The sequence below is a fragment of the Mercurialis annua genome, linkage group LG7 (assembly GCF_937616625.2).
Source record: "Mercurialis annua linkage group LG7, ddMerAnnu1.2, whole genome shotgun sequence".
Taxonomy (NCBI): Eukaryota; Viridiplantae; Streptophyta; class Magnoliopsida; order Malpighiales; family Euphorbiaceae; genus Mercurialis; species Mercurialis annua.
Window position 1 is genome coordinate 49,417,058 of NC_065576.1, and position 60,948 is coordinate 49,478,005.

The 60,948-nt window shown below is 31.2% G+C and overlaps 4 protein-coding genes across 7 annotated transcripts; 1 reads left to right on the plus strand and 3 right to left on the minus strand.

Moving 5' to 3' along the window:
- The first annotated feature begins 18,903 nt into the window (after positions 1-18,903).
- Positions 18,904-25,733, plus strand: LOC126657801 (homeobox protein knotted-1-like 6). Of its 2 annotated transcripts, none has more exons than XM_050352580.2 (5): positions 18,904-19,438; positions 19,688-19,834; positions 19,918-20,056; positions 24,730-24,953; positions 25,381-25,733. In XM_050352580.2, exons 1-5 carry the CDS (start codon positions 19,094-19,096, stop codon positions 25,537-25,539), a joined length of 1,014 nt encoding a protein of 337 aa, XP_050208537.1. In that variant the 5' UTR covers positions 18,904-19,093; the 3' UTR covers positions 25,540-25,733. The 2 variants fall into 2 exon arrangements, with proteins under 2 accessions (XP_050208537.1, XP_050208538.1); XM_050352581.2 differs by having other exon boundaries at positions 18,905-19,438; positions 19,918-20,044; positions 24,727-24,953.
- Positions 25,734-38,977: 13,244 nt separating this feature from the next.
- LOC126656414 (protein trichome birefringence-like 2) lies at positions 38,978-42,556 on the minus strand. Its single transcript, XM_050350985.2, has 5 exons — positions 41,602-42,556; positions 41,158-41,350; positions 40,884-41,074; positions 40,533-40,691; positions 38,978-39,375 (listed from the first exon to the last, which is right to left on the minus strand). The coding sequence occupies exons 1-5, from the start codon at positions 42,324-42,326 to the stop codon at positions 39,033-39,035; spliced, it is 1,611 nt and encodes a 536-aa protein (XP_050206942.1). The 5' UTR covers positions 42,327-42,556; the 3' UTR covers positions 38,978-39,032.
- Positions 42,557-43,550: 994 nt separating this feature from the next.
- Positions 43,551-49,262, minus strand: LOC126655417 (protein NSP-INTERACTING KINASE 3). 3 transcript variants are annotated; one of them, XM_050349604.2, is made up of 12 exons: positions 48,399-49,262; positions 47,948-48,080; positions 47,791-47,862; positions 47,540-47,683; positions 47,333-47,404; positions 47,155-47,214; positions 46,968-47,062; positions 46,724-46,873; positions 46,184-46,525; positions 44,961-45,352; positions 44,323-44,636; positions 43,551-43,890 (listed from the first exon to the last, which is right to left on the minus strand). In XM_050349604.2, the coding sequence occupies exons 1-12, from the start codon at positions 48,499-48,501 to the stop codon at positions 43,842-43,844; spliced, it is 1,926 nt and encodes a 641-aa protein (XP_050205561.1). In that variant the 5' UTR covers positions 48,502-49,262; the 3' UTR covers positions 43,551-43,841. The 3 variants fall into 3 exon arrangements, with proteins under 3 accessions (XP_050205561.1, XP_050205562.1, XP_050205563.1); XM_050349605.2 differs by having other exon boundaries at positions 43,551-43,863; positions 48,399-49,261; XM_050349606.2 differs by lacking the exon at positions 43,551-43,890 and having other exon boundaries at positions 44,024-44,636; positions 48,399-49,258.
- A 10,154-nt stretch (positions 49,263-59,416) lies between these two features.
- LOC126654521 (F-box/kelch-repeat protein At1g23390) lies at positions 59,417-60,687 on the minus strand. Its single transcript, XM_050348407.2, has one exon. It carries the CDS (start codon positions 60,664-60,666, stop codon positions 59,512-59,514), a length of 1,155 nt encoding a protein of 384 aa, XP_050204364.1. The 5' UTR covers positions 60,667-60,687; the 3' UTR covers positions 59,417-59,511.
- Positions 60,688-60,948: the final 261 nt, after the last annotated feature.

Here is a 60,948-nt window from a genome sequence, read left to right on the forward strand (position 1 = left end):
AAAACTTTCAAAATACCCAAAAACAAAAAACAAATTAGTAACACAATATGAATATAACTTGGGAAGTTATCTTACAAAGAGTTCTATTCCAAACAGTGACCTTAAATACACTTTTAATTAAATTAGTGGCCATGACCTTCCCCATTATCCCTATTTCCAAGAACCCTATTTCCATTGTTTTAATATTTTTAATTTAAAACAATAAAAAGTATTAAAATTTATTAAAAATTATATCATTATTCCCACAACCAACATAGCAATCTCCATCACAGACTACGGACTCCTAAACGACACCCACAATCTCTTCGACATCACCTTCTTCACCGACCAGATCTACACTCTCCTACCTCACTCCCCATCCCACGTCCACCAATGGCTCAACGAAATGCACCAACTCAACCCCCAAACCAACCCAAACCAATCCACCATCGTCGGCCTAAACATCGAGCGGCGATTCAGTTTCAGCAGCAACGTAGAAAATCCAGTCGCCCATTCCTATAATTTTCAGAAAAAAATGGTGCAGAGAAAAATGGTGAGAGCAGAAAAAAAAAAGAAGAAAAATGATGAGAGCAGAGAAGAAAAATGGAATTGTTAAATATTTACAAAGAAAAATGGTGAGAGCAGTGAAAGAGAGAAGAAAAATGGTGAGAATTCTAAGGAAAAAGAAATAGAGTGAGGATAGGATCAAATCCCGTATGAGATCTAATATTTTACCGTTTAGTGATATTAAATATAAAAAAAAAGTTAGCACATCTGAAAAAATTGGACAGTCTTAATAAAAATGTAAAAAAGGCCCGGTATTAGCCCATTCCTATAATTTTCTCAAGAAGGAGATATTGATAAACCCGACAGAAGTAATACAGTCAACAATTGTGGATCGCTAGATGTATATGGGCCTGTTTTCAGTATAATTAAAAGGGCTTATTAGGTGTTTACCTAAAATAAGAAAATAACTGGAAATATTACTTCAGTGTGGAAAAGATATTAAAAATACCTCGTGATTTTTGTCTAATTATTTTTATACTCTCCGTGTCAAAATATTCAGAATTTTACTCTCATATAACTGACAGCCTCTCTCCTCTCTCCTCTCTCCCTTCTCTCTCTCTCTCTCTGGTTCTCTTTTCTCCATTTTTATTCTCTCCTTCTTCATTATTTCTCTGCCATCACCTCCCGCCATCGCTCCGCCATCGCTCCGCCATCGCCTTCGTCATCGCTCCGCCATCGCCTCCGTCGTCGTTCCACTGTTATTTGAGATTTAAATTATCGATTCTGTAATTTTTATGGTTTATTTTAACTTACAGACCTAACAAATATCGATCTTGCAATTTTTCAGTTTTCAGATCTAAAAATCTGTAGAAAAAAACGATTTTCATCTGAAAAAAATAATTTTCTGCAAAAAAAAAACGATTTTCTGTGGAAAAACAGTGTCTGATTATCATATCATTATCACTACATTATCATGTTGTTATCATAATACTGCAGAAAATAAAAAAATTCTATGAAAAATAATGTTTGATTATCATATTGCTATCATAACATTATCATGACATACTTTGTCATAACACTATATTATCATAATATTATCATGGCGTACTTTATCATAACAGTATATTATCATAACATTATCATGACCTACTTTATCATAATAATATATTATCATAACATTATCATAATATTATCATAACGTATTTTATCATAACATTTTATTATACCTTATCATATTATTATCAAACGGTATCATATTATTATCATCAAATTTATCATACTATTATCATAACATTATTTATCTTTTATCATAACTATATCATACTATTATCATAATATTATCATGACGTACTTTTATCATAACTATATCATAATTTTTTATCATAAACTTATCATAACATTATCACAATATACTTTATCATAACAGTATCAAAAAATATTATCATAACATTATCATGACGTACTTTATCATAACTATATCATAACTTTATCATACTATTATCATAATCTTATCATATTATTATCATAATCTTATAATATTATGATATTGATATGATAACGTTAATGGTATAGATATGCTAACGTTAGTGATACCGAAATGATAATCAAGCACTTTTCCTAATAAAAAATCGTTTTCGCTGCAGTGTTATGATAATGATATGATAACGTCATAGTGATAACGATATGATAATCAGACGCTGTTTTCTGTAAAAAAATCGTTATTTCTGCAGAAAATTATTTTTTTCATCATAAAATTGTTATTTATGCAGATTTTTTAGATCTAAAACAGAAAAATTTGAAGAACAATTTTTTCAGATCTGAGCGTTAAAATAACTCGTAATAATCACCACGAGTTAAGAAAAAAATTGCTAAAATTTAATATAGAAGAGCGGCGGATTTGCGGCGAAGCGACTGCAGATCGGTGAAGGATTGACGAGCGACGAAAAATAAAGATAGAGAAGAAAAAGAGAAAAAAAAAAGAAGAAGAAAAAGAAAAGAAAAAGAAGAAGAAGAAGAAGAAGAAGAAGAAGAGGAGCAGTAACTGCTCTGAGAGTATAAAAATAAATTATAAAAGAGAGGGAGTAAAAACTTAAATAAACCAGGTAGTTATATTAAAAAAAGCCACGTCAGAGTAAAAACAGAAATAAAAAAAAAACGGGAAGTATTTTCCATATCTTTTTTTTGGTGAGGTAATCTTTACAATTATTTTCAAAAATGGAGTGTTTTCCCTAATTTTCTCTAATTAAAAGGGCTTTTTTACAAAAGTACTAAAAGAAATTGCATCATGGTTGATTTTTTTGGTTATGAAAATATAAAGTTGATGGAAAAAAATTGTAAAAGTATCATAAAAGTAAAAAACTAATTACAAAATAACATTGTTTAAAACTGGTTTCTCGAGTGCAAAAACGTTTGTGGAGTAAATAATTTTCGTGATAGACCACGTGAGTGACATACGTATCACGATCGAAGCGTAAATTATGATAAAAACTAATTTATTTTTTGGTTTTCTTTCGGTAGAAAAAGTATATTTAATTTTGGTTGATATATTTTAATTTAATTTTAATTTACTTAAGCTGAGTCATTTATCATTTGCTGAGGATTTATCATCTTTAGTAATGGGGATTCTCAGTCTATTAACATCATTATCAATGTGTTAACTGAGTTCTTAAATTGATCGGGTCTTAAGCCCAACCACTAGAAAAGCTGTATATAGAGTTGTCTCTTGTATTTTCCAAACTCTTTAAAGACCATAGAATTAGCTTAATTCACAGGATTATTCAACAAATTGTTAATCGGACAACAAAATGCATGCAGATTACAACTTGTAAATTCAGTGCTTATTAAACCCCTTGCTACTTCTTGGAGCTTGAAGCAATTACTAAAGTTCATCTACTTTCTTTCTATTGAAGTTTCGGTTTTCTTAGGCCTGTTTTTTTTTCTGCACCTAAGCATTATTTAGTCTTTTTAAATATTTTAAGGTCTATAAAACTCTCATTTTCGTAAAAAATAAGTTAAATTAATAAAATATGTACGAATGTTGGCATATTAAATTCCAAAGTTTCATATTCGTAGCGATTTACTTTTATTTTTTAAAACGCCGTGTCACGTGTCTCAATCTCTGCGCTTTTGTATTGTGTAGCCTATAGTCGTTTTTTTTATCAAAAATAAAGATAAAAAATTGTATAATAAAATGGGTCATTTGGTACAAAATAACGTCACAAAACGGAAATATATTACACAATGCCAAAAATTGGAAAATTGAGATGCAAAAGTAAAACGCGTAAATTTTATATGCAAACAACTAAAAGAATGTATCTATTCGCTATTGATATTTTATTTTTACATATTAATTTAATTTAAAATAACTAATATTATTGTAGTAGAATTTCAATTAATTAATTTATTCAAGTTTGAGCTCTCAAGTGATCGAGCACAAACCACAACACTTGCCTTTCCAAAATAAAATGTGCATACTATAATTGATTAATTAAGTATATCATGGATTAGGTCAAAAGAAATGGGAATGTTCTTCTCTGCACCAAAATTGATTAACTAAGGATAATTAAATCCACTCCCAACTTTTGTCTCCCATAATGCCTTTAAAAACTAATTACTTTTCCCTAAATTGGTTATTAGATGAGCAGAATCTTTGTTCCTTTTGACCAAAAATAGTCTCTCTTTGTGATTTATTTGTGTTTTGCTCGTGTACCCCAGCCTTCAGGGCAAATATTGTAAAATTTTAATATAAATAGTACTACTATATTTAAATTTAGTTTATTATGTTATTTAAAATAAGAACATTATATTTTAAAGATGGTTCCGATTTAATTATATATAACGAATTAAAATCTTCTTAAATTGATGCCAATTAAGTGAAATTGCTGGTTTGTTGGAGTAAAAAACCATGTGTTAATTAAGCATCTGCTGATAGCGATTGCCACAATTATTCTATTACTTTTTTTGCCACCCAGCATTTTGAATTGAATTATATGAATCTAGTCGTTCTTATATATTGCTAATTCTACGTAGCACACCATGAAGAAAAATACTATTGATTTGAGTTTATGAATAAAATAACATATATAAACACATGTCAGGCAAAATGAATTCGAAAATAAAGTTATGATGAAATCAAATGTATCATTAAAAAAAATCAATTTAATACAATAATATTTAAAATTTTATATCAAGTATATCCGAACAGAGAAATGAATTTAAAAATTAATGTTTGGTATTTGACTATAAAGAATTATCAAATTAATGATTAATCTAATCATATTAATGAAAAGAAAAAATATTTATAGGACATTTATGTAACATAGGACTTAAACGAACCGAGCTAATTAATCGCCGGCTCGATAAGAGCTCAGTTCGTGTTCGTTCACATTATAAACGATTAAACGGACTGAGCTCTATTTTAACTTTATATTCATTTATTTAAATAAGTTAAATGAATATAGCGACGTCTGACTTCTTTACGTTCACGAACAATTCGTTTAACTGTTCGTGAACTAGCTTATACACGAGCTCGATAAAAGGTTCTTGAACTTGATAAAAAAATCATGAACTATCTAGTTGGATTTGATATCCAGACTATATTATTTAAAATAAAATTATGAAATTTTGATTAAAAAACAGAAAATTACATAGTTTTGATTTCAGTTTGTATACGTTTGTTTAGCTATTAAACGAATGATCTCGTGAACAATCTCGTCTAGTACTTGTGAGCTTGTTCACAAACTTATTCATTTAGCATTTAAACGAACGAATACGAACCGAATATGAATATTATAATTTTTAAATAAATCAAATATGAATATTTTATGTAAAGTTTAAATGAACGTGAACCAAATATGAAAATTTTTATGTAACGACACAAATATAAACAACTCAAAATTCGAATTGGCTGTAACATAAATATGTAGTGTAATCTATGCATCTTACTTGGGTGACTACAAGCCAATAAAAGTTTAACATGTGAATTGCGAACCAAAATAGTGCATAAACATAACCTTTTGTCGGGTTAAGGTTTTAATCTTGATTAATCACAGTTTTTTTGAGGTTCTCTTTAAAAAAACGTGGCTTAAGGTTCATCGTGTTATGTGGTTAATTAAGAAAGTCGATAACTTTGGAAAAAATAAAGTCAAATATTAAAAGAACATTATCTTTACATATCTATATAACTAGTATAAAGATGCACCCAAATCACTGTTCATTTTGGGTTCATTTTACTAAAAAACCAAATATTTTGAAGTAATATCAAAATAACCTCTGTAGGCAGAATAATTCAGATGTCTAATTTAGTCTATTCCTTATATTTTTCTATTAAATGGCCATTACTTTCTTACTTTATTACAAGAATACCAACCATGGCTAAATATAAAAAACCAACTTTGTTAAATTAATTACAATAAAACCATTTGAGGGCTGATTTATGTACACAGATGGGTCCACGGGTCCCACTCTTTTATAATCTATTTTTTTGAATAATGATTTTACCTACATATGTGAAATATAACAAAAGCAAAATTCTTCAAATCCTAATTAATTGCTATAGTTAACCACATTAAAAAATATTAATTTAATATTAATTTTAAATGATAAGAGTAGGATATTTTAAACTTCAAATACAATCATTATTTAAAGCAAAAAATAAAAGAAAATTCACTAAGGTATATTATACATATTTTTATTGGTTAATTACTATTAAATTTTAAAATGTTTGTTTATTCTATTTTTAATAATTTTAAAAAGTACTTAATATAGATACAGAAATATCAATTTTCCTCGAGATTTTTTTCAGTCTTGATTCATTTTTATTAACTTAAATCTATGAAATCGCTACATTTCACAGTTCAATAATATATAACACTGCAAATTATTACTAATTGAATTATTTAACCGATAATATTTAGTTATAATTTTTTTTATAAAAGGGCACCCTAAATTCTATAATTTTTTATTTTATATTTATATTAGCATTATATATATTACAAGAGTTCTTATCGTCTCATACATTTACATAAAAAAACTATTTGAATTAATATATTTTTACATACTGTAAATCACAAGACTTAACTTCTTTTCGTTTACAAAAAATTGAAAACATTAGAAGGAATTACAAACTTGCTATCCAAGTTTAATTATAAACTTGGAGATCAAGTTTATCAATATTAAAATCTATCAAATAAAATTGGAGACCATATTTATCATTGAACGTGATAAACGTGGACAACAAGTTTTTCTATTCGTATATAAATAGCATTTTTAAAGGTTTCTTTCTCAGTTTCTTATTTGCTTTCATATAACTAAGTCTATTTAAGACTTGGTTTTTAATTTTCTTAAATTTTTGAATTAAGCTTAATTATCGACATATTCGATTAACGAATATATACGTGAAATGAACTATATACTTGATATTGATGTGTTTTAAAGTATTATTTTGATTGTATTTTTCAGATCTTATTTTGTATGGTTCGTTATTAATTTTATTTTAAAAAAATGTTTTTTAATTTGTTTATGATGAATTTGAACTTCTTTGATACATATTATACAAAGATTTATGAGGATTAGCTGGTTTTTGAGGTAATCATCTACAGTTTTTATGAAAATATTTTTATTTTTCATTTTCTTTTGATTATAGGTGTTTTATTTGTTTTTCATTTGATCACTTTGTATTTCTTTTAATCTATTTGCTTCAAATTTTAAATCTCACTTTAGCATACGTTTAATAAATGAAGATGCACAGAAAATATGAATTTTGAACAAAATATATGGTAAGTTTATTGTTAGTTAAGATCTGAAATTTTCAAAAAATATAAAAATTTAAAGGCAAATTTTGTTAATAATGCCTGTAGAATTGTTTTTTTTTTTTGAATTTTTTTAACTGAGTTGAAAATTTTAATTTCGTACACAAAAACAATGTTTTGATGTTATTAAACTAGAAAATGATATTAAATTGATTTAAGTGTCATTTTCATATTTAATAATTTTTTATATTGATGAAAAAAGTAATACATATTTAACTAAAAGTATTCTTAAGTTCTAGAAAATTAATTGATTTCATTTGATTTTATTTATATTTATCTAATATACTATTATATAATACTTAATTAATATAGTACATTATCTATTTTTTTATTTATTTTTTTTAACATCATACCAGTTTAAAATTAAATATAAATCATGCATTTATCCAGTTTTAATATTAAAATAATTTTTTTCTAATTATAAACATTTAAATAAAATAAATTATTAAATTCAAATTTATATTTTAATTTTAATCTGATCAATTCCGAAGCGAAGCGAGGGTTTTACACTAGTTGTCAATAACTTTGGAAAAACAGAAAGTCAATTAGTAAGTAAAAAAGAGAGTCAATTGGTATTATCTTTTAAAAGTGTTTGAAGCCATGAATTTGCTACACGTACGTTTGACTTAATTACAATGTTCCAATATGATAACTTTCTTAAAAATGCACCATTAGAGGTTGTGATGTTTAATTTACTTTACAAGTGTTTGGGGATTGCTCTTTGAGATTAAATTAGTGCTTTTATAATATTTTTAACTTAAAATCTGTTTATTTCAGTTGTATCTTTGATACTCCCTCCGTCCCATTTAAAAAAAATAAATAAATTTTGCATGAAAATTAATAAAATATAACAATATTTTATTTTATCATGTCTATTCCTATTAATTAGTATATTTCTCCTAATAATAAAATAAATGTATTGTAAATTGAATTGCAGTTAATGCATATTGAAATAATAAAAAGGATAAAAGTGGAAGTTTAATATAACTTGACACAGAAAACACGATATAACCTTCTTAAATGGAAATACAAATGGAATATGTCCCTTCTTGAACGAGACGGAGAAAGTAGTTGATAGCTGTCAGTAAAGGTGAGTATCGATTGGTTTAGTTCGGTTAATTTTTTCAGACTTTTCAGATTTTTTTTCAGATTTTCGGTTTTGAAAATTTCCAAACCAAACCGAATTTTTAGTTTGGACGCAAAGAAATTGAATTGTAACGAACCGAAGATTTTGGTATGTTACGGATCGGTTCAGTTAGAACCGAATTTGATTACTTTTTTATTTTTTATTTTTAAATTAAAATTAATTCAAATATTAAATAATTAGAGTCTTATAAACTTTCATATATGTTTAAATAACAATTATTAATTCATATATCAAAAATAATTAACAAATAAAGACAGAAAAATATAAATATAAGTATATATGTATATTATTTTTTAAAAAATTATATATTTTATATTAAACTTCAATTAATTCGGGTTTTTTGATTTTTTGGTTTGCAAAACATCCAAACCGAACACCAAACTTGAGCTAAAGTAGGAACCAAACCAAACCGTTTTCACCGAAAAACCAAACTAAATAAAGAAGTTCGGTTCAGTTCGGTTCAATTTTTTGATCTGGTTCGGTTTGTGTTCGGCCCTAAACGTTAGTTACTGCTGCTAAATTATTTGTTTGGTGAAATTTGATTAGTTATTGCTATTTATATGAGTAAATTTAAAGAGTATAATTTTTAATTTTTATTTATTAATTTATAAATAGATTATATTATATTATATTTAACAAAAATAATTAAAGTTATTTTTTATAAGAAGCAACATTTAATTTAAATTCATTTAGATATTTTTTGATAAATTTATCATTTATTTTAAAAAATATTGAATTAAAGCTATTCTAATATAAATTTTATATAATTTATAAATGATTAGAGTATTTTAAAATAATTTAAATAATTTTATATATTATAGAAACAATTTATTTTAATAATTTTATTTTAACAATTAAAAACAGGGTTAGTTGTAAATTAATACACGAACTTTATCTGATTTGCAATTACAGTACAAACTTTGGAACTTGATAAATTGGTGCATCAATTTTCAATTTTTCGAGAAACTAGTACACCGACCAATCATGCAATAACATGTGGTTATATATTATAATATTTACGTTAGTGATTTTCTAGTTCGATATACCAATTTGCCAAAAAATAAAAGTTGGTATACCAGCTTGTCATATTTTAAAGTTCATGATGTAATTATAAATTAGGGTAAAGTTTGTATTTTTATTTGCAATTAACCCTAAAGTATTAAAAAAAAAACTATGAGTGTTGGCAAAAAAATTCCAAAATAGAGCTTTTCCAACATCAATAATAAAAAATTCAAAAAGCTCCAAAAGGCTTTTTAAAAAAATTCACCAAACGTTTAAATGGAGCTTTTTGAAAAATAAAAACTAAAAATTTTACCGAAAAATTAAAACAAACACCTCCTTAATTCTATTTTGGGAATTCCATTAAAATACCTAACATTTTTTTTTTTAATTTCATGAGGTATTTTGAACGAGTCTCAACTATGAGTCGACGCCTTCCACATTTAGACTAATCCCTATTCGAGTCGGGTAGGTCCTTTTGCGGGAGGGAAAATTCTGGCCTTAAATTTAAAACGGCTGAATGCATGAGTACAATTTGAATTCGCGGTCTCATTTAAGCCAGAATTAACCCATTTTAGCATATTCATTACCTTTTGTAGCCATTTTTTGAATCGGCCGAATTTTTGCCCATTTGGTATCTACGTCACTGCCAGGTCAACGAATTGATGACGTGGTAACGCCCCCTCTTCCAATCAAACCCATACCAATTTCGGTTTTCTCTCGGCGTCTAGAATTTTTAATCGATACATGTTATAGACGATTTATTCATTTATGACTCAAATTTATATAATTTCAATTAAAATTCTCTTAATTTTATACTTGTATATGAATTAATGTCTAAAATTACAGGTGCTAAAGGTAATTATTGAAGCACAAAACTAGTTCAGTTTTAAGGTGTGACGTGAACATGGGGCCAATTTGCATAGTTAAAACACTTTTAAGTGTATTAAAAGATTGTGAATTTAAATTTGCCTCCATTTCAAATAGTTGATTATTTTAAAAATAAAATAAAAAATAAGGGGTGCCATACAATAGTTTGTCACTTATTTACCCGCCAAAAATTACCCAAAATTTGATAAGTCAATCAATCAATCAAATCATTTTTTTGACATCAACCGAACAGTTGCTTGTGATTTTCTTTTTAGCGCATGCCTCAGTGTCGGTATTTTACTATTAATGGAGTATTTATTTAACTAAAAATTAAATTTTAAAATTAAAATGAAACTCAAACACTAATATGGCAAAACAAAAGACAACTTAGATCAAATCAAATTTAATAAATATTTAAGATTGCTATATCGATTAAATAAAAGTTTATAGATTAATCGGATCAATTGGTTAAATTGATTCAAACAAAAAATTTATTTAAATAGTAATCTTCATTTTTTCTGTATTTAAAATAATTTTTTTTATGATCAAATCAAACAATAAAAAAATTCTTATCTTTTCCAAAAAAAAATATCTAAAGAATATTTTGTTTGATGATAAAGTATCTTGGAAAGTGATTAACCTTAAATATTATTTTCTAAATTTTTTAAAAAATACATTAAAAGTTAAAAGTTATAAATTTGAGAAATACAGCTTTAACACTAGCTACAGAACATTAGAGAGCATCTTTTGTAAAATAAAGAGCATCTTTATGATAAACAGTGTTGTTTTCAATTTTACTCCAATGACTTCTCTAATATAATTTTTTTATTTTATTTTATTTTTATAAATAATAAAAAAATTATATATTAATAATATTAATTTAATAGACTCTTTAATATTAATTTTTTATTTCAATTTAATTTTATAAAAAATAATATAAATATTAAATATAAATAATATAATTTTTTTACTTGTAAATAATTAATTTATTGAGTTGTTATATTAAAAATCAAAAATATTATATTTTAAATAAAAATAACCAACTTATTATTTGAAATTAAAAATCTTATCTCTTAAAATATAAAGTAAACAGTGAAAATGACTCTATACATTTGTAGAGCCATTTTCACTCTCTATTCTATATTTAAAGAATAAAGAGTCCATTGGACTCTCATTTTATTGTCAAAATTTATAAATTAAAGAGTTTGATAATTTTAGAGAGTCCTTTGGAGATGCTCTAAAAGATAAATTAGTGCATATTTTAATAGCAAATTTTTTAAAAACTACTAACCTTTAAACTTTTATTTGATTGCACTTTAATATTGAAAAATGCTCAATTTTATTATATAGTGTATTTTTTATTTTTAATTGCACTCTAAATTAAAAAAAATAGTTAGTTTTATTACTATAGGTATGAAAATATTCAAAACAATTAAATTTAAAGATAATATTATACGTTTTTCTACTTGAATAAATTCAAATAAATAAGTCATAATTTAAAATTTAATTGGATATATAATTGATTAATTTTTTAATTTTATTAAAAATTGACATATATCAATGCCTCCAACTCCAAATCGGCCACCGTTTTTCTCGGATACGCCACCAAATGTTCTCGGATACACCTCTGCTTGTTTTCCTGAACGAGTAGATCTACTCTTTTTCCTCATGAAGACGAGCAGACCTCGTCTTCAATGGAAGACGACTCATCTTCCTCAAGAAGACGAGCCTGTCTGCTCGTCTTTTTGAACGAGCATGTATGCTTTTTTTTTTCAAATTTGTTTATTTTTTCAGCACTTTTTAAATTGATTTATCTCTAATAAAATTTTCAGAAAGGCAAACCTCGTCATATAAGGAGTGATTTATACTTATACTAACATGAATTTAGTATTTATTTAGTTGAAAATTCCTTGATTATCTCATATATTCTTTGCTATTTTTCAACTTACAAGTTGCAAATTTGGCTTCTCCATCTCTAGTAAGCATAATCAGTCACAATCATAACAAAGTTAAGAATATGACCGTCCATTTTAACTCATTAAAAGTTTAATAATATGATAACCCGATTTAACTCATTAGAGAATAAACTTCTGTTTTGGCTTTATTTTCATTATTTTAATTATAACTAGTTGTTTAAGGGGGATTAAAATATTATAATCGTGTTGTATATATATTAATCGTGATATTTTTATGTAGACTACATTTTACATGAATCTTTCTCATAAGATAGTATACATTTTTATATCATAAAATTTATTCATGTGAGAGCGATCATAATAATTTTAATTTAAATAACATTTTTTATATATATATATATATAAACATATCAAGGAGATAAAATTCATAAAATTTTATTTTAGATTAAGACGGGACTTTCGTCTCTATATATTTCCCTCCTATAGTCAAATGGTAATATACATTACATATCTGGAGATTTTTATATTTAATAAACTAAGCTCCTATATTAGCTCATGTTTTGATGAACGGCTTAATATTTTAAAAAATCCTGACCTTTTATCACCTTTTCAATCCTATCCTGACGTTGCAAATCTATCAATTTTTACCCTATTTTATATTTTTTTCCTTTCAATTGTACCGTAAAGCATAAAATTAATCTTTTTTTATTTGGTAAAAAATCTCTAAATTGACCTTTTTTGCATTAAATTAACTTTTTATATTAAATTGACCATTTTAAATAGAATTTATTGAATTTTTGTCAAATAAATAAAGATCAATTTTATGCTTCAGGGTACAATTGAAATGAAAAAAATACAAACTGGAGTAAAATTGACAATTTTCAATGTCAGGGTAGGATTGAAAAGGAGATGAAAGGTCGGGGTTTTTTTAAAGACATTAAGCCTTTAATGAACTACAATACAATAAGAATGTTTATTCATACAAAAAAATAAAAAACTTGATTATCAGGACTGTCATCTGGGTTCCTCCTATTTATGAGATTATTTGCAGCTGAAAAATCGCCAAAAGCAGCTGGACTGTCATCAAAAACAGCAGCTCCCTCAGCTGATCTCATTCGGTTTCTCACAGAAGCATAAGGACGCACATCAGAAACAACATTGAAGACAGGAACTCGCAATGTGTTAGATTTTCTAATATTTAATTAGATAGTTCCATGAAAAACTCATGAAACAAATCTAAATGAGAATTTTTTTTAAAGATATTTAATATGTATCCGCTATTTTTTATAGACAAAAATAAAAATATAAAAGGTGAAAATATTTTTATTTTTAAAGCAAAGATGAAATTTTTGAACATAGAGCATAATTTTGGAAATTATGCGGTTTATTTGGATAGTTTTGTGGTTATTCCAGATTTTGATTTAGATAATTACTTGTGTGATTTTTATTTTTAAAAATATTTTATAGGGTTAATTCCATATAAATCACCACCTTTATATTTTTTTTCATTTTAATCACGTCCTTTAAAAAGTGTCAAATAAAATCACCACCTTTCATTTTTTTGCAAATCTATCACGAATATGAAAATTCGGTGTATTTTTATTTGCTCGGCAACCGGAATCAACAAGAAAAGATAAGAGGAGTGTATTTTGTGTATTAATAGGGCATTAGTTATATTAAAATATTTATTTGGGAGGAAAAAGACATCAAATTTTACTCATCGATGATAGATTTGCAAAAAAATGAAAGGTGGTGATTTTATTTGACACTTTTTAAAGGACGTGATTAAAATAAAAAAACGTGTAAAGATGGTGATTTTATATGAAATTAACCCTATTTTATATTATTACGAGCTTGCAATTTGTATAATCTATTTATAATTTTTTTTATTATTATTATAAAAGGTGTTATTTTTAAATTACTTAATTTCTATTATAGAAATTATTATTTTTTAAAAATTATCATTCACATAATATTCTCATAAATTCCAAATTTCTTAATTTTTTTAATTTTTATTCTCGTGAGTTTTATAATATTTATTGTTGATAAAATATGCAAGCGTACGTATGACAATTTGTAATACAGACTGTGAAGTTTATAATCGAACCCACAGAAAAAAAACTAATGAATACATGTTGGCTAAAAGCCAACTCATAGTACTCGACAAGTCGAGGTCGAACCCACAGAGATAAAAGGTTTAAAGTGAATGAGATATAATCTTGATTTTCAATTCGGAAAGTCAACGAGTAATTGGGTTCTTCAATTAACACTACGGAATCTGAGCTAGCAACTAATAATTTAACAAGGAACTAACTTGCAATTCAATCAACTAAATTAACAATTATAAGAGATTAAAGCAAATAACAACTAGCGTAAATTCAATCGGTAGAAAGGATTGAAGGTTAATAATCCACCTAGGTCATGCATTATCAGGAATTGGGTTTAGGGCATAAAACGCGGACCGAGTGTTTTTAAGTCGCAATTCCCGCTCTCTCGAGCCTCAAAGAGTCACAAAACCACAACTAACTAAGCTTAACATACTCTCGTAGCACTAAACCTAATTAAAGCAATTAGTAATTAACACAACTCAATGATCACCTAATTACTAACCCACTCTCATGGTATCACTAATTAAGCATCTAGTCAATTGATTCCAATTAATAAACCCTCTCTCAAGATGAGAATTAATCCAACAACATACACTTTAGGTAGGCAATCTAAAGCATGTATTAAGAATATTAACTAGAACATCAAACTAACACAAACCATAACCCAAACATGCATCTAATTAGGATTCATATCAACCCCTAATTAAGGGTGTTTAGCCACTTATGGCTAATACAACAATCAAACTAATTAAATGTTCCAATCCCTAAGATGATAACTATTCAAAAAAGAGATAACTAAGAGAATATTCAAAAGCTCATAAAATGTTGCATATACCTAAAAATGAGATAAAGTTGTATTTATAGGTGTTATAAAAGAGGAAACAAAAGACACCCATTAAAAGAATGTTGGGCCAAAAATGAAATTAAACCTTGAATCTTGTCCTTATCTTGAGATTTAAATTCTGAGCCATTTCCCTTAGGGCTCGATCGAGCCATTCATTTAGGAGGGAGGGCTCGATCGAGCCAGTGCTCTTGAGAAATTCCCTGGAAAACGTTTTTCATGGGGCTCGATCGAGCCCTTCCTTTTCTTTCTCATCATATTGCTCGTTTTTCCGCTTTTCGACTCGCTTCTTTTCCGATACTTGAGTCCTTCCTTCTTCATGCCCAAAACACTTCGTATCGCTCCGTTATCCCTAAAATGCTAACACACACAATAAGCACACAAACATGGGGAAAAAGCATATCAAAGTATAACAAAAGCATGAGAAATTGAATCTTAAACATAGGTGCATTTTGCGCCTATCAATGCACCCAGTTACAACACTCAATCTGAATAGCCAAAACGATATTTTGATTGAAGCAATTAAATTAAATAATAAAATTAAACAATTGTAGAATAAGTAAACAAAAACTGTAATTAAATTTAGATTTTAACTATAATGAGAAAAACAAAGATTATTAACTTTCATTATGTTGTTTTTACAAATCATGTTATGAATTGGATTGTCTACTACTGTTCAGGTTAATTGAAAGCACTTGAAATTCTCTCTCGAGCAATTGCAGGTAAAAACAAATAACGAACTAATAACATGCTAATTACTCGCTTTCACACAATGATTAACATAATTACTCAATTAATGTTTATGAAGTAAACCCTAAGAACATGAACTCGTCAATTCACTCTCGCGCAATTAACTTCTACGTGTTTAATTATAACGGTCTATTTTAATTTTACTCTCTCGAGTTAAAACTACAACGCAATAATTGATCAAATTAGACTAAGCATTGAGAATAATAATTAAAATGTAATGGAAGCAATAACCCATATATCCAATTTATTTAAACAAACATAAATCCGATTAATTATCCTCAACAATGGGTTTAGCTACACATATTCGAAGAAAGCTCAATAATATTTTAATAAGAAATCATTGTTGAATAAGAAACAATAATAATTAATCTCTTAATAGTTATCGTACTTTGGTCAACAATAATCCCAATACAATACAGTAGAGAATCCAGAATACAAGCTAAAACGATGAAATAATAATCAAAATTATGCTAAAACAATGTAAAAGCTAATGTCTAATGCTGCCCACATAAATCTTAAAAAGTGGATCTCCGATAGCTTCAGAAGTGGCAGCAGTGGTATCGTATAGTTGAGGGAGGCTGGACTGACTAATCGCTAAGAGCTCATCCCGAGAGAACTTGGGACGGCATAACTCGAAGTACGGCATCCCCCGTGTCGGTGAGAAAATGAGGTATATATACATCTTCCTGCCTCATAGATAAAATTAGGTCGAGCTAAGATGAAAACACATAAATGCCCCCAAGTCCCGTGAAATTTGCTGACGTGTAAGGGCATTTTTGTCCATATTTCTACAGTTTTTTTGTGTGGTGTGCGATCGCACACTTCCCTAACGTACACCATCTTCTTCACATGGGGTGTTGATTGGTGCATTTTACACCTATGAATAGGAGTTGTTTTCGCTTGCTTTTAGTATACTTTGAAGCGCTTTCCCCCGGTATTATTGTACTTATTATGTGTATTAGCTTTTCAGGTAAAATGAAGCAACGTGAAGTGTTTTGGGCTTAAAGAAGGAAGAAATCAAGTATCGAAATAGGAGGGAGTTGAAAGAGCAAAGAAACGAGCGAGAAATGGGACTTTAAAGGAAGGGCTCGATCGAGCCCTTCACTTATGAAGGAAGGCTCGATCGAGCCCTATGAACAAATGGGTCCAGAAATTTCTTGAAGGCATAAGGCTCGATCGAGCCCTCACTCTTAAGTGGATGGCTCGATCGAGCCCCTTAAGAAGAAGCTCAGAATTTGAATTTCGAGACAAGACAAAACTCAAGGGCTCAATTTCCATTTTAGGCCCAACACTCCTTAGATGGGTGTCCTTTGTTTATCTCATTTGTAACCCATATAAACAGCACCTTATCTTTTTTAGGGTAGAGACAAGTTGTAGACATTTTTTATTGTTCTCTAGTTTTTACCTTTTTTAGATTAGCTACCATCTTCTTGGAGATTCCTCCATTGTTGGAGCTTGATTGAAAGTTTTATTTGCTTTGTGACAACAAGATCTTCATTTTATTACAAGCTTACTTATTGTGAATCTTCATTAACTTTATGGTTGTTTGTTCTACTTATTTAATTAACTTAATTCTTCTTACTTGATAATGTTCTATTTTTCTTATTCTTCAATTGCTTGTTTTAATTTAATCATGAGTGGCTAAACCCCCTTGTTAGGGGGTTGGTATGATAACCTAGGGTTGCATGATTTGGTTGGCTCTTAGTGTTGTATGTTTATGTTTCACTCCTATTGCTTATTGCTTGCTTAGGATTAGCTACCTTAAGCATGTTTAAAGTTCAACTGATACACCGAAAGGTGGTTGATTAGATTGACTAATAGGATTGAAAACTTAGGTTTTAGAGCGCCACGAGAGTGGGTCTGAACCTAGGTGGCCCTAGAGTGGACTGATTAATCGTTAGTTAATGATTTGGTTTTGTCTTGTAACACGAGAGTGAGCTTGGTGATGATTAGATGATTAGTTAGCGATTTTGGCATTCCTTGAGGCTCGAGAGAGCGGGAATGACGTTTTAGACCTCACTCGGCCCTTTGTGACTTCCACTTTGACCAACCATGAAATGCATAACCTAGGTGGGACTGCCAATCCCTTGACGTTCCCTTTTTATTGAATTAAAATCTTGTTAATTAGCGTTTCTTTATTTGTTAATAACAATTTTGTGCTTCGTAGAATTGTTAATTAGTAATTGGATATTTGAAACTTCAACCATTTGTGTTTCGCTAAACGAATTGAATCATAACTAAAATTCATTCTCATCAATTGCTCCTAATTCACTTCTTGTGGGTTCGATCTCGTATTTACCGAGTATTACGAGTTGAGTTTATTCTCAATAGGTGTGCATTCGCGCACCTCCATACTTAGCCATTCAGAATTATTCGTTTGCTACTGGAAGTAGGGGGAGATAGCTCGAGCTGAGCTCGTGCAGGCTTGCACGTTCGAGTCACATGGTGTGCGTTTGCACACCTCCCATTGTGCGTTTGAACACCCTCTTCTTCCTTTGAAATGTCGCTTTTGATCCTTTGATTCTACTCCAATCCTCTTTTGACCCCAGTAACTTCTGAATTACACCAAAAATACTTTGATACTCGTTATAATTGCACATTTTACTTGAAACGCTCGAGACAACAATAAGCCAATAAGCACAACTAAAATGATTAAAAAAATGCAATTATCAAGTCAAAAATATACCTAGAGATAGGAATATTTCTACTTCTGTCACGAATTTAATTAAATTAGAATTGATAGAACTTTTTAAAAAATATTGATTTTATCCTAATACAAGTATTAGACTAGTTGTATAAATTATAAAATATTAAACATAGTTTATTTTTTGATAATTTGACCGACCTAACAGTTTGCTGCCTAATACTTATATCATTTGAGCTAGTTTTAAATGAGATGGAGGAATATATTTTTTGAAAAATCAAATGCTAGTTGATACATGTATAAATTTGTACTTCTCAATACCTAAATTTATTTATGTCCTTTGCTTGTTTCCCAAAAGATCACTCTCCGTAATACCACTTCTAATAAAAATCAAACATTCATTCTGTACTTACAAAAAAACCTTGGGTTTCCTCTCTACATATACAAAATTATCATTCAATTCCCGCTTTATAAATTTTGTATTTTCCTTTAAATACTCTAAACAGTGGCAGTCATAATAATTATGGATGGAATGTACGGTCTACACTCATCATCAACGACGGACTACACCACACCGGATAAAGCATCATCGTTGATCATGTCACCGGAGAATAATCTGATTTTACCGTCCGGTTATAGTTACGCTACTAACAGTTTCTTGTCTTCCGAAGCTTTTCAAAATCGGATTATCAATCCACTTTTTGTATCGGACGAGTTAATCTCGGCTGCGTCTGCGGTTTCTCATCCTGAAATTCCGGTGACAGGAACCGGAGAAGATGAAGATCATGTGACCAGTTTTTTCAAAGCTAGAATTGCTTCTCATCCTTATTATCCTCGCTTGCTTCAAGCTTATATTGATTGTCAAAAGGTGAATTAAAAATATTTTTAGCTATATAAAGTAAATTAATAGTGATTTTTATTGTTGCAGGTGTCAGTACTTTTGTGCATGATAGAATTTTTTTAACCTAAATAGAGAAAAAAACTTGCGTATATTTTCATTTGGAAAGCTTTTTTTGTGTTGTTTGTTTAGATTTTGAAGATCTGAATCTTTGAAAAACGGTTATTTTAGATTTGAAATTGATTTTTCTTCACAATTTTGTTTTGTGTGTGTTGTAAGGTAGGAGCGCCACCGGAGACAGCGTCTTTCTTGGATGAAATCCGGCGAGAAAATGACATTTATAGAGGAGGAGGAGGAGGAGAAGGAGGAGGCGGTGGTGGTGGTTCTACCTGCTTAGGAGCTGATCCCGAGCTCGATGAGTTCATGGTCTCACTCTCAATTTGTTTGTTTTTGTTTTGCCTTCCATTTTTGTTTGTCTATTAACTTATTTTTTCTTGTTGATGGTGAAGGAAACATATTATGATGTGTTGGTGAAGTATAAATCTGATCTGGAACGGCCTTTCGATGAAGCAACAGCCTTTGTGAACAAGATCGAAATGCAGCTTCGTAATCTTTGCACTGCTACTTCTTCCACAACTCTCTCTACAGGTTATTTTTCCACTCTCTCTTGGCAAATGTTTTCTTGTTTTCGTTATATTTTGTTTGTTTTCTTTACTTGGAGTTCTTGATTCTTGCGCCACACTTCTAGCTATTAATTTATTTTGTTTTTCTTCTTCTGTAAGTTCGACTGCATCATATATCTGTGTCACTTACATAAAGTAGTTAAAAATAACATAAATACCCGGTAAAACTTCCGTCAAAATGGCTGATACTGGCTACAAGATCATCAAAATTTACATGAAAAATGAGGTTACAGATTATCAGTTTTAAAAAGATGAAGCTAGAGAGATAACAATAGCTATCCTAGACTAGTACTTTTTTTAATCTTTACCGGTCAATAATGCTCAAAGAACCAATGGCAACAAATAACACACATAAACAACAAAAACCCTAGACATGGAAAAAGACTCTCGTGGCTTAATTTTGTTGGTGATCTTATGTCGAGGAGTAAATTAAAGAGCTTGTTGAAAAGGTCAAGAGTTCTGCTGTAATGGACTTTGTAACAGTTGTTTCTTTTCCTTTTTAGCTCAATTTATTTAATTTCCTTGCATTATCTACCATCTTTTTTTTAATTCCTTTATTTGTTTTCTTTCTTTTTTTGTTGTGTAAGAATAAAATTCCCTTTTGATTGTGTCAGGCAAAAATAAGAATGGAAAGTAGAGTACTTTGTTAGTCTGATTCTTAATTGGACGTTTCAGAGTTAATCACTCATTAAATAGTTGTTTGATGGATGGATGGATACAGTGACATATGATAGTGTACTGCTCAAAAGACCATTGAATCTAAATCTTAAGTAGTCTGATAAAGAAATTTTTTCTGATGGAATCAATCGAACCACTATACAAGTATCAATTTAAGCCCTATTTCTCCTTAAACTTATTCTTCATCACTTTTGATCTTATCTAATTACTATGTTTTGTCAAAAATGGCTTTGAAATGCGAAATTGTAAATAGAATGAAGAATAAGATAATGAGTTGCAAAATTCCCACTTATATTTTATTTGGTCTGAGGATTGCAGTTTTGTGGTACATAGATGGTATTACTATGAAATCAGTCAGATGTTGGCATAACCCTAGAAGTGACAATTAAGGAGCCTTTAATGCATGCCCATTGCTGGAATGTTCCTTTGTTATGGAGATTGAAATTAGGGCAGCAATTTAGTTTTGTTTTTAAGTTTCCTTTTGTTCAAAATTAATTTGTATTGTAATTGCTACTTCAATCTCATCCTCAGAAGCAAGAAATGCACCTTAAAACTTTTCATTCCGTGTCCAATTTTTGTGACTTGTAATTATTTTGAGCTCATCATCAATTGGTTTTTGTATTTTTGGGACCTTGAAAATCCTTTCAAATAGAAATGTTCCTTAGGCATTTAGGCTAAAATAAAAGATAGTGATTGATGTCATGCATCATGGTGCATCTTTGAACCTACATATTGTAAGATGAATATGAGAAACATGAACTTTGTTGACCTCGTAGTATTTTGAACTATCCTTTTATTATGTGACACGTGGTATTATTTAATATGATAATATATGTTATTAATTTAATAATTAATTATCATATTTAATCACACCACGTGACGTGGTAAATGGACCGTGATAAACTAAGTTCATATACGAATTTCTCAATAAAATGACTTTGGCTAATTTAGTGGGATGGTAATGACTTGTAACAAATTATATTTGCTTGGTTTATATAAATAGCTTCAAGTTCCAATAGAGCATGAATAAATCATATTGATACTTTGGAAATTGTTAAAAGTGGAATGACTACTGCTTCTAAAGCAGTGTTGTCCCTCCCGATTATAATCTTCTTGGAAGTTGTATTAGTTTTAACCCAAAAAATTACTCCTTCCTCGTCAACATTACACATGAAAATCTGAGGAATCACATGGGAATCAATGACTTTAATTAAATCAAGACCTTGTTACTGGATCTAGTTTGATGTTCATTTGATTTTGATTATTATTAAATTCTTGCTTATCCCTTTCAAGGCTGTAATGTGTAGTTGTCTAACCATAATACATATGCTTTACAAGTAGATGTCGACCTAGAAGTAGAACATATCGCATTTTGATTTAAATTTTGTACTTTCATTGTTAATTTGGATGATAAATATATAGTTCAACGAATTAGTGCTTTTGTTTAAGAATCTATACACCAAGAAAGGCTGCTATTATTTCCACTAACACAGGAGTGGAGATCATGCAAATGACATGGGTATAGCAGCCTTTCTAGTGGAAAAAAAAATGTTATTAATCAGGATTGATTTTTTTTTTTCTTCTGGATCCATCTGATCTGTATTTTTGCTGGTTGGCAACTGCATGGCGTTGTTTATAATTGAAAGTACAAATTACTTTTTGATCAGGTGTTTCTAATTTTATTTTATTCGACTCTTGTGTACTTTGTTTCATTGATATGCTTAGTTGTGGATTAATTATCCTTAATCTTCTTTTGTGATTCTTCTAACTTACTGGAAAAAGAAAGGACTGAAGATTAGTGAATGCCATTTTGATTATTTTATTTATATAGGCATACAATACACTCACGTGGCGCAGATTGTGCTTTACTTATTAAAAATGTTAACTGTTTCGTGGACTATGCTTATGGTTATATAATTATGTGGTTAGACTATAGGCATTTTATAAAACGGTTATCAACGTTTTATTTCTTATATTTTGTTAATGCAACTAGTCTATCTACAACAAGGGAAATTCTAAGGCAAGTCCATCATTTTAGGCATATTTTTGCCTATGTGGACATGAAATAGTGTGGTTAACCGCACTATATGATTTAATATTTTATATAACAATCAATTGAGTAACCACATTATTTGAATGCTGGAGTGGAGTGTCACTGTCTTCTCACGTTTCCTGTTCTTGATACAATTTCGATCAATGTTGGATGATTTCAGTCATTATGGGATGCATGAGGGTTTATCTGCATGACACTTTGAAAATCACAAGTAGTTTATTTTGGTCCGTCAGTTGTGATATTTTTCCTAAATAAAAATGCAAGTGTAGGAGTAGGGCAGGCTGGTGAAGAAGCAAGGATAAGAAGTGGAATTGAGCTCAATAATAATAAATAGTTTGTATGTTTTTGCCCGGATAGAACGGGAGGTCGGATTCACATGGGACTCCCGTAGATTTCGCTGTGAACCCACCATTCCAACTAATAGATTATGAATGCCCATCTCTCTTAGTCTTACTCTTTTTTCCTATGCAGCAGTACTGAGCTGCAGCTCTTACTGCTCCAGCTAGTGGTTGTCATGTCCATGGGGGCATTCATTTGTTGCTTTGTGGCATTTTTGTGGGTCTTTGATGGGCACCACACGTGTCTTAGTTTTTCTTTTGGCTCGGAACTTGGGGGATTTTAAGGCGGGCGGGTCCCAAATAGTGCTGTTCCATCCTTTGTTTTCTTTTTTGGTGGGTTCTCTTGTTTGTTCCTCTCCGTTCCACTTATTATTCAAAGTGTATTGCATTATTGCCACCCAATTATCTGCAATCTACACCATATTAGTCTGTCCCTTTACTCTATTCCATGCCTAAACTTTTATTGCTAACCAGTACAGCTCTTTGAAAATTTCTTGGCTAATTTTCTTTTTATGTATGATTGTAAACCATCTATTTATCTATAATATATAGTAAAAATAAACATAAGAATCAATCAATGAATATCACATCAATTGATAATTATATAACCAAAATGTACTCCATATTTATAGATTTGTTAGACATGTATCCTACGACAAATGGATGATTTATAATCATATGTGATGAATAAGGTTTATATAATTTTTTTTTTCTATACGAGTTATGTTTAATTTATGAATTTAAAAATTTATTGAAAAATATGATAATACATAAATAAAATATAAACCTATCTAGATAAGATATTTTCTTGTTTTTAATTAAATTTTTTTTAATTAAGAAGTCGGTTTATACTCCCTCTTTAGAACGTATATTTTTTGGGAATCAATAAATTACGTCGGATGTATTTTTTTTTATTTAAATCAAATCTATATGGAAGAATTTTATTTCAATTCAAAAGGTTGTATGCCAAGATAAATAATATTTAGGTCAATGTTTCTAAATATGGTCAAATAGATGTTTTACTTTTATCATTCTCATAATTCTTTTAACTTGCCACTTAGTTGTAATATCTATTGGTTCAAAGCAGGCATCATGAGTGAGGCCTTGCATTATGCACTTGACAAATCGAGGAAATTTGTTAGCTTATAAATTGTTTTTTATATTTAACTTAATTAAAATTTCAAACTTTCTCTCTCAAAACTTTGATTTCATAGCCCTATCATCTCTTTTTTAAACTGTGATTCTCGAGTGTATCTGACAAACGACATTACCAGACGGAGAAAACCTGCATGCAGGCTATGGAGACTGGAGGAAGGTGCACTGCAATACACTGCACCCATACTACCACTCTCTCCCTTTGGTCAAAGTTAATGACTGTCTAGGTTTCTTTATGTGTGGGGTCTTTCCCTGTAAATTCGTAACCCTAATTTGAAAACTAGGGTTTGGTATGAATTCTTAATTATTTTTTTAATTGACATTGAGCTTCATTTGAACTGATGAATTACGAGTTCTGTAAGATGTTATAGCAGTACAAGTAATTCAAGACTTGATAACATTGTAATTTGGCAGATGAAGCATCAGAAGAGGAGTTAAGTGGAGGTGAAAATGAAGCAGCTCAGCAAAGCAGTGAAGACAGAGATCTGAAAGATAAACTGGTGCGGAGGTTTGGAAATCATATAAGCACTCTCAAGTTAGAATTCTCAAAGAAGAAAAAGAAAGGAAAACTACCCAAAGAAGCAAGACAAACCCTTCTCGAGTGGTGGAATCTTCACTATAAATGGCCTTACCCTACTGTACGTATTACTTCTTCCCTCTCCATGCATTTTTATGCTATTAATCAATTTTAGATGAAACCCTACTTCAGCGGTGGAATCTTAACTGATAAGACTAAAATTGTGGGCTTAATACATACTATTAGCTTTTATATTTTTTAACTCATAAGATTGTTTGGACAATTTGGTTTTTGAATTTTCCTTTAAATATATTCTAATTTGTCATAAATATATGTAAGCAGTTAAAACATATATTTTTTCTCAATTAGACACTTTTTTTCAGATGTTACTTGGATATAATTAACTAAAACAAATTACAAGAGTCTGGTGGATTATTGATAAAAAAAAAATTGTTGTATTTATTAATTTTAACATAATTTTGCATATATTGATTCTACTTGTTATTATAAAATAGTTTTGTGATGGTTTAATTATTTGAACGATCCAGGAAGCTGATAAGATAGCACTGGCAGATACAACAGGATTAGATCAGAAGCAAATTAACAATTGGTTTATAAATCAAAGAAAACGTCACTGGAAACCCTCTGAGAACATGCAATTTGGTTTTGCGGATAATGTTTCTGGACATTTCTATATAGATGATTAGTAAGTTTTAATCTTCAAATTTAACTACTTGATATATAAATACTTGTATGATTAGAGGTCTTCATGTATATTTTAGCAGCGCAAAATTGTACAAGAACTGAAATAAACTTTTTTCCTAAAAGAAGTAGAAGGGGGGAAAGAGTAATTGTATGTTATATTGTGTATATTGCCATTTACTGACATTGATTTACTGAACTACTTGTATAGTTAGGATGACGACTGATTGACAATATTTTATTTCCATATTGTTTAAGAAATGATTATTAATTAATAACATAGATTTTAATATTTTTAGGGTTTAAAATGACGTTATCTTAATTTTAGGGCATTTCCTATAAAACTTTACAATGCAGTGTGACTTCATTGTATAGAATAAAATTAGAACTTGTTTTATTTATAGTTTTGACCTTCTTATTCTTTATGTAGAGCTTTAATATTTTGATTTTATAGATTAACTGTTTGTCCAATTTAAATTCGTCTCCAACTATTAACACACAACAAAAAAAACATTGAAGCAATTTAAGCAAAGAACACCATTGGAGATACTCTAATAAAATTAAAAATATCATTCTCTATTTAAAAATTAATCTTTATTTTATAAAATATGGTCTTTAAAATAAAGAACATTTCCCAAAGAACACTATTGGAGATATTCTAGTATTGTATTTGTGTATTAAATTGTGCAATACTGTAATTTATTTTAGACTTAATGATAAAAAAAATCTAAACCTATACGATTTGTTGCAATTTAAACCAAACTTTTTAATTTTTGTAATAATAGCCAAATTGCATTTTTTGTTGTAATAATAGCCAAATTGGTGGACAAACTTGTTGTTTTCAATTAAAATATTAGGTTATTATTATTTTTGATGTATAATAATATATTAAAAGTCACAAAAAGTGGTAAAGAAATTCAAAAAAATTCACATAAAAAGTGCAATTTGACTATTATTGCAAAAAAAAAAATGCAATTTGAATATTATTATAAAATTAAAAAATTTGGTTTAAATTGAAATAAGTCCTAAAGGTTTGAATTTGTTTTGCCATTAAGCCTTTATTTTACAATGGGCTTAGGCCACTCATGCAAAAGTTGCCGGTGAAACCATTAGGTTTGGGCCATGGCCAATCTTCCACAAATCCATGTTGTGTGCTCCCAGCCTGAAAGTTATCAAACTTGAATGAACACTGAACCGGTCAGTAACCCCAAACCAATATTTAATCAAAAACTATTTGAAAATACAAATATTGTAGGTTTAAATAGAAACAAGTTTTGATGAAAACATTAACTGTTAAAGCTCTAGTTTTGATGAAAGTTTCGGCATATCACAAGTATATAGGACATATTGATGTTGGCTTGGGTGAAGCTATAGCGATTAGAGACTGTGTTTTATTGGCAAAAAAAGCGCGTCTAACTCCTTTTTTTAGCTTTTCTGACGCAAATGTAGTAGCGGATATCTTCAACAAAATTTGTTTGCTATATGTAACGATATAAACCTAATGGCTCAGGATACATTGTAAGTTTTTATTGTCAAATATTCGTTGCTCATGTTTGGTTTTTTGCTAGTAGGAATGCCAATACGGTAGCTCACTAGTGAGCAGAGTTTGTGTTTGACTAATGAAATATTGTTTCCTCTAAAATAAAATAGTAATTTGCATATTAAATTATAATATTTTTAATTATAGCGATCTAAACACAACGTTTAAAATATTGCGTTACACATGCTATCCTTTCACTTGTTGGCATTGTGTAGTTTATAGTCGTTTTTTACAAATATAAAGTTAGAAAATGTGTACTAAAACAGCGTCCAAAAATATAAATAAACTACAAAATGCCAAATTGTATGGATGAAATATGTGATGCAACGTTTAAATCAATATTAACGGATAAAGATTGGAATTTAGTATATAAATAACTAAAAAAAACATTGAACCAGTATTTTGATCTTAACTTAATATTTTGATTTTAATCATGTCAAATCATTCAGCAACCCCTAATTCCTATTACTGAAATTCACCTAATCCGAAGAAATTTAAGTGGGACTAAAACTTGATTGATTCGCAGTTGATGACAATTCAAACTAGATTTTAATTATCAAAGATTTATCGATGACCAACACAAGAAAAACAAAAGTGAGGATGATAATGATAAGTTACGCTCATCACAATTGAATAGAAATAAAATATGACCACAAGTATGATTTAGTGATTTAGATTTTGTAATTAGATATGAGAATTTCAGTTTCGATTTTCATTTCACTCCATTATAATATAGTTTTCACCCTTTTTATTAATCTTATTTTCTAATTATTAATTGATTTAATTAATAATTAAAACTAAACCCAAAAAAAAAGTAAGAATTTTTGATAAGTTGATATTGATATATGTGTCCGTGTTTCTCCAAAACTTATAAGGTCATTTCCCCAATTAATCTAAATTATAAAATGTGTGATCTCTATAGACATCTCAACTACTTTGAAATTTCCTACCTGTTTTTTCAGACTTGCCAAAAGGAGTTAATGCTTCAAAATAAAAAAGTATAGATTAGTATCATCCAAAAGACATATCTTATGTACAAAAGGATAAATTATCAAATGGGTTTAACTATGTGTAACCCAACACACAAATTATTTAAAATTAAAATGATAATTAATTTGATTAATATCATGTCGAGCTCGAGTTCAAGCTGCTTGACTCAATTATATACTGAGTTGAATGCAAGCACTAATATAATTAACTAGATACGCACGCGAATCTATTTGAGTTTTAATTAATTTACTCTTTCATTCTTCATAATTCTATTACATTTATAATAATATTTTATTTTTATATTGAAATTTAATTTATAAATATTTTATAGATGAATCGAGTTGAGTTTAAATTTCAGTTATTTGATCGAGATCAAATTCTTAATTCTTAAAAATGATATCCGACGAATTCAAATTTAAATTTATATTTTAAAATCAAATTATGCTCAATTTTACTCATATTTTGACCCTGCTCGACTAAATTATACACTTAGGTGCAGGTGAGATTCTCTAAATTAAACAAACATAATGGTTATACTAATTTGTTTTCTTGCATTAAAGAATAAAGAAGAAGGGCAATATATGAAAAGGTTTTTTGAGTGGATGGTCCAACTGTTATAATTGGGTGCAATTCTGATGGGGATATCACTTCCTTTTTACATGAAACCCTATTTGAAAGGAAATACAAACTATTTTATTTAATTCGGAGATTTATATTAGTTCAAAACAAAAATATAAATTATTTAAGAAACAACACTTGAAAATAAAATAAAAATTTACAAGTTCAAAGGCATGATGTGCACTTTTCCACTTCAAAGATAGTTTAACCATAGGAGCAATGACACGATTCATTTGTTTGTGGATAATGGGAGTACTGTGGAAATCCCCATAAGATTGTCAAACAAGCAATAATGATGATACATATACAAACAAGATGACCAGCATCAACAAAAACTAAAGATCAAATTATTCTAAAATCCTACATATATATTATACTATAGTTTGATATAATTTAATCTGTTTAAATATATTTAAACACAATTAAGTAGTTTAATTACATATTTTTTATTTTAACATTGTTAAATTCTTAATCAAATTATATTTATGAAAGGCATTTATGATAGAGTGTTTATCCCACACAACGGATGTGACACGTCATTTTTACAACAAGCCAATAATCATTTGCGATAGAGAATCTTTATTTATTACTTATTTTTTTTATCATTAAACATTTGCACATGGCTAACGACTTATTGGTTTGTTGCACGAATGACGTGGCGCAACCATTGCGTTGTATAATTATTTTTTATTATACTCTTTTTTGTTTTCTCATTTGTTATAGCATTTAAATCAAAATGAATTAAATTATTTATCATCAAGATAATATTATTTATGATCATATAACTGTTAAAACTTATAATTCTACTTTTTAGGAAGCAAAAAAAAGTAAGAGATGAGCATGAGTTAGTGGATCTACTGTTGCAATTAAAAAATAGGGAAGACTCCAATAATCTAAAGTCATGCACCAAATAAAAGTAGTAGTAGTCTTTTTACCTTTTAAATTACACTGGCATTTATTCCTTATCCATTTGGCTGAAATAATTCAAAACATCCGAGTTTTTCTATCATTATTTTGTTTTTCTAAAATAAACTGATTTGGATTTACTTCTCAAATTATTAAAAAGTCTTTAAACTCTCTAAACTCTCTAAACTCTCTTTTTCTTTTCAGAAATCCTAGCCGCAACAAGAGGGAGGTGATTTTGTCCATTTTTTAGTTCAAAATCACCTCCCTACCTTCTCGTTTTCTGTTCAAATCTCGTATTTAGTTTAATTTGCGTCAATAATCACAGATCTGAGATCTGTTGGTATTTTTATTTCTTCCTTTATGGATGTTTTGTCTTCCTTTGTGGAGTTCTGGCTCTTACTCTTTATGGGTTCTGCTATTTCCTTGATGGAATTATCTACGGAGCGTAGATCTGAAGTGCTATCAGTAGAAATCTTATTTTTAATATTTTCTCAATCAGACACATTCAAAGACCAAAGAGTCGATTTCTGGTTTAACATAACCTTCGAGTGGAGCGGGCGGATCGCCGAGTTGCATATTCAAAGAGCTCCGTCAATACGATTGAAGAAATTAGATATGATTTTCTGTTATTGTACTGATGTTCTATTATTGTACTTCTTGAATGTATTGATTTGTTCAATATTTAATCAAGTTGTACTTTTATTTCTCTATTAATGAAATTTTCATTATTCTCAAAAAAAAAAAAACTGATTTATTTTATTAAATAAACTGTTTCATCTCCAAAAAAAAACCGCGATGTTAAAAAGTCAATTTTTTTATTTTTAATGAAATTAAGTAACTTTTAAAAAAATCTAATTTAATAGATGCATTCTAAATCTATATAATTTTATAAAATCGATTTAATTGTATCTATGTGTCATTTCAAACTAATATTATAAAATTTAATGGTTAAAAAATGCCAATCATTTTAATAATTGTATAATTTTATCCAAAATTTTCAAAGTGTGCAAATATAATCTGATTTGATAATTTTACTAGAATTTATCAAGTTTGCCATTAGTTTGACAATTTCAATTGAATTTAGATAATACACATCTTAATTAGCAAAATTTAATTTTCCAAATCTAACTTCTAATTCAAAAGAATAAAAAAACAACAGTAAAATTTAATTTTTAATATTTCATAAGTTGAAGCAGAAAGATACAAAGTTTGAACATCAAAATAAATAGAAAAGACAATTTTTTATTATATTAAAATGAAATAGTAGCATAATTAAATTAATTATAGTTGACTATTCCAATTTATTTTATATTAATATTAAAAATAATACTTAATTTATATTAGAACACGAATAACCTATACATATATACTAAGGGGTAATAATGTTTTTAGATTTTCAATTATTTATTAAAAATAAAAGTAATCTATGATTTAAAAACGGAAAAATAACAAGTGGTCTATCAATTCGGGACGGAGAGAGTATATCGTTTAGTAGGAGTAATCCAAGAGCTATTTAAGGCGTGTAGAAATGGAGCAAACTCCCCCACTAGCTTTGGGCAAGAACCCATTGGATGGAATTATATATATAAAAAAAGCATCAGAATCTGATATATCAATGGTGAAGAATCATTCAAGGATCTTGAAAAAGCATAGGAGGGCTTGGAGTGAGTCTTTTTCACTTCAAAAATATCAAACAGTTTGCCTCTGCTTACGCCATTAATGAATCTGAAGCAAAAGCTGAGTGTTTGTTTTGGCTGAAAGTGTGCAGGTAAACCGGCAAGTCACAAAACGGCGACAGACTCTCGTTTTGAGTCATTACTGGCTTTATTTTAATTACTACATTTTGGTTCATGATCCGTTTCTTTGGTAATATCATACTCCATGCAATAAAAATGTCTCTTTTTGTTTTACAGTTTGTTTCGATTATGAATATGATCAGTAGTTGAGACTGAATTTTTTTATCGTTTTCCACTTCTCTTATGTTATAGAATTTCGGTTATAGCCTTCATACATGTTAATCCGTTAAATAAATATGTCGTGTTTAGTTTAATATTTTGATATAATTAATTAAATGGATCAATTTTCAAATTTAAAAATATTTATATTTTAAAGTAAATATCGACACATTTACGATCCGGCGACACAAAATTTCATTTTCCATGGACACATCACAAATGCTTTTCAAATACTGACCTCAGTATTCCGTTTGGATGGTGTGGGTTTCATTCAAATAATTTTCAATGCCTAATAATGCAATTTTAGACAATTCAACTCCACGTACGTGCCGACACCATAGCAACTTGTTTGGAGCTGTATGGTTTTTTTTTATCTGTTATTCAAAATTCATCCATCATTTCAAAAAAAGAAAAACTCTGCAATTTTATGCATTTATCGTGGTAATATCATCAACGAGTTATATTTCAAATAATATAAAACGTTAAACATTTTATTCAAATTGTAAATTTAACGCTAAATTTTTCCCTCCTTAATGATAAAAGAACTATTATAATAACATCAATATAGCTACAAAATGTGTTTTTCCATTTTCCAAATGTTCCTCTGCCTAAAACTCTCCAAAATTTATAGAAAATGTGTCGTTTTTATATATAATAAAAATGCATATTTTGTCCTAATAGAAGACTTGTTTCTGATAAAAGAAAAAAATCTAAACAGTTACCTATGAATAAATTATTTTCTTATTTTTTATTGGATTATATTTTTAAAAAAATTATTAAAATTTTAAATATTAATTCTAATTCTAATTATTAAATTTAAAGATAAGTTACATTTGTTATAAATTTAAATTTAAATTATATACAATTGAATAGTTTATAAAAAATTTCCACTTTTCCATCATTGAAAAAACATTTCGTAATATTTGTTTCGGTATAACATAACTTAGTGTGAAAAAAAAGTTGGAACAATGAAACCAAATCGACACTTCATTTTTATTCAATTTTAGCAGTATAGAATAAAGTCATTTTAACAATTAGGTGAATACTATGTCAGAAATTTCTCTCTGCTCTAACAATGATACCTCCAATAATGACGATGATCCTACCAAAAAGGTGAAGATACGTACTGCCATCGGACAAAGTGGCTCCGATGTTGTTTCTGATATGGAGATGGAAATATCCGGCAGCAAGTCTCCCAAGCCGGGAATGTCTAGCGAGAAAACTTCGTTTAAGGATAAACTCCTTAATTCAGGTAAAGCTAATTCTCATGGGGTTGAGGATTATGGTTTGGTTTTTAACCTCTATGATGAGGATATCGAGATAGGGGATGATAAAGGTACTCCCACGATTACCTTTTCCGATAGGGTTCACAACGAGATTGCTCAGAATATGAAATTATGTGTTGTTGTTCGTTTGCTGGGAAAGACTATTGGCTATAGAACTTTATCTAGCAGACTTATCAAGATGTGGAAACCCATAGAACACCCAAGTCTTATTGATCTTGACAATAATTTTTTTCTAGTTCGTTTCTTTTCCAAGGAAGATTACATGAATGTCTTATCTGGTGGTCCTTGGGTTTTGTTTGGTCATTATCTGACTGTTCAACCTTGGACTCCGTCGTTCTCTGCTGATAATACAGCTGCTACTTCGGTGACTGCATGGGTACGTTTTCCTGGATTGCCTATCCAATATTATCATAATAATGTGCTTAAGGCAATTGCGAGTACCATTGGAAATGTTATCAGAATTGATCTTAATACGGAGTCTAAGGAACGTGGAAAATTTGCCAGACTTGCCATCAATCTAGACCTAACTAAGCCACTGGTATCTACTATTTTGATCGATGGTCGTTATCAAAAAGTTGAATATGAAGGGCTCCCTATTATTTGCTTTGAATGTGGTCGTTATGGTCACCGTGAAAACTTTTGCCCGCATAGAAAAAATAAGGGAGGAGATTCTACTGTTCAGTTAACTCCGGCAGAGAAGAATCCGATTTCGGTTCCGGCATCGAACCCGGCAGAAGATCGCTACGGTCCTTGGATGCAGGTTACAAACTCAAGAAGGAAAGTTGTGAATAATGGAAAAAATCAAGTCACCAACGGGAAGTTACCTTCTGGGTCCAGATTTGATTCAATCGCTGATTTGGAGGAAGTGAATATTGGCCAATCTATTGATTTTGGTAAGAAAGACTCTGCTCATCCAAATTTGCCTAAACAAGATTTTGTTGGCCACGTTAAGCCCTCCATTAAGGCTAAGTCTTCCCTTTCTATTGGCAAAAGTCACATGGCTCATGTCCCCACTCCCATGCATTCCCATGCAAAAGACAACGTCACGCTTTCGAATATTTATCTTAAACCTGATCAGGTTTCCTTTCCTTCTACCGAACCTGCTATTACATCTTGTACTATGATTACCCCTGGAAACACCTCTCTGGACCCCTCTAAACACTCGGTGGTCAATGTTGTTAATTCTTCGGGGAAGGCTGCAGCTCGTCCTCGATCTCACACTTCTCTTAGAGATAAGTTCTCTCCTAAAGCTCCGGATAAGCCCCATAGTTTGTGGAGTGTCAAAATTAATAAAAATTCTAAAAGCACAGTGAAAGTTAAGAGGAAGAAAGACCATAGTTCTTTGCAAGATTCGTCCTTTAATGACCTTATCAATGATTTGAATATCTCTGTTGAAGAAGGTGCTGTTGCCATGGTTGTAGCCACTGATGGTAATCAGAATGTCACGGCTCAAGCCTTTGAGGATCTTAATGCCCACAATTAATGGTGGTTTGTTCCCTTTCCCCCTTTTTATTTTTTTTATGAATTTAAAAATTTTCATTTGGAACTGCCAAGGGGCAGCTAGTAAACCGTTTTTACGCACTTTGATTTCTTTTCGTGACTGCTATAACCCTTCGCTTATGGTCTTAGTCGAGCCTAGAATTTCAGGTATCAAAGCCGATAAAGTTATCAGAAGGACTGGCTTCGAATACTCTCATAGAGTTGATGCTCAAGGTTTTTCGGGAGGGATTTGGCTTCTTTGGAATGCTCATATTCATGTCTCTGTTATCCAAAACCATAGTCAGTTTGTTCATACTTCCGTCACTCTTGGAGATAGCAATGATACTTTTTTGTTCACGGCTGTTTACGGTAGTCCAAATCTCTCTTTCCGGCACATCCTTTGGAGGGATCTTACTACTATAAACACTGGGAATGCGGTACCTTGGTTACTCGGCGGAGATTTTAATGCCATTCTTAGTTTTTCGGACAGGCGAGGCGGATCTCGCTCCAGAAGTTTGGGTTGTCCTCAATTTAACCATTTTATGGATATCAATTCCTTGTCTCAGATTGATTTTGCTGGCCCAAAATTTACGTGGAGAAGAGGAAGTCTTTTTCAGCGTTTAGATCGGGGTTTGAGTAACGAGAAGTGGATGAGTAATTATCCTAATGCCATTGTTCATCATCTTGCTAGAATTCAATCTGACCATAGGCCTATTCTTATCAACTTCAACATTCCGGAGCCTAAGAACTCTGGTTCTAAGCCGTTTCGCTTTCTGGCATCTTGGATTACCCATCAGGATTTTAAGAATGTGGTCAATGGCTTATGGAATAATCAGAATTCTTTTAAGGATAATATGTCTAGTTTTGTGGGTAAAATTAAAGATTGGAACTTCCAGGTTTTTGGCAATATTTTTCGGCAGAAAAAGCAGCTTATGTCTCGTATAGCTGGTATTCAAAAATTTCTCGATGTCCGGCCTTGTGCTTTTCTCTCCAATTTGGAAATTCAGCTCCAAAAGAATCTTGATGAGGTTCTCCTTAGAGAAGAATCCTACTGGCAGCAAAAATCCAGGTGTGATTGGATTTCTCATGGAGATAGGAACACTTCCTATTTTCATGCGAGAACCATTAGCCGTCGTAAGAAGAATCGTATTCATATGCTTAAGAATGAGGATGGTATTTGGCATTTTGATGATTGTTTTTTACGTAATATGGCTGTTAATTTTTTTATTAACCTGTACTCTGAGGATGTTCCTTGCAGGCCTGTTTATCCTCTTCGTGGTTGTTTTCCTCCGTTGGATGCTGGTACGGTGAATTCGCTGAATAAGGAGATTCTTTCTAATGAGATTCATCTTGCTCTTTTCCAGATGAAGCCGTGGAAAGCTCCTGGAGCTGATGGGATTCCGGCAGGTTTTTTACAAAATCAGTGGTCGGTGGTTGGTTTCTCCGTGTGTTCTTTGATTCAGAAAATTTTCAGAGATGGGATGATGGATATCGGTTTTAATAAGACTTTGATTTCCCTTATTCCCAAATCTGCTAACCCTGAATCTATTAAGGATTTTAGACCTATTAGCTTGTGCTCTGTGATTTATAAATTAGTGACTAAAATTATCACTAATAGACTGAAACTTATTATGCCTATTATTGTTAATCCTACTCAAGTTAGTTTTGTTGCAGGGCGCAATATCACAGATAATATCATTATTGCTCAAGAAGTTATTCATTCCATGAGGCATAAAAAGGGAAAAAAAGGGTGGTTTGCTATCAAAGTCGATCTCGAGAAAGCTTATGATCGCCTTCATTGGAATTTCATTGAAGATACTCTTTTTGATGCCGGGTTTCCTGTTCCTTTAGTCACTCTCATCATGCATTGTATTTCGTCCTCTCATATGAATTTATTATGGAATGGTTCGACCTCGAGAGAGTTTAAACCTTCTAGGGGTATCCGTCAGGGGGATCCCCTTTCTCCGTACATTTTTGTTTTGTGTATGGAACGTTTGTCCCATCGTATCAACCGTGCTATTCATCAAGGTGAGTGGCGTCCTATTAAGCTTAACAGGACCGGTCCTAATTTGTCTCATCTTTTTTTTGCAGATGATCTCGTGCTTTTTGGACAAGCTTGCAATAATCAAAGTTTAGTTGTTAAAGACATTCTTGATGAATTCTCTAAAAGCTCGGGTCTCTACATCAACATGAGTAAAACCAAGATTTTTTTTTCTGCCAATGTGGATGTTCGTCAGGCTGATTCTATTAGCCATACGATGGGCTTTCAAAGGACGCAAGATCTTGGGAAGTACCTCGGTGTCCCCCTTTTACATTCCCGTATTTCTAAAGAGACGTATTCTTTCATTGTTGATAAGATTAAGCTTAAGCTTTCAGGTTGGAATGCCAATCTTCTTTCTTTAGCAGGCAGGATTACTTTGGCTAAATCTGTTCTTATGTCCATTCCGGGCTATGCTATGCAAACTACGTCTTTCCCCAAGGGCCTTTGTGACAGGATTAATGTTCTCATTCGAAATTTTGTTTGGGGCAAGAAGGATGATAGTCATAAAATCAGTCTTATTAGCTGGGATAAAATGTGTGTCCCGTGCATTAATGGTGGCAGTGGCATTCGCGATTTGAAGAAGCAAAATAACGCTTTTTTAATGAAGATGGGTTTTTCGGTGATTACAAAACCTGATCTTCTATGGGTTCAAGTTTTAAGAAATAAATATGGTTGGGAGCGCAACGGGAATACTTGTAAAATTACTAGTTCTTGTTCTGTGATTTGGAGGAACATCTACCATCTTTGGAACACTGTTCTTCTTGGCACTCATTGGGCTATGGGAAATGGGCGTAATATTAGATTTTGGTCCGATAACTGGCTAGCTGACTTGGGTCCCCTTAGTCTCCACACTACGGCGCTGCTGCAACATTCAGATCTTTCTAAAAGTGTCCATGATGTTTCTCTGAATGGTTGTTGGGATTGGAATTATGTGTCTGGCATGGTTCCTTTTTCTGTTTTACTTCATTTAGCCGCCGTAAAGCCTCCTCTAAATTCTGACGACCCAGACCGTGCTTACTGGGGACTTTCTAGTTCCGGTAATTTCACTGTTAATTCGGCGTATAGCTTGCAAGATGGCGTCCATTACGAGGAGGAGAATCCTTTGTGGAAAGCGATATGGAAGTGGCCGGGAGCGCACCGTGTGAGAACTTTTCTCTGGCTGGCTGCTCGCAATAAACTTTTAACCAATTCGGAACGGGCCAGAAGACATATGACTATGGACATGTCTTGCTGCATTTGTGGTTTCAACACAGAGGATAGAGACCATGTCTTCCGTCAATGCATTTTTGCAAGGGAAGTTTGGAAGAAATTGCTCTCTCCTTCTCATCTTATTTCTTTTAACAGTTTACCTTTTGATAATTGGTTATTTGTTAATCTGCAGGACAATCATGAATCTTTGGAGGGTTGTTGGAGAACGGTATTTGGTCTGACTTGCTGGAGCTTATGGAGTCATCGGAATAATTTTATTTTTAACGATAATAGGAGAAGTTCTCTTGATATAGTGCAGTCCATTCGGAAGATGGTTTCTTATACCGCTGAAGCTCGTCGTTTTGATGTTCTAAACAGTCCTGGTATGAGGCCAAAAACAGAGCTGCTTGTTAGTTGGATCTTCCCTGTCCGTAATTGGATAAAAATTAACTCTGATGGTGCCGTTCGCTCTCCTAATAATAAAGCTGCTGCTGGAGGTCTAGCTCGCAATAGCGATGGAGATTGGGTTTTTGGATTCAGCCGATTTATTGGCTTTTGCTCAGTCCTTCAAGCCGAATTGTGGGGTGCTCTCGATGGTCTGGAAATAGCGTGGAATAAAGGCTTTCGAAATATTGTGTTGGAAATGGACAGCTTGTTGGCGGTAGAAGCTTTGAGCAGGAATGACGTCCCCGCTAATGCTAATACAAGTCTCTTGTTGCCTATCAGAAATCTTTTGAAGAGGGATTGGCAAGTTTCCATCTGCCATATTCACCGAGAAGGCAACCGTTGTGCCGACCGCTTAGCCAACCTTGGTTTTTCTCAGCCCATAGGCTTAAGTGTCTACAATAACGTTCTGGATGAAGTCAGGAGCTTACTTATGGAGGATATCATTGGTGTATCTTTTCCTCGTATGAGCAGACGGTCCTAAGCTGCTCTTTCTGGCTGTTGCCAGCTCTTCTTTTTATCAAAAAAAAAAAAAATAAAGTCATTTTAAGTTTTATTCAGTTTTAAAAATAAATAAATAAATCAATTTAATTTTAATACAAATCGAACTAAAAAAACTGAATCAAATTGAACTTCAATTTAAAATATTTTAAAGATCTTATAAGTTGATTCACTTCGGTTCTAGTCATTTTAAGTTTTATTCAGTTTTAAAAATAAATAAATAAATCAATTTAATTTTAATACAAATCGAACTGAAAAAACTGAATCAAATTGAACTTCAATTTAAAATATTTTAAAGATCTTATAAGTTGATTCACTTCGGTTCTAACCGAATGATAACCCTACTTGTATCTGTTCTAACTATATTGACACAATTTTTATAACTAAATTTTCATCTCAGCACTTGTACACTTACACTCCTCCTTGTTCTATGAACAAAGCATTACTCAAGAACATTTTGAATATGGATAAAAATAGGCATAAAAAACAATAATCTAAAGAATAAGAAATCATTGATTAATAAAACATTTGGTATCTGCACAGCTTATGTTTAAATTTTCCAAGATCCCCTCCCAGCCTTCAAGAGGGAAGCGTATAATAACTCATTCCAAGTATCAGGAACTCCAGGTAAGCACCAATGGCTGCAATCTTGAGATCGCTCAGCAGCAATTCGTTCTTCTTCCGTTTTGTATTGCATTCTGTAAATTGAAGGGTGCCCGTCTTTTCTGTAATCTGTTAGTCTACTTATGTTAAGATACATAACTGGACTTTTCATTTCTTGAAGTACATGCTCAAAAGCTCGCATTTTCGACGGGTACTTCCGGAAGTATGTCGTGTTAAAAATTGGCTCGGTTTCTTTGTGACACTGCCCTCCAGAGTTCCATTGGCCTCCTCTACAACCAACATCAAACATATTAGGAATTTCTCTCCACAGCATATAATATGGCAACTTATAGTAACTAAAAACTCCCTTATGTGTCGAATTAAACTTCAATTCTTAACAACGTGAGATGTTGCACGGAAACAGAAATGTTGAAGCAGTATTTATTGAAACCAGACGTAGCGAAATGATATCTTTTCATAAAATTTATGCTTAAGTAGCTTTTCCAAAAATGAAAACAAAATGCCGAACTCGATAAGTTTTTGTGGAACATAGTGTGAGATTGTAAACAACAATATGTTGTTTTGCAGTGGTCAATTATCAGATTTGGTCATCCTTAACTTCCAGATACAAATCTTTTACTTTGATCAATTCTGTAAGTTGTGTATTGATCATATAATAGCACACACATATACAAGATAGCAATTTAAAAGAATTAAACAATTTATGCTTGAACTTTGGCCAGATTGACCACATCCTTCTGCAACAATTCTAAACATAGACATAGAAAAACACATAGTCCGAGTAACCAACTGAAGAAAAAGAAAAGGCACTGCTATCTCGGTAATGTCTCCACTCTCCTCACAGCAAGGAGTGCAGTCAAACTTTAATCTGCATTCAGGGAAGCAGAAAGCCTTGCAGTATTTTTGTTGACATACACTCAAAGACATCATCGGCACATCCACTCAGTGTAGGTTTGTGCGAAAACTGAACCTAACCGAATAATCAAACCTAATCGACAAATTTGGTTCCGCTCGGTTTTGAAAGTAAAAAGACTTCAAACCAAACCAAAAAACCAACCGAATCGATTGATTTGGTTTGGTCAGGTCGGAAGTATTTAAATCCATGTAAATTTGGTTTGATTTAAGGAAAAAATCATAATTTTAGTTCGATTAGGTTCAAACCAAATGGACACCCCTAACTCAGGTGCTCTGTAGTTAATTCTAGATCACAGGCTACTAAAACAAATCTACGGGTATTTAACAATCAACTACTCATGTAAGCACTTATGTGTCGGATGCTAAGGAACTATCTAATCCAAGAGGATGAGCCAAAGGACATGAATGTAAAACTGAAGTAATTAGAATGTGATGAAAAAATAAGAACGTATTCAGTCACAATAGGAAGCAAAGCAAAGCTGAAATGGACAAAACTATGATAGTTACACACCTGAAATGTGTAACTGAATATCCTCTAAAGAACACCTGTGTTCGATTGCTATCTACGTTATTGTCGACCCATTTGGCCCAAGTCAAAAGCGCTCTCTTATACGCTTCCAAGACCTTTAATCTTGGGTGTACATAATTACCTTCTTGATAATAGTCTTCTCTGAAAAATCATACAAGAAACAAGAAACATGCCAAGAGGTTAGTCCTTTACTAGAAAGGCGAACTTTAAAAGAAAAAGTTAAGATTAATTCATCTCAGCAGAAGAATCAGTTGAGACAATTTATATGCTTCAAGAATCATGATCTACATAAGATAATCTACACTAAAATAAAACTAAACAAATGGCACTCACCCTTTAGAAGTTTTCTCATGTGTCCACCAGTGACCTGTATTAAAAACTATGATATCAGCATCTTCGTACATTTTAGTTGTTTGATCCATCAAATCCAACCTTAATGTCTCGAGTGTTCCATTTTTACTATTAAAAGATGATTCTCTAACAAGAAATGGAGAACCAACAAAATCCACAGAACAGTTATAATCCTGCAAATACAACAAAATATGGTCTATAGAATGATAGTTATTGATAAAAACTACACTTTCTCAGAAGAAAAAAGAAACCTTACTTCAAATCTAAACGCATAGAAACCCTTTTTCTTGAATTCTGTCCTTCCAGATATCTCATAGACTCTTTCCTTATTTTCAATGCTGTTTCGAAGAATGCAAACTAGAGACTCCCACATGTTTCGATTCAACGAGTCCCCAACAAAAACCAGAGTCTGCCCTCTTAGCCTCTCCAGAAAATCAGTTGCATTCAAACTAACATACAACATTAACAATATAAAACAAACTAAAAATTCTAGTCATATCTATTTTGACTAGAAGTTGAAGACACAACAAGACTCATTTATTTATAGATAGAAATGGCTGAATTTCAAAAGTTGACCATATTAGTATACTTTATAAATCTTTACACTAACAACTGATATCTTATTTGATTAGAGAATACTTGCAATCATGCACAAACCTAGTCAAATGAGTCAAAAATTAGTTAAAGAATAAATATATACCTTGGAATATTGCATCCATTAGGCTGCCATTTCCATTTAAGAAACCCATCATCAGGCCTTCCATTAGGGTGACAATTAAAATCCCTATCAACATGAGGACAAGACCCTGCAGGATAATAAGGTTTGGTCTCATCTCTAACCCATCCACCATCAAATATATCACATTTCTCCAAACTTTTTCCTCCATTTTCTTCACCATCAGATCCATCAACCTCTTTATCATCACCACCAACTACTGCATTATTCACATCAATAGAATTCTCCTCTCCAACACTTACATTAGCATTCAAATCTCCATCTATAGTAACACTAAAATTCCCAACAAAACTCAAATCTTCACCATGCAAACTACCATTATTTCCAAAATCAGAAAAATTACCTAAATGGGTACTATTAAAAACACTTCCATTTACACTTCCACTACTGAAATCTACAAAATTTCCATCTTTTTCCATCTGGGGATTATCTAATAACACTTCATTACCACTAGTATTGGTAAAAGAAGAAGTTGGAAAGGAGAATGGCCAAGAAGAATTAAGAGTATGAACAGCATTAAAACCTTGAAGTAAAGGTGAAACTACACGACCCTTTAAGGAATTAGTAAATAAAATAACGGATAGAAGTATAAGAGAAGCACTAATCCATAGAATAAACCCAGAAATCACCTTTTTTCTTGGTGTTATAACGTGGTCTGCCACTGGTAATGAAAATTTCTTAGAATCCATTAGTTTATTTCGAACTCAACTAATAAATCATCCCCTTTCTTAATAAAAGAGTGTAAATGTAGGGAGATCACAAAGAAAAATGGGAAGATGAGTATGTTTATTTGTTTAGATAAATGTAAATGGAGAGATATTAGCAAGAAGAAGTAGAATCTATGACACTTTTCTACCGAGTGGGAGGAGGAAAAACCGACAGTGGTAACTTTTTTAGGCACTATTTAGTTCGATTATAGGTTGAATTCGTTTTATTTAAAAACATTATTCTATTTAAAATTTATTTAAAAATAAATTTTGAACTTTATTGATTTTGAAATCACAAACTTTGATAATATCGGACACTAATTTTAAAATTTTGACAATTCAGAAACTGATCCTTTTTGGTCAAGTAAATATTAGTGTAAACACTAGAATAGTACTCCCTCCGTTCCATTCTAATTGAGAAAATTTCAATTACACATTATTTAAAAAAAAATTAATAACACTACTTTTATATCCTCACATTACATTAAATGCATCACAACTTTTTAAAAATATGCTTTCTAAATGCATTAGTTGAAGAGGATAAAAAGAGAAAAATAATGTAAAAAATACTCTATAAATAGTAATTGTCAATTAAAATGGGACACTCAAAATAGAAAATATGTTCAATTAGAATAGAACGGAGGGAGTATTTACTCTGATTTTCACATGAGTAGTTTTTTTATGGAAAATAGTCTAGTGTTTTGAATTGTAAAAAATAATTTATATATCTGCCAAAATAAAAAATTTATGTTAAAATCGTAAAATACGGTAAAATTTGTAATTTTTAAATCCATTAGTAAATTATTTATGCTCATATTTTAATATTTATTTTAAATAAATTGAATATATGATATTTTTGACAAAAGTAAATATTTCAACTTGTATATAATATTTATTAAAAAATTCATTTTAAAATCTATAGATTTTTTTAAATAGGAATTTTATTTTATTTTTTTTCTTAGAATCCATTAGGTTTAAATTTATAAAATCTCATCGTGTAAAAATAACAAAAAAAAACTGCACTAGTCAATGATTTTTGACTAAATTAAAATAACTATTATAAGTGTCATTATTTTCGATATAAGAGTTGATATTGATAATAAACTAAATTATTCTCATACTTTTAACAATTATCAAAATTTAAATTATATTTTTCGTATTTAAAAATTAAAGGATATGATTTTTATTTTTATTTTTATATAGGTATTTTGTTTCATTTTATGCTATTTTATTAAATCAAAGTTTTAATCTCAGTCTAGTTTTCAAATCTTTTGTTAACACAAGTATACTGTGGACAAACCAACGCATGGCACGTGGCATTTTGGTACCGACATTTTTTATTTTGAGAAGATACGACTTGATGCATGGATCGAACTGGGAAGCGCATGCGATCACGTGCTTCTGTAAGCTCATCTGTTTGCACCGCTAATATGATCCACTCATCGATTGACTGCGACTTTGATCTAAGGCCAGGATAGCTTTTCCAGTCGCCTGTATTTATATGTTGTTGCAGGTGATCCTAACACGTGAATTTGCTCTCTTATCACTACCCCTTATAGAATTGAACCAGACCGAAAAACAGTTCAAACCGTAAATAATTGGTTTGGTTTATTAATTTAAAAAAAAAAAAAATTTAATTCTAATTGCAAAAATATAAAAAATCAAATATTACCCATATCTAGTGTAACTCTTTTAAAGATGCATACTGATTAAATGGAAGCCAATTTTGTTAACATCATTTCTTGAAAATTGATAGAAGAGATGCATATTGATTAAATACATTGCCTAAATTTCTGAATGAGCATTTGATTTTTTTTCCAACAAAGAAAAACAAGATGCTTGATTATACATGAGATGACCCTTTTTTTCCCTTTCTTTACAGATGCATCTAACATCTATCAACATTCCACCATCAATGGTTGTTTGATTTTTAAGGTGTATGAGTAAGTTTGTGAAATAGTTGTTGTTGGTTGTCTACCTTGGACCGGACAGCTCCATTGCTTCTACCACAAGTGAAGATTCTTCTATATAATCTGAATATCTTTGAGGGTGATTTTCACATAATCTAGACCTCGGCGTCTCGATCTTCTGTGAAGCCTCCCATTTCTCTGCTAAACCGTCGCCTTCTAACATCTTCATTACTTCAGACATCTTCGGACGGTGTAGAGGATTGAATTGAGTGCATAAAAGAGCTACTTGAACCATCTCTTCCAATTCTACTCTATCAAAGTTTCCTTTTAGATCTTTATCCACTAGTACATTCAATTTTCCTTCTTGATGGAGTTTCTTCACCTGCAAACAATATTTAAATAAATATAAGAGAAAATTTAACTCATCCCAATGCCAATAAATCTTTTTCCAGTACATTTATCAATTCACATTAAGACAAAGATTGATATTTTCATAAATATTCTGCCTTTTTAAGATCAAGAAATCAAGTTGATCATGTTATTTACCAAGAATAGTCATTTTAATCCTCAACTCAACTAAAGTCTTAATCCCAAACTAGTCGGAGAGAGCCATTACGCATGTCACATTTATGATCTGGTATTGATTCTAAGAATACCAGATAGATAGATACATAGAGCAAGAGCAAGAAAGACAGAGAAAGAGTACCCAATCAAGCATGATCCCTTTCTGGTTAGTTGCCCTTCCAAAGTTCAAGGCTTTCTGACCCGTGATTAGCTCAAGAAGCAATATCCCAAATCCGAACACGTCCGTCTTTTCTGAAGACTGGCCCGTTGATAAATACTCTGGAGCGATGTGGCCAACGGTACCACGCACTGCTGTGGTCACATGGGAATCTCTGTGATCCAGAAGCTTTGCCAACCCAAAATCACCAACAACCGCCTCAAAATCTCCATCCAACAAAATGTTGGCTGCTTTGACATCACGATGAATAATCTTAGGGTCACACTGCTCGTGCAAATATAGTAGTCCTCTGGCTGTACCTAAAGCTATCTTCTTTCGTCTTGCCCAGTCCAAAGCTGGCCGGCCATGAATGTGTTCTGATAACAGAATCACAGAGGAAACAATTAATCTCGAGTAGATGTTAAGTAGCATTAAAAATTCTTCCTATTAAGAGATGAAAGTAAAGAAAGACGTTTAGAGGAAAAGTATGTACAATAGCTACATCAATCATGTTAGCCAATGTCTCACATTGCCATTAAGAACTCCAGAGCACGATTTCAACTTTCTTACAAGCAATGAGCCGAAATGTGTTATGAAGTAATTTGAGTAGTAACAATTACCGTCAAACTCTTTATAAATGCAAACAAAATTGATACTTCTTATTTAAGAAGGAAAATTCTAACATTGGTGAGAGTTTTATGCTCCTATCCACACTGAACAAAATGGCCTCGTCAGCTCACATTAAATGATATAATATTCATATTAACCAAGAAAGGACTTTTTTTTTGAAGTGGGAAGAATAGTGCACAGTTAAGGTGTGAGATGTAGTTCCATCAGAAAATCTTTCCGACACAAGATGAAAGAGTTTTGGCATGTTGATTTTAATAACTAAGGCTACAATATCAGTGCCGGTGAGGCGGTGAGTGAAGATTCAATGTTAAAGTGGTATCCATTGGAAATTAAGGACCAGAGGCTGAACACAGAGCTAGTGTTTTTTTACCATATTGGCTTTTGCTGGTTTTGCTGGTCCTGCCAGTTGCAAACCATAGAATGAAGCACTTTACCGTCGTCCAGTAGTATGCTCGTGACTAACGTGGGCAAGTGTTCAAAGCATTATAATTCAAGTAATAATGCGGCAAAAGAAAATATTTTCCGCGTGATTACAGGAGTTAAAATGCAGAGTTTGATTAATAAAAATGATTGCTGACCTCTTAACCGAGATGCTACATTTCCATTTGGCATATATGGATAAACAAGGAGCCTCTCATTCTCAGTGGTGCAAAATCCAGAAAGCCTGAGCAGATTTTTATGAACAGCTAAGCTTATTGTCTCTACTTCTGTCTGGAATTGAATTTCACCACCACCTGCATTATAGTCCTTCAGCCTTTTCACAGCTACAAGTGTCCCATCATTCAAGAATCCCTTGTACACAATCCCAAATCCACCACTTCCAAGAATATTTTTTGAATTGAAATGATCAGTTGCAGCTCTGAGCTCCTTAAAAGTAAATCTTCTTAAATGGCCCAAGCAGGCATCTCGGTCATATTGTTCTGCCGAGCAACATATAATAGTTAGCGTCTATGCATAAAAGAGACCACATGGCGTACAAAGAATATGCAAAACGGACGCTTTCATAATGAAAATGTAGTATCTTCATTTTTGGCATATTAGAGAGAACAACCAGCAGAAAGCTATATTGTAATACACTGTTAAAAACAGAATAATATTTAGCAACGCATGAAACTAACCATTCACATCAAAGAAAATCTGCTGATTGCGCCTATATCGCCACCAAACAAGTAACGCAATGATAATTATGATGGAAAAGGCGGCAGCAAAGCTTGCACCAAAAGCAATAGCCATGCGGTGGCGGCCACTGGTTCCAGGGTCTGATTGACCTTAGAAAGAAAAAAAACAGCAAGAGACATGATCTACGGTTGTGAAATAAACTAAAAAACAAAGAACCTACTACATGTAAGACATGGCAGGTACCATTTAGACCATCTGGTGGAAGAGAGAGTGGCTCTGGAAAGACAGCAGAACAGTTATCGGCCTTGGGTCCACAAATTAAAGGGTTTCCTATCACTCTGAAAATACAGAGAAGAAGATGGAGTGATTGAGTCAGCGTAAAATTGGAAACAGGAGAGTTTAAGAGCACTGTAAGAACAAGGATACTCACTTGAAAGTTCTTGCTAATATTTTAGGCAACGAACCACTCAGATTGTTAAATGAAAGGTCTCTGCAAGCAAGAATTACTTAATTTTCAGGTAAAAACAACAGAAGAGCTCTTATGTTAGAAACCTTCATATAAATGCAGCAAATCCTAAATTGTAAAGTGCAAAGCTATAAGAATATACACAAGAGTAAGGCCTTCAAGATTGGACAGAGACTCCGGGCAGGATCCAGTAATGCTGTTGTTATTTAAACGCCTGAACGCCCATCAACAATATGAAATGTGAGAATTCAATTTACTGCAAAATATAAGTATAAGCCAAAATGCAGCATTTTTTCAGGAACCATAATTACATGGAAAAAGAAACGAATATGAAGTTTCTGCAACTCACAAGTAATTTAGGTTCTTGAGGTCCCCCAAAGAAGCAGGTATTTCCCCGCTGAATGAATTGTTTGAGAGATCAAGTGTCTGAAGCTTCTCCAACCTCCCAATTGCAGCAGGAATAGGTCCTGAAATAGCGTTATTCTGCAGCAACCTGCAAATTTATATCATTCATGCACAAAGTTCATCACATCCGGCTAGTAACGCATTAAGAGAAGTAATCAAGCTTTAATTGCTCAAACAAACTGAAGGCAAACTTACACTGACTGCAAATTGGTAAGGTTCCCAATTCCAGAAGACAAGGTTCCAGATAAGCTCTGGCTAGGAAGTCCCCTGGTGATAAAAACTAACTCATCATTAGTTGCAAAAGAAAAAGGACAGTTGACAGAAATACATAAAGCAAAGAAATGAAACTTACAAAGAAGAAACATATCCATCATTAGTGCAAGTAACCATTCTCCAGCTACAAGGATCAACAGAATTAACATCCCAACTCTCCAGAACATTGTAAGGGTCGTGTAAAGCCGCCTTTATATTAGCCAAAGCTACCACTGCTCAGAATTTGAATCAAATTCAGTAAAATCAATCTTGTAAAATTGAGTAACTGTACAGTAAAACATGTCCAAACGAAGATCTTGAAGCTACAATGGATAGATTAGTGGAAGTAGATAAAGTACAGTCATAAAGTACAAGCATAGTTTAATGAGGGGTAGTTCAGATAACACTGTAGGCCATCAAAAGCATTTACTACTACAAGATAAGATAAGAAATATAAATTATTTTCAGATATGAAAATGGAACACATTACAATCATATATTCTTAGTTTTCAAAACAAAGATGTTGGAGCAATAAAAACTAACTAACTAACCTTCATAGTTGATACCAGTGGGTGAGAGAGTAGCAAAAGAAGTCTCCATTAATGCCAAAAATAGAAACCCAATTCTCCATTGCCAAAAACTCTTACCCTCCATACTCTTCAAAATCTTAACTCAGTTCAGTGTCTTTACTCTGCTTAAATAACAGGAACTACCATCTTCTGATCAAACCAACCATGTCCAAACCATTTCTAAAATGCCTTATCCAGATAAAAAAAAAAAGTTATCTTTCTGAATCAGAACCACATAAAGCAACAACCCATCACTTATAAGACACTTTTCACCATGTTAAACACAGCCCAGTTTAAGAAACTGAACTTTAAAATGAGGAACACCATAATTCACTGAGGTGAAGCACATACACATAAAGAAAAGAAGAGAATTTTCTTGAGAAACAAACAAGAAAACATTCAAAAACAGGACTTTCAGTAAGATCCTAGAGATCTGAGAACTGGGCTAATGTTAATCCCCACAAATTCCAAGTTGGTTTGCTGTTGCTAGTTTCAAAATCTAAGCTTCACTCACTCACTATTGATTCCATTCCACCATTATCTTGTACAGCACACAACAAAGCTGAGATCTTAACTCAAATTGAAATTAAGTGAGTGATTGAGAGAGAGAGAAGAGAAGAAAAAAGACAAATAAGCATAGGCCAAAGCAGACACAGATACAAAAGCAGACACCACTCAGTAGCAAAATGAACTCTTCTTTTTTATTTAGAGAGAACAACAGGGAATATTTTTAATTTTGATTAAAAATGTTGTAAGATTTTAATAATGGTGTTAAATTCTTTAAAATTCAGTGATTGGAGTGTGAGAGGATGTGTGGGAGTGATCAGTACAGAGAGAACAATAAGATGGGATGTTTAATTATCTCTAAAATTTGAGAAAATTAATTTTTATTTTTTGTAATTTGATTGAGAAAAGTTGTAAGAAAGTAATATTGGCAGGTCACGTGCCTGGATTGTCCTAAGGTTTGTTGGGTTGTGTCTTGAAATTGATTTGTAAAAGTAATTTAATAATCACATTCTGTTAAAGTTTCTGTACCTTTATGCCCCATTTTGCTAACATGCGCACCATAAATGTCCCACTAATACTCCTAACTCAAGCTCCATGTTTTATGCTGCTTATTCTTTTGTTCTTGAATTTGAGTTTGGTATAATGTGTTTTATTTCTATTTTATTCTTTTATTTATCCAACTTATGTTTAGTGTAGAACTTTGTTAATTTACTAGTTCAAAATAAATATTTTTACTAAAATTTTATAGTTAACGGGTGTAAATTATATTTTTAATATAAGACAAAAGATATCTAAAAAAAATTTGTTTATATTTATTAAATTTAAACAGAATGATGAAATAGTTTAATTTTCACTACTAGAAAACAGCGTTTTAGCGACGGATTTTAGTGACGGATCTAAAATCCGTCGCTATTTTTTCGATTAGCGACGGATGACGGATCTAAAATCCGTCGCTATTTTTTCGATTAGCGACGGATCTAAAATCCGTCGCTAAACACCACATTAAATTGGCGGGAATGATCCCGCCAACTTTAGCGACGGATTTTCCGTCGCTAATGTTGGCGGGAGTAGTCCCGCCAATTGTTTTGATAAAATTTAGCGACGGATTTTAAAATCCGTCGCTAATTACTGGCGGGAATACTCCCGCCTTTTATTTTTCGCAATTAGCGACGGATTTTAAAATCCGTCGCTAAATTATGCCTTTTGCGACGGAATTTAGTGACGGATTTCAAATCCGTCGCTAATTTTCAATGTCAAAAAAAATTAAAAGGCATCTAATATTATTTAGGATAGTATTTAATAAAAAATAATTATTAATTTTTTAATTAAATTTATATTATTATAATATAACGTTTTTATTTATAAAATAATAATTAAATATTATTTATGAAATAATAATTATATATTATTTATTTATTTAAAGTATATAAATATTTTAATAAAATTATTAATTATAAAAAAATTATCTTAAAATGCGGGTTTAAATTATGAAAACAAATATTTGTTGTTTTTAGTTAACATTTAAGTATAATATACATAAATATATAACATGAATATGAGCTGGTTAAGATGGAGTTGTGCGCGGGAGAACTACAAGGTTAAAGAGTCTTGAGTGGGAGCAATGGAAGGATGGGTGACCTACTGGGAAGTTAGCGAAAATTGACAGGTGGATACGGGTGGTTGATTTAACTCGGGTGGGTGAGTGACGGAGGGCGCGGATGAGGGATTGATTAAATAAAAAATTTATTTTACGATGTAATTTTTAAATTTTTTATTTTTTTTTAAAATTAGTGACGGATTTAAATCCGTCGCTAAATCCGTCGCTAATTAGCGACGGATTTAAAATTCCGTCGCTAAAACGGAGACCAAAATCCGTCGCAAAATTTTTTTCCCGTCGTTATCAAACGTTGCGACCAAAAAGGTTGCGACGGACTGTTTCCGTCGCAAATCCGTCGCTAAACGTGTTTAGCGACGGATTTTGGTCATTTAGCGACGGAAAAATCCGTCGCTAAATGACTGTTTTTTAGTAGTGTTTATAAAAAAACATGTCATTATAAAATGAAAGTGTTTATGGAAAAAATTAAATTCACAACCTTTTTGAACCTTCACGCTGACCGTTCGTTTTCTCAGTAGCAAAAGCGCTTCTCTTTGCTTTTCTTTACCGTTCTTCTCTTTCAGATTCTGGGGTTCTTCTTTTACTTCTTGATTTCGATTTTTTAATTTAATAATTTTATTTTCATTTGATGTAGTAAAAAGATCGTCATTTTCTTTCTCGTTGCTTTTATTATTTTTCCTAAATAAAATATTGTTCACCGCTTATAATATTTAAACTATAATTCATAGAAATGTTACAAACTTTAAATCCTTGATAAATATTCTAAATTTTGAATTGACTTGTTAGCATAGAAATATGATGATTATTTGAATAATTCAAACAATTAATAAAATAGTACTTCGTCCATTTCAATAGAGATTCATTTTTTTTATCACATACTTTAAAAAAATATAATTAATACTAGAAAATTTTAAGATATTTTACAAAATTTCAAAATAGAGTTAGATTAAATATCTAGTGAAAATAATTATGTATGATTTGGTGGACTACTTTGGGTTGTTAAAGCATGCTAATGATGAGTGTTAAGTTTTACTAAGGTGAAGCAGCAGTACACCAAAACAACATTATTACTACAGAAATGGACCCACCAAATATTTTGCTTTTCCTGCTTCTGTATGCATCAATCAATCCCATCAACGGTCCTGATTTATCCATAGGTTACTACTACCTACAGTGTCATTAGCCCTTTACCATCATGCTCCATGTGCCAATGGTATGTGTTGATGTGCCTATTCCTGCTTTTTGATAATTATTATTAAAATAATTTTTTTTCAGCCCTCTAAACTATATCACTTCTGATTATTTGATTCTTAAAATAATTTATATTTTTTATAGTTTTTTAATTAAACAAGGACGCATATTCAAATTCCTGATTAATAAATATGATGTCGTTCTAGATAAAATTTTCTGTTTTAAAACGTAATAAAACGACGTCATTTTTGTTATTCAGGAATTTAAACGTGCATTTCCGTGTAGTATGAACTCAGTTCTTCGACGACTTTCGCTCGTCGGAGGTCGTTTTTTATTATCATTTTTAAATTAAAAAGAAAATATATATATATATATATTGAGTCCGTTTATCAACTAAAGCCTTTAGAAGGATTAATTTTGAGATATATTGTAAATGTTAAGGATATTTGTGAATCTTTTTTTTAATAAATTTGATGCTGTTAATTGCCTTATTTAATAGAAGGGTTCATTTGTCTAATAAAACAGTTTAAAGAATGTAATTGTTCAATTAAAAAAATATAAAAATTTAATTATATCTAAAAAAAATTATGAATATTTTTAGATAATTATAAATTTATTTGTATATTTTACCTGATAAAAAACAAGATAATTGTTTAAGTAAGAACTATCACCCCATTATTAATTTTTTAATCGAAAAGAATATTTAGCTACGATATAAAAAGAATCAATAAAATGTAATTCAATTACTAATATATATGCTGAACAATAAATTAATAGGTCGTGATTTTATGGGTTCGATTTTTCTCACAAATGCTTCTCGCTCCAATTAAAAAAAAGGAGGAAGGGGCCTAATGGGTAAGGCAGAAGTAGCAGCAGTTTTAAGAAAAGAAAAGGGGGAAATTTAGAAGGCCGAAGTGGAAGAGTATTTTTGTCGCATTGGGAAGACTGAATATTCTCTAATCAAACTGCTAAATGCAATTATCAAAATTTAATACTAATAAAACCCACCTTTTTATTCCCTCCTACTCTACTTTTGGGTATTTTGGTCGCTTTGAACATTGCAAATTTGCAACTCCCACATCCACTTGCTTTTCCATTTTTTACTTTCTCCAGATATTACTCTACTTCTGGCTAATAATCACTCACGGAACCTGACTTTAGGAGTATCTTACGTTAAACCCCCTGATCTAAAAAAATCTGTCGTAAACTCTCTAAACTTTACTTAATGATAAGTTAAACCCCCTTTACCCTAAAACCGCACTAAAAAACCGCCCCAAGCCCTTTATTTTTTCAAAAATACCTAAAATACCCCTAAGGTCAATAACAAAAATCAAACCAACCTAATCTAACCAAATCTAAAGTCATTATCTAATCAAATCAGACATAAACCATCCAAAACATACTTAAATCATCAATCAACTCAATTAAATCAAACCATCCAACCGAAAACTTCCACCCGCCGCCGCCGGTTTTTTCCGGCCACCACCGTCTATTGCCGCAAAAAAAATTATCCAAATAAAAACTCATTTAATTTTAAAAAATAAATAAACAATTATTTTTAATTTAAATAAAAAATATTTTTTTTAAATTAATTTAAACCCACCGTGGTGGGTCTGCTCACCGGAAAGCAGACCCACCGCATCAGACCCACCGGCCGGTGGGTCTGCTATCTGCAGCAGACCCACCGGCCGGTGGGTCTGCTCACCGGATTGAAATAATTTTTTTATTATTTTTTATTTAAATTAAAAATAATTATTTATTTAATTTTTAAATAAACTTAGGTTTGATTAGATTTGTTTGGTTTGATTTGATTGGATCGGTTTTAAGTGTGGTTAGATTGAAGTTGTCTGGTTTGTTTGTATTTATTTACAGATTTGAAGGGTATTTTGATCAATTTATGCGAAAAGGGGTTTAGCTAATTATTGGGTAAAGTTTAGGGGGTTTACGGCAGGTTTTTTTAGATCAGGGGTTTTAGCGTAAGGTACCCATAAAATCAGGGTCCGTGGGTGATTATTAGCCTCTACTTCTCTAAACAAAAATTACACTTTACCCAATTAAAAACTAGCTAAATTATAGGAGTATTTCATTTATTTTAAAAAATAAAGTATATTTCGCTTATTTTATCTTCATAGACTGTCCATTTTTTTATAGTACAATTTAAAAGTACAATTATTGTAAAACTTTACAAATTTTTTTTGTTTAATAACAATAAATACTACTACTAATTATTAACTTTAGATTTTGTATAATTGTTTTTGGTACTATATATATATTTGTAATTTGTTTAAAATATATTCTACAAAATTCACATAATTCGTTTTATAAATTGTTATTATCTTAACCATTATGTTGCACACATAGTTGATAATAAAAATAACATTTGAATTAGAGAGTTTATTCAACACAAGGGTTGTTTTATCATTTTTACAACAAATTAATGAGTGTTTGTGATATTAAAATATATAATTATTATTTATTCATATTTTTATTTAATATCTTAATATTGCAAATGTTTTATTAGTTTATTTACGTGATACAACCGTTGCGTTGTATAATTTATTTACATTTGTAAATCACGTTGCATAATTATTCCTTTAGTTATTGTTAATTAATTCTCATATACTCCTTCAACTGATGTCAGTCCAACTTTCCCAGGGTGACAGTGTTCATCTCATGGTAAAAATTAGTCAGCTTGATTAGGTTGATTATCTATATCTTTGAATTAGCAGCTAATAGCCTAATAGAATACAATTTGAAAATTTCAGTTGGATTTCATTGAAAATTTTACCATTTTTTGAACAATTAAGACTTTAAAAGTATAAAAAGCAAAGTTCATTACTAATTATATAAGCTCTTATTAACCTTTTTAAATTCATTAACCCTTTTTTTTTATCAAAGGTAGAATTACATTAGGTTAGGTGTTAGCGGAATTAACGGAATTAGCGTGATTATTCATTTTTTAACCAGCCCACTGGCTGCCAGAGGGAGGGTCGAACTCTTGCCCTCTGGAGATACATAGTGAGAGTAGTCCATTGGACTACACCTCACCTGTCATTAACCCTTCACTCATAGTATTAATAATTTTTACTTTAAAATATTAAAAAAATATAATTTCTATTTTTAAAATAAAATTTAAGACGATGAGCACAGCAATTTGAAAATTAGAGGTTGGTGCTGTTGAAAAGAATTTTGTGCTTTTTTCTTCTGTTAGGTAGAGAAAAAGCAAATAGTAGAAAATTGCCTTTCAGGTTGTGAATTACTGAGATCATTTTATGGGCCCATGATTGATGACATTAGCTATATATATATTTTGTTTGTTGGACTAAGAAATGGGTCCACTTCCAAGTCATCATATTCTTATGGTGGGCCAACTGCCCTAACCAACTATTATATTTATTTTTAAATTGTTTCTTAATTAAATTACTTTATTTAATCTCTTTATAATAACATGTTTAATTCTTAATTAATTTAAGGGATATGGTGGAGATATAATTGATACTTGATGATGACTGTTATACATGTTTTTTCCAAGTTTTATTTATTGTGTGGTGGGAATAAAAGAATATATTTTTCAACTTGTTTGTTCACCACACTACTAAAGTACAGCTATTTAACGACGGACTGAATACGGTCAGGAAATCAATTCCCGACGAAATTGTCCGTCGGCAAATATGGCGTCGCTGAATAAATTAGCGATGCCAACGAAAAATCTATCAGCAATTGCCCACAGATAACTCTATCGCCAATTGCACCGGTCCGTCGTTAAACGGGCCGCTGGCTAACGCGTTTACTAACGGCCAATGACGAAATTGGCGACGGACCTAGTCGTCGCCAATTAGCAATGGATAGGTTCCATCGCTAAATGCCGGATGATCGGTACGACGGCTCCCGATGAACAAACTCGTACAGTGGTGACATTATTTATTAATTTATGGGCTTGGCCTATGTGGAAATATATTGTAGAGGAATTTGCACAAAATACTCTTTTTTAAAAAATATTTATAAAAATATTCCGTTTTTTGAAAAATTAATTTTTTACCTTTTTTTTTGAAAATTTATTTTTTTAATCCGAAATTTATTTTTTTACTCTGAAAAAATTAGTAAAAATACTCCGTTTTTTTTAAACTGTTTGAAACTGTATTATAAACGGTTTCAAAGATGTCTACTTTAAAAAAAATTGAAACTTTTTGAAACTGTAATTGAAACTGTTTTTTAAAACGGTTTCAAATTATTTTTTAAGAAACGGTTATAAACCGTTTGAAACCCAATTAAAATCCGTCTTTGAAACGGTTTATAAATGTTTCAAATTTTATTTTATTTTCTGAAACCGTTTGAAACTATTAGAAACTGTATATGAAACGTTTTGTAAAATAGTTTCAACTTATTTCTTAAAAAACAGTTATAATCCGTTTGAAACCCAATTAGAAACTGTCTTTGAAACTCTATTAGAAACTGTATTTGAAACGTTTTGTAAAACAGTTTCAAATTGTGTTTTTTGAAACTGTTTGCAACTGTTTTCAACTGCGGAATAAAAAAATAAACTGCGGAGTAAAAAAATAAATATTTAAATTTTTTAGGTACGTTAATAAATTTTCAGTTTTTGAGGTATTTTTGACAAATATTTATAGTTTTTGAGGTATTATTGTAAATCACCCTATATTGTAATGGACTGTTAAAACATAGTAGTTTTGCCATGGCCCAATGATTAAGAATGAAATGAGGTTTTGTTCCAGCATTGAACATGGGCCAGCAGCAACACCCGGCCTCAAAAACTATTTTACGTACCTCTGTTCTGTTCCAGCACTGAACATGAACCACGACCATTCTATTTTTTTTGGTATGAACATGAGTTGTTCTCAAATGATTTTAAGTATAAAACAACACTTTCAAACCTTTAACATTTAAATTAATTCTCATTCGAGTAGCATAAGTTCCTTATAACGGGAGTCGGGAGGTAAAATTCTGACCCGAAGTTTTAAATGGTTGCACACATGAGTACGGTTTAAATCGCGACCTCACTTAAAATATCACTTAAAACAGAAGAGCGTTTTACCAATTCATTTATGTTTTGTGGTTCGCGATCTTTCTATATGATATTAATTATAGAGATTATGAATAGATATTATATGCATTATGGATGGTGATCATTCCGATGAAGATCAAGTCTCATATATCACGTTTCTCTTTTTTTTTTTCTTTCTTGGTAAGCCCATCCGGTTTTCAAGGCTTCGCCCTGACTAATCCGGATCCGACCCGTGTCGCGCACCTAGCATGGTGGGTGAGTCTGCCAGTGGGAATTTTCTGTATTCACAAGGACTCGAACTTGAGACTCTCTTTTTCATTAGCATTTCATATAAATCCATCGGTGATACCAACTGATACCAATATTGGTGGGTAATTATCGTTGAATGTATTTATTAAAAAAATACCGATGGATTAAGTAGTCCATTGATAATTAATAAAACCATTGAAGTGTTATAAAATCACTAAAATTCGGCATAAAAGATGTGCTAAATTTTCAGACTGATTAGTGATTAGCAATAATTTATCTTTCCATCAAAAATTTGTTGGTGTTGTATTGACGCTATTTTTTTTATAATCTTGCTACAATCGTGTTCTTTTCTATTTGGGATTCATCAAAATTCCATCATTAATTTTTTAATAAAACAACCGCAAACAGTTACTGAATTATAAATTACGACAAATTTTTGATTATTCATAAAATTATGTCAATAATATGATATTATTTTTTAACAATGGTTTTTTTTTATCTTCAACTGCTATGTATTAATGTTAGATTATTAGATTAGAAATTAGTAGGACATCAACTACTAAAGGCAGGATCGAAACCCTGATCTTCCGAAATATACGGCGAGTGCATGTGTACCGACGGGGCTACACCTCATGTAACAGTGCGGCTTGATAGTATTGATAAATATTTGGTGCGATAGGTTTAAATTTCTCCTCTCTGGTTGTAATATAAAATATTAAACGTCGAACAATATTTCTTTACAAAAAACCGAAGCTCAGTCCGCATTTGGCTAACAAATCCGCCACTATATTACATTCCCTAAATATAATCTCTATAAATTTTTGATTCGAGCAACTCAAAGGGAAATTTCAACAGCCTTAAATTAATTTTCAGATCTGAGTCTTACATAAATTGATTTAGTTCGTTACATTTTGTAATGACCACCAGTTGAATTCGTGTGGGGTTCTGATATTTGAAATGCTTATCCGAAATCTGCAGGGACGACTTCAATTCTGAGCTACTAAATTGCAACCACAACCACAGGTATATGTTACGTTTGGAATTAATTGATTTACAGATATATATCTTCTTCTCATATTATCCAGTCTTGCATGGACCACTAAAGCTATTTATTTTATTAGATAATGCAACAGTAGACTTATGCTAAAATTAATATATGATGCTGAAAGATTCGACTATACGATTTGCAAGAACATGCAAATTTGAATTCACTTTTATTCTATTCAATGTACCAGCTTGCGAGCAAAATTTTGTTTTAAATTGCATTTTCTATTGTTTAGTTAAATTAAAATTGAGATATTTTTTAGTTATATCCAACTTAATTTTATATCAGTAAAACAAAAATTAATAGACTGACTCGAATATATCATGTATGTATTATAGAAACTCTATTTACGGTTTTTATATTGATAAAAATAGAATTCAATTAGTTTGGTTGTTAGGAATTAGAATTTTGATCGAAACAACAGAGTGGTGATGTCCAGATCAAATTTGATATTTATTTAGAGAGTCTAGTCACTCGGATTAGATCTCACTTACCTATTATGATGCATTATTACATAAAAATGTAATACTATGAGTAATTAAAATTTTAGTTATTTAATAATGTGTTATAATTTTATCAACTCAATCATATAGATGACTTGGTGGACAGTCCATCTAACTAATTATCAATGTCTAGTTAATTAACTCCGAACAAATTTCTCCAAAGTAGGTTACCCAATTGGTAATCAAATTTTGTTGACCAGAAAAGGTATAGTTAATTCAAAGTCAATATACGTGCCCTCCTGCTTGAGCAAAGATGAGTCTGAATATTGAAAGCTTTAAAAATATTGTTTCATACTTAAAACTCATTCAAAGTACCTATAAAAATAATTATATCAGATATAAATATTTTACACTTCATTAACCAACGTTTTATTTGTTATATTGTATTATTTCTCCAATTTGCATTTTATTACAATAAAAAGTTACTCATTTATTATACTTATAGTTTTACTTATGCGGGATAAAAAAAACCAATAATATGCCCTTCTTTTGTTCTTTTTTTAATATATGATTCTTCGTGAATCATTTTTTTCAATATATGGTTCTCTGTGTGACGTTTTTTCAATGGTACGGTCTTATGTGTATGTCGTTTTTTTATCTATATATAGTTTTGCAATATGACGTTCTTACGTAGCAAAATTGGGCAAGTAAATAATATTGCATTATCATATAAACAAAAAATCACTAAATAAACGGGCAATTTCTTATTATAACAAATAAAAATTTAAGTTACCACAATATAAAAAATAAAATGTTGGTTATCGAAGTGTAAACGGAGTATAATTCGGTATCCACAATATTTTGTATTGATGGACAAAAAAGATTATTTGTCTCAATTTTATTGGTCTATACAATAATTTCTCATCATAATGCCCAATAAATTATATTTTTTTTATTTAAATCATAATAATAAACAAATCAATAAAAGTAAAATTACATTTATAAAATTATTCACTCAAATCTCAAAGCACAGTGAATCGTCTGCCCTGAATCACAGTAGCCTTATACAGATCACCCAAGCTCACATAAGCACAAGTAAACACTAACCTCTCCATCAACGTACATTCACCATCATTCACGACACCGTTGCTTACACTACTCCAACTACATCCGCCGCCATGGCCGTCAAGTTCACACAAGAACACCTCCTCAGGATTTGAACCGTTGATTATAAACACAAAATCACCCATTACATGTACAACTATTGATGACAAACTTAAAACCTCACCTCTCATCTTCTCCACTAGAAAATTCGGCATCTCACCGATTTCTCTGGTTATCTCCATTGATTCACAGTTCAGCTCAAATAATTTTACTTCATTAACCGTTTCATCAGTTTCCCCGATCAGACTGATCAAAATCAGACGGTCGTTAGCGAACCCTATGCAGCAGCTCTGCATGTTTATGTAAGGGCATAAATTATAAGGCCCGTACCAAGTTTTGGTTTCCGGGTCGAACTGGAAAGCCACGGCGGTTGTTTTCTCTGCAACGTACATTTTATCAGCAGTGACTGCTGTGGACAGCCACGTGGAGGCTGCTGAGTCTTTGAAGACGGCGGGCATGGATTCGCATGTGTCCCACGTGCATGTTTTGGTGTCGTACATCTCCACTGCTAAAGGGTCATCCTCGAATTCACATGTTCCGCCGGCGATGATAACGCGGTGGCCGACGACAGCAACAACAGGGTCTGTTCTCCAGATGGGTGGCGCGTCAACGACGCGCCACTCTTCATGAAAAGGGTCGAAAGAGAAGGAGAATTTGGAAGGGGATAGCATGTAAAGTAGAGTGGAGTGAGATGAACGGAGAGGGGAGACGGAAGTGATTTCCGACGACGACGGTGGTTCTTGAATCTTGATCCAAAGGGAGGAGCGGGGATCGAAAGCGTAGGCGGCGGTGGAGTAAGGAGACCTGGTGGACTGAGAGTGGAGGAAAAGCCATGGTTTGATTGGGTTGAGATGATGAAGAGAAGTAGAAACAGCTTGCTTCCAAGATTTGGAGACTTGAAAGGTGGAGACAAGATCTATGAGTGGAACATTAGTGAATATTGATTCTAATATGTCTCCATTAATTGACACTTCTTCTTGGCTTGCATTGTCGGCTTCTCTATTTTTCGACATTTTTATGTGAGTATGGCGAGAGTACTGCTCTAGTGAACTTATATAATTGGTGTAGCTGACTTGGCTTATCTCAACTATGAAAAATTATTGCGCACAACCGTTGCGTCATGTCATTCGTGCAACAAACCAATGATGCGTTAGTCATGTGGAAAAATTCATAATAAAAAAATTAAATAATAAATAAAAGATTTCCTATCGCAAATCCCAATTGGCTTGTTGTAAATATGACATGGCACAACCAATGCATGGGATAAACATTCCTCAACTATTAGTTGGTCCTTT

Excerpts from the sequence above, each read along its gene's own strand:
- LOC126657801 (XM_050352580.2), top strand. The coding sequence starts at position 19,094 with ATGGATGGAATGTACGGTCTACACTCATCATCAACGACGGACTACACC. Across the intron at positions 19,439-19,687 it reads CTTATATTGATTGTCAAAAG|GTAGGAGCGCCACCGGAGAC; the intron begins GTGAATTAAAAA and ends GTGTGTTGTAAG. Across the intron at positions 19,835-19,917 it reads CCGAGCTCGATGAGTTCATG|GAAACATATTATGATGTGTT; the intron begins GTCTCACTCTCA and ends TTGATGGTGAAG.
- LOC126656414 (XM_050350985.2), bottom strand. The coding sequence starts at position 42,326 with ATGGATTCTAAGAAATTTTCATTACCAGTGGCAGACCACGTTATAACA. Across the intron at positions 41,351-41,601 it reads AATGGATGCAATATTCCAAG|TTTGAATGCAACTGATTTTC; the intron begins GTATATATTTAT and ends GTTGTATGTTAG. Across the intron at positions 41,075-41,157 it reads TCTATGCGTTTAGATTTGAA|GATTATAACTGTTCTGTGGA; the intron begins GTAAGGTTTCTT and ends TTGTATTTGCAG.
- LOC126655417 (XM_050349604.2), bottom strand. The coding sequence starts at position 48,501 with ATGGAGGGTAAGAGTTTTTGGCAATGGAGAATTGGGTTTCTATTTTTG. Across the intron at positions 45,353-46,183 it reads TGTAGCATCTCGGTTAAGAG|AACACATTCATGGCCGGCCA; the intron begins GTCAGCAATCAT and ends TTCTGTTATCAG. Across the intron at positions 43,891-44,322 it reads ATGGAGCTGTCCGGTCCAAG|TGATAAGAGAGCAAATTCAC; the intron begins GTAGACAACCAA and ends TATAAGGGGTAG.
- LOC126654521 (XM_050348407.2), bottom strand. The coding sequence starts at position 60,666 with ATGTCGAAAAATAGAGAAGCCGACAATGCAAGCCAAGAAGAAGTGTCA.